The following is a 72,089-nucleotide window of genomic DNA, read 5'->3' as shown; positions in this document are numbered from 1 at the left end:
GGAGGTGGGCCGACAGCGCGACTGAGCCTGTTATCCAAGTTGATGGATTATGTGAGTTATTAGCTCATTGCATTATTTCTGCGCGAATATAATTCGTTTTGCTGATATCATTTGTCTTGTTTTATGCGGTAAGCAAGGAGTACGTCCACGCCGCCTATGATGAGCATATGGAGGGTGGCTCTGTCGCGCTGGGCGCTGGGGAAGTTGGCTTCCCCGATCGTTTCGCTGATATGTTCATCCCTGTTGATTTGGGATTTTGCTTTGACAGCGATGCGCCTGGTAGGCCTTTGTACTTATGCTTATGCCTTTAGAATACCAAATTTGGTTAACATTTCTGTTGCACGTATTGTAGATGCGCTTGAGAACTATGAGCTGGAGCTCGCGGAAGAAGAGGTGGAGGAGGAAGCTGAGGTGCCACAACTCAAGCGTAAAGCTAAAGGGCAAACTGGCGCAGGGGCCAGTAAAAAACAGAAGAAAAATGATGCCCTGTTGCTCAGGATCCTCCTACTTAGGCGAAGGGACTTAAGAAAACCAAGGGGTTTACCTCCAAGGTTTCCTTGTCTTCTTTGCCTCAAGGTGTGGGCAGTCCTCCTGTCCACACGAGGTATGGTGCCGCCACCTCCTCTCTTCGCGCCGGCGGAAAAGGGAAGCGGCGCTGCGCCTGCTGTTTCCTCTTCAACAGGTATACTTTGTTTATACTTTATGGTTTTATGAGCGTGATTCCGATAGAGTTATCAATGAATCTTTGCTCACTCAAATGTTTGTAGAGCCGGCGACCTTGGTGGATCAACCTCAGGCGCAACAAGGTACCGAGGCTGCGCCGAAGGTTGCTTTGAAGTCCCCTGTTTTGCCCTCAAAAAATGGGAAAATGGACTTCATGGCGATGTTTAACTCGCGGACGGCGATGCGCCAAGGTATATATTGCGCTTTTACTTTCTGACTTTTTTCTTTTTAGATCAAGTCTTGAATCATTTCTCTTTGTTGGTTTTTTCATAGGCATTATAGCTGGCACACAAGCTGCTGGCGGCACTGCTGGCGCCGGTGCCAGCGCCGTTGGTTCTGCTCCTGCTCCTGCAAGCACTGAATCTCCCCTCATTGGGATTACTAAGGAGCAGGAGGCTGTTTTACGCGCGGATCTCGCGGCGTCGAGACCTCCCTCACCTCCTCCTGCGTGCAGCCCTCCTCGCGAGACTGGTTTTGATTTTTCCAGGTCGCAGGAGAAAAGGCCTGTTACAGAGGAAGATGAGGAGGCGCATTTTGAAGACTCCGATGGCGGCCGCGCAAGCCCTGTAGCGCCACGAGATTTCGTGGCGCAGTCTTCTCATGGGGCTGGCGCTGACTTTTCTGCTTGCTCCCCGCAGGTATAAGTTCGTTTTGCTCCGCTGCGCGGACTTCCATATTAGTGTTTAGATGACTAGAACGTTGCTTTATGTTTGCAGGAAGCCGATCACATCTACCGCCCGAGATGGAATATTACTGAGGATAGCTCATTTCAGTCCATGGGGGTGTGTGAAGACTTCTGGGCTCACTCCGTGCCTCCAGCTGAAAGGAGGTTTCAGGAGGAGCGCGCCCGCGTGGACTTGCTCAACGACCATCTTTTCGCTGGGTCGGCGTTCTTTGCTGCCTCCCAAGAGCTTCGCTATGATTATGTAAAGGTGCGTGATGCTCTTGCGGAGGCCAAGCAAGAGGCTAAGGTATCTGCTTGGAATCTTTCTGACGCTCGAGAGAGAGCTGAGAAACTCCAAGCAGAACTCAGCGAGAACCGAGCAAGTGCCAACGCTGCCTTCGTGAAGCGCGGGCATGAGCTGCAGGCTGCGCGGGAGAAGCTGCAGGCAGCAGAGGCAGACGCGGCCAAGTATGCGCGGCGAGTGCGCGACTTGGAGCTGGATGCAGAGGCGCGTGACCAAGCACTTTTGCAGTCTATCACTGACAAATCTTCATTAGAGAGTGAGGTTGCGCGCCTGAAGAAGGAGCTTGAGGCTGCGCGGGCAGAGAAGGATGAAGCCCTGGCGACGGCAGCGTCTAGCCAAGAAGCGCTCGATGCTGCGCGAGCGGAAAGGGAAGAGGCCTTGGCGGCTGCAGCGTCCGACAGAGAGGAGCTGAAACAGACCAAGGAAACTGTTGAGTTGTTAAACTCTCAGATTCCTGCTCTTGAGACGTCTGTTTCTTCCCTCGCGCAGGATCGCCAATGGCTAGTCTCACAGGGTATGACTCGTTGCGCTTATGCGATGAAATACTCGGACGAGTTTCAGACCCTTGTGATGGATTGCAACGCTGCCTCGCGCTTGGTGGGTCGAGCTGAAGGGTTTAAGGATGGCTGTGAATATAGCATGCTGAAGAAGAACCCATCCGACTACCCTTATCAGCTCGACGTTGTCTGCGCGGACATGGCCGAGGTGGGGGAGAAGTATTTGAATACTCCCATTCCCATCCTTGAGCAGGTATTTTAACCTTAATGAGTTTACCTTGACTTATTTTCTTAGTCTTTTTGTACTCACACTTTTCCTTATGCTTTGCAGATAGCCTTGCTTGCTGATCAGCCCGATCTCGGCGCTCTAAAGAAATTACTTGACGAGTGTGAAGGGGCTGGTGGCGGCAATGATGGCGCGGGCAATGCTGCCTCTACTAGCGGCTCTGGCGTGGCCAAAGGACCCGCTCCTGACACTATTGTGATAGAAGACGACTCCATTCAAGACGAACAACTTGACTATGGCAGGTTTGGAGATGAGGAGCGGGCTGCGCCAGATGCTGAGGGTGGTAATGATGATGGCGATGAAGAGGCTGACGTCGACATAGAGACTTGAGAAGCCCTTCATGTTTTTTTTTTATTTGCAGTTTGTATCTCATCATTTTGTAAATTTGTAACCTTCTATGTTTTGGAATGAAATTTTGTTTTTTCCCTTATTCGCATCTTGCGCATTCCCCATTCATCTCTTTATATTGCATGTTTGCTTGTTGAATATAAGATATGCTTGCACGTTGAAATAAGAACAAGGTTGTAAAGAAATTATTTTACTTAATCCTTGTCATATTTTAAGTGATTTTGCAATATCCTGACTATGTTGACACGTGCCTTGGCGTTTCATTATTCCTCTTTTGCGCGACATTATCGCGCATTTATTATAGGGAATTATGAGTGTTTTAGCCTTTACGTGTCAGTATGTGTTACTCTGATATCCATTACAATTCCATGCGCGACCTCGACCTGAGACCTTAACAACTATGTTTTGGCATGTGCTTTGCCTTAGTTGCGCGTTTGAGCTTGAAGCTCGCGCATGTATGTTTTACTTCGTTTTATTTTTGTTTTGATGTCAATACAATGTTGTCATATTGCTCAAAATTAATAAAGGGAAGTGTGAAACATGTATGCAAAAGGTAATAAAACACACATTAAGAGAAGATAGCGCGTATCATTATTCATAATGGCTTAAAAAGCCTTGATTACAAACTTGACAATTTTTACATGAAACATTTTCTAAGCTGTGCTGCGTTCCATGCGCGCGGGATCTTCTTTCCATTCAAATCTTTTAAAGCGTATGCGCCTTTTCCCAATTCTTCCGAGACTTGATAAGGTCCCTCCCAATTGGGGGACATCTTTCCCGGGGGTATCGCGCGGCTAGCTTCATTGTTTCGAAGGACAAAATCATTCTTCTTGAAGTGGGATTCTTTCACGCGCTGATTGTAATACTTTTCTAGTTTTTTCTTGTATTTGGCTTCACTGATGATAGCCGCTTCTCGGCGCCCTTCAAGTAAGTTGAGATCCAACCTTCTTTCGCGCTCGTTATCAATCTTACTCATCATGAGCACTCTATGGGATGGGCATCCAATTTCTGCTGGAATCATAGCCTCCGTTCCATAGGTTAGGCTGAACGGGGATTCGCCATTGCTGGTTTTGCTTAATGTCCTGTGCGCCCACAGGACATTAGGTAGCTCCTCGACCCATGAATGGGATTCTCCCTCCAACCTTTTCTTCAGCCCATTTAGCAAGCTTTGGTTCGCGCGCTCCACTTGGCCATTCCCCTGAGGGTGGTATACTGAAGTGAAGATTTGGTTGATGCGCAATTCCTTGAGCCAACTGGATATCTTCCTGTCGGTGAATTGTTTGCCATTGTCGCTCACAATTTCCATGGGCAGGCCAAAACGACATATGATGTGGCTCCAAATAAATTGCTTCATCGCCTCGGCTGTGATTTTTGCTAGTGGCTTGGCTTCAACCCATTTTGTGAAATAGTCTACTGCCACTACCAAAAATTTTACTCGCCCTTGCGCTTGCGGTAGGGGACCCACAATATCGATTGCCCATTTGTGGAAAGGCCATGCGGAGGTCACCGGAATCAAGTTGTTCTTTGGCCGCATGGTGTTTGGCGCATAGCTCTGACACGCTTTGCATTTTTGGATCTCTTTTAACGCGTCCAAGTACATGTCTGGCCAATAGTAACCTGCGCTCATTGCCTTGGCAACCACCATGCGCGGGCCAGCATGTATTCCACAGATTCCTTCGTGTATCTCTCTGATCACATAGCTTGCTTCCTCAGCATCTAGGCATTTCATGAGCGGTCCAAGATAAGAGCGTCGATATAATGTACCATCAAGCAGTTCATAGTTCTGCGACTTGTGTCTTATCTTCCTCGCCTGTGCGCGATCGTCCGGTACCTTTCCCTCCTTCAAGAATTCCATTATTGGAGTTATCCATGATGACGGGGTTGTATGAATTACAAGGACAGACTTCGCTCCCACCGACGGGTTGCTCATTACTTCTACCCTGACATCTTTGCCAAAGTGATCGAAGCTGGTTGATGCCATCTTACTCAGCGCGTCAGCAGACTTGTTTTCACTGCGCGGAATATGTATGATTCTGAAGAAGTCAAATTGCTCGATGAGCTTTTTTGCCTGCTCTAGATACAGAGGCATGGTGTTCTCCTTGGCATCATAAAAGGCCATTGACCTGTGCTGCTACCAAGTATGAATCAACATGGGCCTCTAGCTTTTTAACTCCGAACTTGTGCGCGATGCGCAGACCAGCCAGCTGGGCTTCATACTCAGCTTCATTGTTGGTGCTCTTGAAATCCAACCTGATTGCGTAAGTATACTCATGACTTTCTGGATCCACCAGCTTGAGGCCTGCGCCGGACCCTTCATTGTTTGAAGCTCCATCAGTGAATAATCTCCAAACATTTTCTTCATTATTGGCTCGCGGAGTGTCTACCTCGCGCTGAGCCTCTTCAATTTTTCCTTCAGGGATTTCTGCGATGAAATCAGCTAAGACTTGTCCCTTTATTGCTGGACGGGGCTTATAGGCGATCGTGTGCTCTCCTAATTCCAGCGCCCATTTTGTCAGCCTTCCTGAGAGCGCGGGACGCCGCAAGATTTGCTGGATGTTGTAACCAGTCAGAACTTCAATAGGATGACCATTGAAATATCTATGAAGCTTGCGCGACGCGTGTGTTAGTGACAAAACTAACTTTTCCATGATGGAGTAGCGAGTCTCAGGATCTGTCAGCACCCGACTCACATAATAGATTGGTGTTTGGATTCCCTTGCGATCCACCAACAACACTGCGCGGATGGCGCGCTCTCCTGCTGACAGGTACAATGTTAGAGTTTCGCCAGGAAGTGGAGCTGTGAGCGCAGGCAGATTTATCAGACATTCTTTTATCTCACTGAAAGCTTGCTCGGCCTCAGGCGTCCACTTGAATTGGCTTTTCTTTAGGCAATTTCTCAATGTGTTAACGAATGGGGTAGATTTGCTTGCATGGTTCGCTAGGAACCTGTTGATTGATACCAATCTACCATTCAACTTTTGAACTTCTTTCATGGTGGATGGTGAGGGCATGTCAAGGATAGCCTCCACCTTCTCTGGGTTCACCTTGAAACCATCCTTTGTTGATATTACACCGAGAAATTTCCCTTCTTCTACGCCAAATGTGCATTTGCTCGGGTTGAGCTTCATGTTTACTTCCTTTAGGCGCCAAAGGGTTTCTTCGATGTCTTTGAGCATTTGTTTTTCCTCCCTGCTTTTGATCACCAAATCATCCACGTAGAATTCTAGGTTTCTTCCAATTTGCTCGTTGAAAACCGTGTCCATGAGTCTTTGGTAGGTGGCTCCCGCATTCTTCAAACCAAAGGGCATTTTTGTGTAACAAAAAACACCCTTGTCGGTTCTGAAGGCAGTCTTGTCCTCGTCTTGTGGTGCCATTTGAATTTGGTGATAGCCCTTATAGGCATCCAGAAAACATTTGAGCTTAAATGGCGCCACGGAGTCCACCTTCGCGTCAATGTTTGGGAGGGGGTAACAATCTTTTGGACATGCTTTGTTGAGGTCTTTGAAGTCAATGCACATCCTCCATGACCCGTTGCTCTTCTTTACCATCACAGGATTGGCTACCCATGTCTGGTATCGTATTGGGCGGATGATGTTTGCGCGCAGTAGATCCTCTACTTGCTCATTCATGGCCTTTGCCTTCTCATCCCCCATGATTCTCTTCTTTTGAGAAATTGGCTCTACGGACTTGAACATGTTGAGTGAATGCTGCGCCAGGTCTCGCGGAACCCCAGTCATATCGGAATGTTGCCACGCGAAGACCGACATATACGTTGTGAGCAATCTTTTCATTCTCAACCTTGTGTCGTCTGATATCGTAGCTCCAATTGTGATTGTTTGCTCTGGGAATTTTGGGTTGAGAATCCATTCCTCTGGCGCGTTGTTTGCCATTGGAAGTTTCATTCTCCCTTCCCGCGGAATACTTGTCATTGCGCACAAATGATCTCGGTATACAAATGTTACACCTGTTGGTGTTGGGAACCCCAACGCGCCGTGCGCTGGCGATGGTATGGCGTTGAATTGGGCAATCGTTCCTCTACCCAAGATCATATTGTGGCATGAAGTGGTGGGCAAGACCAAGAAGTTGACAATTTCAGCTCGCTTGTGTTTCTCATCCCCCATAGTTAGTTCAAATTGTATCTGACCTAAGGGGTGAATGATTTCATTTGAAACACCCGAGATTGGTGCATTCACAATTTCGAGCCTTGCTTGGTCTGCTGGATCCAACTTCCTGAAACATTGCTCATACATGATGTCTGATTCACTGCCAGTGTCCACCAGGACTTTTGACACTTCATAATGAGCAATGTGTGTAGTGATGACTAGAGGACTGCTGATAGAAGGGCCTCCCCTGATTCTTGGGAAGATTACTTGTTGCTCGCGCCAATCTCCTTGGACTTGCGCGCTTCTCTTTCTCGATCTTTGCCCTTGCCTTCCTCCCTCGGCTACACAGATTCTTTTGAACTTTTTGCTGGCTGAGGCTCCATCTGGTTGTTCATTTTCTGGTCTTGGGTTTTTCACCAGGTGAGCCAACTTGCCTGATTTCACATCTTTTTCAATCGCATCCTTCAAATGGTGGCATGCATCGGTGTTGTGCCCTGTGGACTTGTGAAACTCACAATACTTGCCACTGTTTGGTGGTCCCTTATAGTGTAGTGGCTTGGGGCTTTTAAACTGGACATTCTCTGTGCTTAACACTTGTGAAGGCGTTTTAGTGAGGGGAGTCCATATTCTTGGTAGAGGTCTGTTAGGCTCTCTGCCGCCTTCCCTCTTGTCACCCTCTCCGCGATTACGACTGTCTTTTTGGGGCTGGGGTGAGCTTGGTTGCGCCTGCTTTTCTGCAGGAAAAAAACTGGTTTGTTGCAACCTGGACCATACAGAGTTTTGTTTGCCCCTCCTTTCGTTGTTGCGCGGTGCTTCTGCTTGGTGCCCTCTTTCTCTTGCTCTATCTTGGGCAATTTGTTTTTCATTTCGCGCGAAGACTCGCGATGCTTCCATTAGCTTGGCCCAAGTGGTTGGCATGCCATCTCTGCTCACGAGAGCTCTGCGGAGTTGATCACTGCGCGCACCTTGTATAAAGGCCACGCGCAAGAGTTGCTCACTGATACCTCCAATTGCAAGAGATTCCTGATTGAAACGAGTTATGTAGTCTTCAATCGTTTCATCATTACTGCGCACGCAGTGCATGATGTCATCAGGGTCGCGCGTGTGTCTGCGCTGCTGTACGAAGTGAGCTTGGAACTTCTCCAATAGCTCTTCGAACCCATCGATTTGCCCAGTCGGCAAGCTTTCGAACCAGACACGCGCCGCGCCCGTGAGGAAGCGAGCAAACATGTGACACCATGTTGGCATCGTCCAGCTTTCTAGGTTTCCAGTGTTATAAAAACCTTGTAAGAAATCGTCTGGATCTGTTGTGCCATCGTACTTGCCCAACCCACTTGGCATCTTGGTTTTGTTTTGAATGGGAGCCTTCGAGATGCGCTCAGTGAATTTTGAATGCTTCACCAAGATGGCTGGCCTGTACGGTGTGGTTACGTCCACTTGCCCTCTCGCTGGTGGGCTGTACGGTGTGTACAGATCCAGATCGGCTTTGGCTCCAGGCGCCATGTTCATGTGCGCGCGGAGCTGTGAGCCTCCTGCATGAGTATCTCGCGTCTTCCTCATGCTGTGCACTTCTTCATCACTAAACTCAGCGTGTTCAGTGTGAACAGAGTGACCATCTTCCGGCGCGGGCGCCCTTTTTGTTGTTCCTTGAATGGTTTGCTTATCAAACGCGAGCCTTTGTGTTAGGTCGGCTAACTTTTTGTGTTTGACCAGCTCATTGTATTTATCCATTAAACGCCGTTGTTCGTTTATGAGCCATTCTTTAGGGTCATTTGTTTCATCTTCTGGACCCATTGGTCCTTTTTGTTTCGCGCCGGTCAAATTTTGGAACGTGAGATCGTCTGGAGGAGTTTCAGTCTGGCTATGAGGAGTTGTGATGAAGGGATGGTTACTAGTGGTGCGCGCAGAATCACGCGGCACCCACAGAAACTGTTGTCCCTCATTAACATCCTCACGCTCAATATCCTCCAGAACTTGATCGCTGTTTCGAACACCAGAAACCATGGTGAAGTTTTTCAGAGAGAACTGATGAGATTTTGTTGCCGTTGTAACAAGTGATGGCGCCAATGAAGAAACGTGGATCGGCTCACTGGTAGACGATCAACTTTCCTCGGGTATGAGTATGCTATTTCACTGATGGTTCTCCGGAGTATGAGTTCTTCCACCTACAAAACGAGCAGCACCGTGAACTTACCCCTCAGAAAGGGACAGAGGGGTCCTCTTTGGGGTAACCCTCCGGTGTGAGAATAAGAGATTGTAGGAGAAGATAATAATAATCTGAGAGTAAGGAAATTGGAATGTATTTTCTTGCTTACCTCCCCTTGTGGAGGTGGTGTGGTATTTATAGTGTTAGGGTTTCCAAATGATTGGGCTCAGATCCCACTAGGGCCTTTTTGGCCTCCTCCTGTTGCTTTGCGCCACGTGTCCTTAGGACACCTGGTGCTTTTTCATTGATTATTCTCTGACCCAGGCATTTTACCTGACCCATGTGCAATCACGTGGTAGCACATGGGTTTTGCTGAGTTGTCCACATTTCATTGGCAGCTGTCAACATCAGCATATTCTTATTCCTTAAAGGATACCTTCTGGAAGGTTTGCTGACGAGCACAATCAAGGTTGTCCTTATCCTGATTTGGATAAGGACGAGGTTGATTATGTGCACGTGTGATATGCGCCTATCCTGAGGATGCGCGAAGTCTTCTCTTTATTCTCACGCGTAGATGTTTCATGCGCAGATGTGATATGCGCAAGCATATGTAATATGCGCCACGCGCAGATGTGATATGCGTGAGCATATATGATGCGTGAGCATGCGAGATGCGCCACGCGCAGATGTGATATGCGTGAGCATATATGGTGCGCGAGCATGTGATACGCGTGAGCATATGTGATGCGTGAGCATATATGATATGCGCCGTGCGCATAGGTTTTGGCTTTGTGCCTTCATAATATCTTGATTTCAAGCCTCGTCTTTATCTTGTGGGTTGACCCGCCCCGCTCGATGTTAAGGCGGGTACATACCTCTTCAAGCCCCCCCAGTCTAATGTGTGTCTTGTCTTGCGCGAGCGAGGTAAGATAGATATTAGACTTAATAGTTCTCTTTTAATAGGGTTTTGTCTTTTCCTTTTTTATTTCTCATCGTTGCGCGAAATTCTATCCTTGTGGTTGAAATGAATCGTCCATGTACGTGGTTGGTTGGTGCTGACATGCGTCAGAGATGGAGACGTGTCAGACTTTTCGTGTGCTCGAGGTGCTACAGTTGCCTTTCATGTCCCCTCACACAGTGTCAGGAACACGTGTCGCGCTCGCGTATGTACCCGCCTTAACATCGAGCGGGGCGGGTCAACCCAAAAGATAAAGACGAGGCTTGAAATCAAGATATCATGAATGCACAAAGCCAAAACCTATGTGCACGGCGCATATCATATATGCTCACGCGTATCACATGCTCGCGCACCATATATGCTCACGCATATCACATCTGCGCGTGGCGCATCTGCGCGTGGCGCATATCGCATGCTCACGCATCATATATGCTCACGCATATCACATCTGCGCGTGGCGCATATTACATATGCTTGCGCATATCACATCTGCGCATGAAACATCTGCGCGTGAGAATAAAGAGAAGACTTCGCGCATCCTCAGGATAGGCGCATATCACACGTGCACATAATCAACCTCGTCCTTATCCAAATCAGGATAAGGACAACCTTGATTGTGCTCGTCAGCAAACCTTCCAGATGGTATCCTTTAAGGAATAAGAATATGCTGATGTTGACAGCTGCCAATGAAATGTGGACAACTCAGCAAAACCCATGTGCTACCACGTGATTGCACATGGGTCAGGTAAAATGCCTGGGTCAGAGAATAATCAATGAAAAAGCACCAGGTGTCCTAAGGACACGTGGCGCAAAGCAACAGGAGGAGGCCAAAAAGGCCCTAGTGGGATCTGAGCCCAATCATTTGGAAACCCTAACACTATAAATACCACACCACCTCTACAAGGGGAGGTAAGCAAGAAAATACATTCCAATTTCCTTACTCTCAGATTATTATTATCTTCTCCTACAATCTCTTATTCTCACACCGAAGGGTTACCCCAAAGAGGACCCATCTGTCCCTTTCTGAGGGGTAAGTTCACGGTGCTGCTCGTTTTGTAGGTGGAACTCATACTCATCGGTGAAGTAGCATACTCATACCCGAGGAAAGTTGATCGTCTACCAGTGAGCCGATCCACGTTTCTTCATATAATAAAAAGAAGTAAATTACATGTGCATTATCATGAATAACATATGTGTTTGGTAAATTAGGCTAAAATACAACCTTTGGTGATCATGATTAACGAAGAAAATTAGTACTGATAGGTCAATTTAAGCCTAACATACATAGATATTTGTAGAATTTAGAATATACCGTATCAGAAACGATTATAGGTCGATCCACGATCGCTGCCATAGTAGAAACTCCATCACCAGCAGCTACAATTGACTTCAAGTATCCATTGGAATAACCCTAAATCCTGGAGCATCAATTTGTAGAATATACAATTGCCGTAGGCGTTTTGCTTTCCCCAATCCTCATCCAAATAACCCTAAATCATGGAGCACCAAATTTTGAATAATTCTAAGATGTAGGGTTTTGTGATTTGCATCTTCAGTAGGCGGTTTTAATTGTTGACGAGAAAGAGTGGGACATGGGCGTTTTATAGAAGAATAACGGAGGTATACGCGAGAGTTTAACGCCTCCGGAGTCTTAATTTTTCCGGCAGTGAAACCAAAGAATTAAAGGGAATTAAAGGGTGTCTATCTCTATTATAATTATAATGTAATATAGATATAGATGACGTTTCTAGCTATGAGAATATAGTTTTCCTTGTTTGTCTACTCTTATTCACATATCAGACTTTAATCCGATAAGTACTTACTTCAATACATATAACCATATCGTGCAAAAGCTCTTCAATCATGTACAGAAAGCATCTATTTGGCGATAGTTTGGTAGCAATAAGCCAATAATCAATATGTACGTTCTTGGACTCGTTTAACACCCAAATTCTTAGCATATCAAAATTGGAATGATAATACAATATTTTTTAAACATATTTATGTGACGCTCTATATAAAGCATAAAATGTTGATGACGTGTGTATAAATGCATAATCATCTAAACACTTATATGAAGAGAGGTCATAACGCATGTAATTATCGCACTCCTTTCGACTGATGTGAACTAATTTATTGAAATCCCAAATTATCAATTGAAGTACTCGAAGTTTCTGCTAAAAACGTATATAAGTGTAACAATCCGCATTTTATTAACATGATTTACATTGTTTTCACGTTGAATCTCTATTTCTTTTGCCTTAAACAATATGTTACAAACTTTTTGAGCATTGATGAAAAACTAAAGCACTCGAAAACGAATCCTAAACCTCAACCAAGTTGATGTCCTAGATTACCATTACTTTTTCATAAAGAGTATACTTATTGATAATGTGTTGCTTAATTTCTCATATCATATGCATTAAACTATTTTATGACCCGAATAGATTTCGATACACAAGTAAAAGTTTATACGAAGTCCGGAAGTCATTTAGTTTATGACTATATATTTAAGTTTGCATATACAGATATACCACAAAAATTGTATACTAGATTATTTTCACTATAATCATGATGCTAATAGACAATAGGAAGTACTAGGGATTGTAGGACATGTAGTCATGTAACTCCAAAGGACAAAAAGAGTTCAATGATGAAGTGATGGACCATCAAGCTTAGATGGAATGGAGGAAGGCCGGCGGAGAAAGCAATCTTCCACCAACATATTCTTACCACTTCGACTTCCTTAATTATGCTTTTTTGGACAAAACTTATTATTTTTATTTTATATGTTATTTTCGACCAATTGGATAATATTAAAAAGTTGCTAAATACATGTGACTGATGACCCTCATTCCTCAAGAAAGAAAGTGACGTCTATTCTTATCTCCTCAACACCTTTTGTCTTCGTTAAATTTAATAATACAAGACATTGGGAGCCTATGATTATTAGTGTTGTGGGTGTGGCTAATCATAGTGGCATTTACCTAGTGGGTGCAACCACCTTACCCTAATAATTTAAATCACACATACAACATACATACGGCAGTATATGAAGTCAGATAAGATAAAATGAATTAGTTATTGGTTATCGTAATTATTTTTATTGTAATAATAAGTATATAATTTGATTATGTTTCAAAAACTTACTTTTGTATTCTTGTATGTAATTATTTTTATTTAACTAAGAATACAAATTGATTATGGGTTCTTGCCATTATACATGGTGTTAACAGTAATTGTCTTGTTCATTTTTCTTAATTCCTACTTTATCCGTTGCTTTTAAAGGCAAATCATTATTGGTCGTTGCCACTCTTCCCCATCTTATGTGACGACTTTCTCTTCTTCTCTTTCTTGTCTTGCTCCGGTAACACATTCTACATTTTAATCTAGTGGATACTTTCATTTCCTCAGTCATATAGTTCATGTCACAACACTCTTGTTCTTACCATCACGCAATGGCCTTTACCCATCTTAGCCGTTTGATGCTACAAAGTTTTCATAATGTCAACATTATTCTTCAAATTTTCAAGTTCTTTTAATACTAACAAATTGCTTGTTTTTCGACTGATTCAACATATAATTTTCTCATTAAATCACGAAAGAGTATTAGATAAAGTATATTATATATAGTTAACTAACATCTTTTGTTATAGAGAGATGATCTATAAGGTACATTTATAATTAAATTTATTCAATTGATTAATAATATACAATACATGTTAAAATTCTCGATATCGTTGGCCTATCACCTGCTTACTCAAGCATAACATCTGCTCACCAAAACATTTTTAAGAATGAAATTAATATAAGAATTAGGATCAACCACTACATACATACATATTTAAAAGATTTTAAAGTTATTATGATTAGCGTTAAGTTTTTAATCGTGGATCTTGAGTTTATCTTTTGTCATTAGGTAACCCTGAGTAGCTAAGTCGTTAGTCATTAAAAAACAAAAACAAAACAAAAGAAAAACACTTAGGTAGCGTTTGGTATGCAAGAATAAGAGGTGGAATGGAATGGACCATTACGAAGGAATGAAGAAAAGTGTGTTTGGTTGGCTAAAGGAATGGAATCACCAATTACCTTGTCCATTACATTCCCTCTAAAACACTCCAAATTAATTTCATCCACCCTCTCGTTTTTTTTCTTCGTTCCATCCCCTCTTTCACCCTACTCATCTCCACCACCCTCCCACTATTACCATCGATCACCATCACCATCACCACCGCCACTCACCACCAACGTTACCCCCACCACCAGCCCCACCCTCGCTGCTGTCAACCACCGTCGTTGACGCCGACTACAGCCGCCACATTAAGTCATTAACCATCCACAACCACCACTGCCACCCACCTTCGCCGCAGCCTACCCACCACCTCCCACTACCACCACCGCTAATACCCACCACCGTCCCTTCTGTTACAGCCAACCACCGCCATCGCCAACCACTGTCACTGATCACCGCCAACCACCATCACCAATCGCCTCCCACTCTGGCCACCGCCGCCCACCTCCGCTCACCACCACTACGCCACCACCATCACCACCGCTTACCTCCAATTTTATTTTATTCAATTTTTTTTTGCCTGACTAACAATAATTATTCATTTCATTTTAGTTTTCTAGATAGTAACCAAACAAAACAATAGAATGGTAATGATTCATTCCATTCCTTTGTTCATTCCATTTCCTCACCCATTCCATTTATTAGTCTATTTCATTATACCTTACCAAACAGAAACTTGGAAAAATCTTCACAGCCTTTAATGAGCCTTTCAAATTCAACTATTTATTTATTATGTAGTCGGAACAATTTCTAGGGATTTAATAATTTTGAAAAGCATGTTTCTTTTGCTTTTAGAAACAAACAACAATAATTTGACAAGGAATATTTATAAACTATATACAGTGACAATATCTTGGGAGGTCATGAAAAATTTAACTTCTATTATAAGATCAGTAGCGCGAATAAGTTTTTGATTATATTCATTGCTGGCAAACCAAAAAGAATCACAAAAGAATAAAAATACTCATAAGGTTAGGAATTTTAGCGGTATATAGCGACGCATTAAATCGAATAGTGGCGAGGGGGATGGAAGAATGAATACTGATTTGGTGAATTAGTGTTAGGGTTTGAGCGGTATATGACGGCGCACCTTCGAGCCAAATCACCTTTAATGACGGCTAGGGTTTTGGTGGTATACGAACCAGCTCTTATACTATAAAGATTTGATATTGGTTTTATTTTTTATTTCTAAATAATCAATCACATAGAAATTACAAGATTAAATAGAAATTAGAGAAGGTAAATATGGAATACAATCATGATAACTAAGGAAATTGAAATAGAAAATTCTTTTTAGTTCTTTAAAAGCATTTGACTATCAATTTGAGTTTTTAAAACCGTGAGGCACGTGAACTACTTAATGAGTTGGCGTTGAGAACAACTTATCGCCAAATCGCTTGGTGATTGATGCAACCTTGTACTGCCAACTATGGCACGCGTTTAACACACTTATATCGAACCAAAGTTGTCGCCAGTTGGTTTGACAATCACCCGTGTCAAATTCACAAGGATTTGCCCCCTCTTCTGATGATGTGGGTGGTGCCTTCATGGAGCACCCGCTTCTAAAAAAATGTAAAGTAAGATCTAATTGTTGATCGCTGAATATAATTCAATACCTGCCACAACATTAGTAAACATTCATCTATGATATGCGATTTTTTTTTTAAATTGGCACCCAATGAGAACAAGTGACTCATAGTTCACATGGTATGCTAACAATAAATTATGACTGAATGACTGATTGTGTACGCTTCTAGTTTAGAAAAACATGAGTACTATCTTAGGCCCGACCTAATGATCAATCCTGGGTTGCTTTCTTTTTCCATCTCACATGTCTACCTATATTATTAAAGCAACACATTCTTTTTATATGTCATTAATGAATGATAAAATAAAAAATATTTTGTTGGTGGGAATTTAACTCATTACCTTAATTTTAAAATATTTGTGACTTACCAACTCAACCAGGATAAATTGATGTTAACATTCTGTTTTTCTTAATTATTATAGATTCATAACCTTCCATTTTGATTTATTTTAAAATACAAATACAAATATTCTTATTAATCTATGTATTTTAGAAAAAAATTATTTATATCTTATAAATAAGGTAGGTTATTATGCATATTATTAAATTTAACCTTTTCGTTTACTTTTTAACCACCCGTGTATTACACGGGCTATATCTTAGTATTTGTTTATTTCACTCATATAACTAAATGAATGTTAAATTCCAACTTAGATGAGAATATACGATCATTCTATAGCATTATATTGAATTAGAGGTTAAGCAAATAAAATGAATCAAAATTATGACGCTTGTGTTTTGACACCTTCCCCATATTTGATATGCCATATTTGTTCATTAATTTAGGCAAATTGGATTTTAATAATCCCAACTAATAGTTATTGTTTGATAATAATCCCAACATAGTTTATTACCACTAGTGGTTCCAAATTTAAAAAAATTGAATCTCAGTGGTCCTCGGTTAAGAAAAACCTAACAATGTTAAGTTTTTTTTTTCCCGAATTTCAAACTGATTTTTAGGGCTTATGAACGGAAGAAGTATACGAGTCGATTCATGTACATCTTAGATCGAAACGATGCTCCAAACAACTTAATTTTTGTTAATTTGAAATTCAGACACCCAATTTGAAGCACTAATCAAGCTATTTTGAGCATCGCTTCTATCTAAGTTTTACATGAATCGACTCGTATCCTCCTTTCGATCAAAAGCCTTAAAAAATCAGTTTGAAATTCGGAAAAAAACTTAGCGCCGTTAGGTTTTTTTTTTAACCAGGGACCACTGAGAGTCAATTTTTTAAAATTTGGGACCATCAATGGAAATAAACTAAGTTAGAGTTATCATCGGCCAATAACAGTTAGTTGGGATTATTAAAATCCAATTTACCTTTTAAAAAAACTATATCTAACAATTATAATTCTATTTTGAGTATAATTTAAATGATCAATCAAGATGTTAAGCTTCTAAAATGTGTGTTGTATATCGATAGGCCGGTTTAGATAATAGTGTTTGCTGGTTGATCAGAAACCAATTTAACCTTGTCTATACTGATTTTTTTGGTAAGTTACGTCATATCAGAGAATCACACCACTATAATAACTCTAAAAATCTATAATATATATAAACGAAAACCCAAAAGTCTTATGTGTCGCGATGTGGTCGCTCCCTCCTTTTATGAAAGCCACCAGATTTCTTGATTTTTAAATGGAGGCCTCTCATTGATTTAACCTAAATTCATGGGTATAGGTCTTACCAAAACCAGATAGCTCTTAAACGAGTATTAAATTAAAAATTATTCTTACCAATTATTTGATATGAAAATCCTACAAAATAGGAATATACTAAAATTTAATATCCAATTTAAAAAGAAAAAGATACTATTTATAATTACTAAACAATTTTATAGCAAAAAACATAAGCGGGTCATGGGTCACCAAATCTAGATAGCTTTTAAATGAGTTATAACATATCATTTATTTATGAAACCCTTTCATCATCAAACCCTAAGTATATTATTATTAACTTTCTTACAATAAAAAAAATTAAAATCCAAAAAATAAATATTAAAAAAAGAAAAATGTGAAACAACCATTCTCTCAAACCATCAGATTACTTTATTTGTAAATAAAGGCTTCTCATGCATTTGACCCGAATTCACGGTAAAGGTATCACCAAACCCAGATAGCTTTTAAACGGGTTATAACATCTCATTATATTAAAAAATAATCTCATCAAATATTTGATATGAAAATCCTATAAAATAGGAATATACTAAAAATTAATATCCTATTTTATTTTAAAAAAAGATATTATTTATAATTAAGAAACAATTTTATAATAAAGAAAATAAACGGAAAATGGGTATCACCAAACCCAGATAGCTTTTAAACCGGATTCTAACATATAATTTATTTGTGAAACCATTTCATCATCAAACCTCAAGTATATTAATTATTAACTTTCTTACAATAAATAAAATTAAAATCCAAATATACATATATAAATATTAAAAACGAATAATGTAAAACAACCCCCGTAATATGGGGGATAAAATCTAGTATAAGTATAAACTAAATACGTTTGTTCAAGTAATGTAAAATATCTAGACAGAATTATAGAAATTGTTTTTTATGTTTGCATCCAATTTCACTCATTATCCTTTATCTTTAAAATTGATCTGTTTTGTCCTTTACGTTACAAAATCCAACAGCGTTTGTCCTTTAACCCTAACCCCGTTAAATTTCATCGTTAAGTTAGGTCATGTGCCTTGCACATGAGGGTAAAACGGTAATTTTACCAATCTAATTAATTTTTTTTAAATATAAACAAAAAACAAAAAACAAATTAAAAAACCTCTACCTCTCTCTCTCTCTCTCTCTCTTATGACCACAGCCAACCCACCACCACCGTGAACAACCACCATAATCACCGGAGCTGAACCAGTTTTTGATATAATCCCATCTAGACCCCCAAATCCTTATCCCTAATTGATGTTGTTAGGTCAATCCATCGTGAATTACATGGCGCTGGAGACTTTTCTCGGCGTTAACCAAAGCCCCTAATTTGTTTCAAAACCCACCGACAATTGGTTATGATTTCAATTCTGATTTCGGTGCAGAATTAGTTGATTAGATATGTTCTGGTCATAATCGATCTGTCTTTTCCCATCGCCGAATTGCCGTCGCTGACTACCACACACTTCCGTCAGCTAGATCTAGGTCGTAATCTATGTTGGTGGTTGTGGTTGGTGGACTTGACGGTGATGCTGATGGTGGCCGGATTTATGGTAGTCGTGTTTTACCATAATGGAGTTTTTTTATTGCCAGATTTGGTGGTGATAGGTGTGGCAGTGGTGATAGGCAGTGCTGGTGGTGGTCACACGGTGGGTTGCCGGAGTTAGATGGTGATAACATGGTGAATTGCCGGAATTTAGATGGTGGTGGGTGGTTATGGTGGGTGTTGGTGGTGTTGGATGAGAGAGAGAGAGAGAGAGAGAGAGAGAGAGAGAAAGAGTGGTATGTGTTTGAGAAGAGAGAGAGAGAGAGTGTGTGTTTAAATATATATATTTATATTTATGTTTATTTATTGTTTTTGTGAAATAAATATTTTTTTTAAATAAATGGGTAAAGTTACCGATTTAACGTCATGAGCAAGGTACATGACCCAACTTAAAGATGAAATTTAACGGGGTTAAAGGACAAGCGCTGCTGGATTTTGTAACGTAAATGACAAAACAAATCAATTTTAAAGAAAAAGGATAATGAGTGAAATTGGGTACAAACATAAAGGACAATTTCTGTAATTCTGTCAAATCTTACTAATATATTAAAGCAAAATAATGTGGACACATGGCATCTTTCTAAAGTGTCCACATATGATGACACATAAGCTATTTCTAAAATTAAACCCTATTTAAATCTATTAAATTAATTTGCTGCATTTACTATTATTTTTAAAATTTCTAAATTAAATTTTCATCAACTCTCATTTAATGTGATTTTCAGAAATAAAAAAAATGTTTAATGTTTATTTATTTATTACGTCTTTTAAACTAATTTTTTAAATACTTTATTTTAAAATATTATTATTATAAAGATTCTTTTGATTTGGATAAAACAACTAACATATGCCTAAACTATTAAAAGTCTTTTTTCGAGCGTGTGTACATCTAAATACTTAGAATTTGCCTTATATGAAAATTAGTTAAACTTGATTTGACTCTTGATTTATTTTACCATTTTAAAATTTAAAAGTTATCCTTTCGTACAATTAAATAATTAATATGGGAAAACCGCATATGTTATGTACAATGAGATATTTGAAGGTTTTATGAAAATTTTTTGTATTTAATCTTTTTTCAAATCTATATATAATGTAATATTTATTTTCATATATGAGAAATTGTTATACATTCCTAAATTATACCATGTATATAAAATCTTTTTTATTGATATTATATTCTTTATTCAGCTCGTGTATTACACGGGTTACTAACCTAGTGTTTATTAAAGCAAGAGTAAAGTGTCATTTTCATCCCTGAATTTTGTTCATTTTTGCAAGTTTAGTCCAAAAAGTTATTTTTTATTTATTTATTATTTATTTTTTTTGCATTTGAACACTTGAGGTTTCATTTTTCTTGCCAATTTCGTCCAAATATCTAACTTTGTCTAGTTTTATCATTAAGTCAAGGGTACTATGGTCGTTTTACTTCATGTACAAGATTTAAAGCTACATGTACAAGTTTCTAAACCTACAAGTCTGCAACATTGCCATTCCAAACAAGGGTTGCAGCTTCACCGCCCTATCAAGCATCCTTGAAGCCACATCGGTCATCTTTAACAATGGCAGCATATCCCTTGAACCGATTTTAACTTTAATTGTCATCACCTATAACACCGTGAAAATACCCAATCCAATTTTGGGCTAAAAATGTAAATTTTAGAAGTTAAAGGGCTAATAATGCCAAATATGGAAGTTGAGGGACTTAAAATAAAAATTTTGAGTTTTAAGACTCATCATGCTACGCGATGGTCTCCTGATGAACTTCGTCGCGCTACGCGACAGTCCATTTAGCAAATCAACAAAATGTGGGGCGCCGCGCTACGCGACGGCAAACGCGATGACCAGGTTAAGTAACCCGGGACACGTGGCCAACCACGTGTCAACACGTGGCAACTTTTGGTTAATTGCGGCGTCGCGCTACGCGACGGCCTTGGAGAAAAGGCCATCGCGCTACGCGACGGTCTGCAAAACTCGCCTATAAAAGGGCAACTACGAGTTCAAGCCATTTCATCCCATTTTCACCTTAGTTTTCACATAGTTAACCTTGGTGAGCGTGCAAGAGAGTTCTGAGGTGCCGAGGGCTGTTTTCGCGAAGAAACGAGGTGTTGTTAAGCTGTTTATCGAGCTGTTGATCCCGTAAACGAAGCACAAGCCGAAGTGCTGCTGTTTTCTTAGTTCTTATTTTCCGACTAGCCAATTAAGGTAGGATTAAGGTTAAGTTACTTTACCATAGAGTTATTAGTACTTAGTCAAGGATATAGTCGTTAAACTGTAAACGTTTTTTAAACTAATGTTTTACACAGTGAGACATTACTTCCAAGTGAAGTAATGTTACCAAAGCTACTATTTTGACGGGACGTAGTAACTGGAAGGGGGTATCATTAGTAGACTCTTCTTGCCTAAGGAAAGCAATTCGTATACACCCCAATCAACCGCGGGACCCGTTTTTTTACCTGGAGAAGTTTGCCAACGTGATATTCTTTATTAGGCCAAAGCGTGCTATTTCAAACGTCATATGTAAATCCAAAAGTATTTTCATAAAACGACTATAACCATACTAAGGTTAGGTCAGACCTAAGAGTCTGCTGATCAGACCTCGAGTCTGCCGAACTGAATCAGACCTAATAGTCTGCTGATCAGACCTCGAGTCTGTTGAAACTGTAACAGATCTAAAGTCTGCTGAATAATACCAACTAGGTACTTATGCATACCTATTATGAATATAGGTTGATAGCATACTGAAGCGAAGGATTTTGATATTCCCGACTGATAATACAAGGTGAACACGTTAACCTTTTAAGGTCTGAACTGATTTTACTCTTGTAACAGACATGTTGTTTATTGCAAAGAGTCTGATAAATGTTTGCATGTGATTATACCTCTAAAATCGTTATAATACAAAATAGATAATAAAAAGCAACTCAGACCAAATACACATGTGTCTGGATCCAAACATAACTGACAATTGGCATACAAAACCAAGTCAGTCATAACCAGTTCTCCATAAGGGTTACTTAGCCTAGGGAAAAGTTGTCTCCGAACATGCGCTATGTACTCAGGGAACCTTTGAATTGTGTGTGAAGGGCAGTGGTACAAATCCCGGGAATAGACAGGCATTCCTGCTGAGTTTGTGAAACAGAAAAGTATGTTTGTATTTAACTATAAACTGTTTTATCGAGTCAACGTTTCACCAGCATAAAGTTGACGTGTTTTTCCCACCCGTGCAGGTAACTAAATGTCAATAGATGGTATACAAGGATTGGAGTCATTAGAAGATCGCTATGGATGGCTCGATTTTGATAATTATAAAATCCTTGTAATATTAATATAATTGTTTTGTAAAACTGAACTCGGGTGTTTAATTCCCGAGTAATTTTGATAATGTAAATTAATATTTTAATCTATAAGAGTTTCGCTAAAATGAACCCGCTACTCTGATATATTTACAAAACAGGTACCAACTGTCGGTCACACTCATAGGCCTTGGAACGGGGTGTGACAGGTTGGTATCAGAGCCATCAGTTTTAGCGAATTAGGTATTAACATTATTAGTACCTAAGCTTGAACCATTTATCTGATAAGTAGGGATAAGCTATGATTGGTAGTCTACCTATCCCTAAGTTTATATATGTGCAGATGTCATATACAAATTATTAAGGACGAAGATGTCGGGTTGCAAGAAGGTCAAATCCTGCCCCCGATGCCGAGCCGTCTGATAGATCTAGCACAAATTTTGGTCCTAGATGGCCAACTGTAGCAATGAACCTGACTAAACCAGTGTACACAAACTCGGCTGATCTGAATAACTTTAATAACCCGATGAATCCAAATCCGATGAACCAAATGAACCAATACCATGTCGATCAAGTCGATCCATACCTGGCTTATGGAAGCCAAATAGTATATGCTCTGGGAAGCCCCGAAATGATAATTGAAATATCAAGTGACACTTCAGAAAGTGTTCCGCTGACTGGAACCCCAAACTACTATCCATATGATATGGAAGTTCAGAGTATGGTTAAACAGGAAACAAGTACTGAATCCTCTAGCTGGATGAATTGTCATTCCAACCAGAGCCAGTGGCATTTTAGATCACCGCGGCCAGGTGCCCAAATCCTAGCAAAAGACCAACGCAAGGACCCATCCATTATTCTGATGTTCCTGGTTTTCCACCATACCGAGGTCCTATACCGACTGAGGCTGAACAAGCAAACGAGATACGGGAGGAGGCCCGTCTCATAGATGAGTTTTATACAAACAACCATCCCAATGAGGAAATACAGGTGTACGTAGCAAATCCTCACCTGTATCCAAGGGAAACTGCTTATCTTTTCCCATTTGCATCTGCACCCGTAGGATATCCCAACCCTCCTAACTCAGTAATGGACGAATTAAGAAACAAGAGGGTTAAGAAGAAAAAGATAAGCAACAAAATCATTAAGAAGTGTGACAAAATGAAGAGCCTAGTTACGAAATGGGCCAAGGATTAGGATTATATAAATGTTGTTGTTTAAACATGTTGTATTTTTCTATCCTTCTGTACTGTTATGAATAAAAGCCTGTGTTTTTGTGTTTTAAATCCATGTATTTATATGATTTACAGAATGTCTGAACAACAAGAAACCCAAGTAAGTTAAGGGAGTCAAGCTAACAAAGCAAAGACCCCTGAAAATAATAATAATTCAATTCAAGAAGAATATATTGGAGGCATACGTGATATGATAAAAGAAACGGTTTCCCCGTTAATCAAAGAAGTTGTAACTCCATTGATAAAGATGGTGCAAGACCACACGGCTAATTCTAAAAGTTTACCAAGTCAAAATCAGTAAAACAAACACAGCCAAGCCATAGCATATCGGTACATTCAAAAAGAAAGGAAACTGAAAAGACAAAAGAGGAGAAGGAAAAGAAACAAGAAGGCTATGAAAGTTCCACTGCTGAACATGTCCCGAGCAAGATAAAAAGAGTAAAAGTTGAAACGGGATGTACTTTTAAAGACTTTCAAGTATATTGATGTAACCCAAAGTGTACATCTTATTGCATTGAATTATCCTTATATTTGTGTTAAACTCCATGCAAGTTCATTGGTTTTGGTACTTATTAGAGTTATTTGTGAAATTACAGGTCCGGACACCCGCCCGACAAAGAAAACATGAAAAGAGGGCGTTTCGGGGACAAAATAAGCATTCTGCCAGACCTGCACGACCATGCTTGCCAGTGCACTTGCCAGTGCCAGAACTGTACCACCATGCTTGCCAGTGCCGAGCCGCACGACCGTACCACTTTTTGGCATGACCGTGCCAAATCAGAGAAAACTGCAAAATTGGTCGGGAGAAAGTAAAAAATTGACTTACTATATCTGGGCACGACCGTACACTTTTTGGCACGACCGTGCCAAGTGACCATACAGCTTATAAGCCTTCAATTCTCTTCATTTATGGTGTGGAGCCTTAGGGGAATTCTCTGAATTGCTGGAAAAATTATTGTGTGTGTGTTAGAGAGAATTCAAGGCTTCCATCTTTGTGTGATCATCCTTTCAAGTAGCAATCATCATTCATCTTATTTTGCAATCTTTTATTCTTGACAATGATTTGTAAGATTACTTTGATTTTGGTTGTTGTATTAAGCCTTATGGGCTAAATACTCTTGTTACTTAGATTATGTTGAAACTTCTACTTATGTGATATTTATCTATGAATGATTTTGGTAAATTGGTGTTCTTCAAGTTTATGACATGTTCTTGAATAGAGTTTAATGGTTGAATGCTTGTTTTAATTCCTAGTCTTGTTAGTTTGATAGATGCTTAGCCATAATATGTTGGAAAACTATGTGTTGAGTATTTGTTTATGAACTTAGTTTGTGTATGCATACTTTGTTTATATCACTAAGTTAGGAATGACTAGTGGAAATTAACTTGGTTATGAATTTTAACAAGCATGAAACCTATTACTTGATATAGGAAAATTGTATGGTGATAATATGATTCTTTGAGTTGGTTAATGTTTGCTAGAGATTAAGGCCATAATCCTTAGTTTATATTTTGCTAATTTGAAAGACTTATGTGTTTAACTAGTGTTCTTGAACTTGTCTATTTTACATGATTCTAGGTGGTTAGTTTGTTGTTTTCATGCTAGCTTTCCTTTAATTGTGAGATTAGGTAGTTTTGACAAACTTACTAATCTATGGTTATTAACTTGTTGAATACCCATCATGATGTTTTGTTGTTAGTATTAGGTTGCCTTGATTGGAATTTGATATTGATGCTTAATACATGATGTTTGCCATTATCATTGTCATTTTGTCACTAAGTTTAAGTGGATGCATAGTCTAAGTAGCTTTGTTTGGATTGATTGTTAGTTGTATTTTATTTGCTTTGTTATTGTTGTATGCTAGTTTAGTTACTTGAAAAATTATTTGGATTGTTTGCTTGGTTAAATTAATTACAAAAATTTAGTATCAAAAGTTAGCCGTGTCCATGGATTGACACTCGGTTCTTACCGATACTTTGCTACAAACGATAGGTACACTTGCCTTTCGTGTGTGGTTTGGTTGTTTGTGAAAACCATTTTTAAAACCCGATTTGTGTGAAACTTTTATTCAAATTTTATATATATATTCCCACACATCATATATAAACCGAAAGTGTTTTATGGAGATAAAGGAGCAATAACTACGTTTAGATGGCTTGAAGAGATGGAGTCCATTGTGATTATAAGCAAATGTACTGAAAGGGAAAGTATCCAGTACTCGTCCCAGATGTTCAAGGGAGAGGGACTGGAATGGTGGAACACATTGATTAACGTGAAAGGAAGAAACAATCTGTACAATCTGGAATGGAAAACTTTTAAAGAATTGATCAAACAGAGATTCTGTCATATTCACGAGGTTGTTCAGATTCAAACCAAGCTTTGGAACCACAAAGTGATTGGCACAAATATCAAGGAATACAATACCAAGTTCCTTGAGTATTGTCGACTTGTACCGCATCTGGTTACACCAGAATATAATAAAGTGACGCGGTATATTTATGGGTTGCCAAAGGAAATCCGTGATCATGTGAGATCACATATGCCTACTACCATTGAGTCTGCTGTTGAGCTTGCTGGTTACTTGATGGAGAGCATGATAAGGAACCGTGATGAGGAGAAGAATATTATAATTGAAAAGAAACGTGAGGGTGATGATAAGAAGAAGTTTGAACGGGGAAAGGAAAGGTCAAGTGTGTTTAATCGGCCACTGTGTAAGAATTGTGGTAAGAAGCACGAGGGCAGATGCTTGAAGCCTACACCTAAGACTGATGTACGCAAGTTTGATCCGTTTTCGACTTGCAATTTTTGTAAGAGGCCAGGGCACAAGGAGGAAGAGTGTAGGAAAAAGTTGATTGTTTGTTTTGATTGTGGTGAGAAAGGACACTTTAGTGCTGATTGCACTAAGAAGAAACCGGTAGTTGGAGGCGCTGGTGGCAGTGGTGCCAGGAAGGGAAACGCCCGCGCATTTATGTTGAATACTCAAAAGGTAGGAGAATTGCCAGATATGATTATTGGTACGTTTCCTATTAATAATGTTTACGCTATGGTTTTATTTGACTCAGGAGCCAATCAAAGCTTTATAGATTATAAGTTTTGTAATCTGTTAAATGAATCTCTAGCTAAACTAAGTATTCATTATGAAGTAGAAACAACTAATGGAACATTAATCAAAATATCTGAAGTGTTAAGTAGTTATATTTCCTTAGCTAGGTATGAGTTGCCGGTACAACTTTTACCTATGGAATTAGCTAGATTTGATGTAATATTAGGAATGGATTGGTTAGCTGCCAACCAAGCCCGAATCCTCTATAATGAAAAAGCCATAGATCTACTGACTCCGAATAGGAAGATCATTCGAATAACTGGTGACAAAGAGGCAGGTAGAATTGGAATTATTTCAAAAATCAAGGCAAGCCATTGTTTGGGTAAAGGTTGTTTAGCCTTTATGGCATACGTTACTAAAGAACCCGAACCTAAAACGATGGAGGAAGTTCCAATTGTCTCTGAGTTTAAAGATGTATTTCCCGACGAATTGCCTGGAATTCCGCCGGATCGAGAAGCAGAGTTCAGAATAGATTTAATTCCAGGAACGGCTCCAATTGCAAAATCTCCTTACCGATTGGCACCAACTGAAATGAAAGAACTCAAGAAACAATTGGATGAATTACTGGAAAAAGGGTTTATACGACCAAGTTCTTCACCCTGGGGAGCTCCAATTTTGTTTGTCAAGAAGAAAGACGGATAAATGAGAATGTGTATCGATTATCGTGAATTGAATAAAGTAACAATCAAGAATCGATATCCATTACAAAGAATTGATGGTCTCTTTGATCAGCTTCAAGGGGCAAGCTGTTTTTCTAAGATAGATCTTAGATCTGGGTATCATCAATTGAAGGTTCAAGAAAAAGATATATCCAAGACCGCATTTAGAACCCGATGCGGACATTATGAGTTCACCGTTATGCCTTTAGGACTCACTAATGCTCCGGCAGCGTTTATGGATATGATGATCCGAATCTGTAAGCCTTATTTGGACAAATTTGTTTTCGTTTTCATTGATGACATTTTAATATATTCCAAGACAAAAGAGGAGTATCAAGCTCGTTTGAAAACCATACTGGAAACGTTGAGGAAAGAAAAGCTTTATGCGAAATTTTCAAAATGTGAGTTCTGGCTATCCGAAGTGCAATTCCTCGGACATATTGTAAATGAAAAAGGAATTCAGGTGGATCCGGCGAAAATAGAAGATATTTTGAAATGGGAGAAACCCAAGACCCCGATGCAAGTTCGAAGTTTTCTGGGGTTAGCCGGTTACTATAGAAGATTCATACAAATTTTTTCTAGAATAGCGGTTCCATTGATTTCATTAACTCGAAAATCCGTTAAATTTGAATGGGGACCGAAGCAAGAAGAGGCATTCGAAACTCTTAAACAGAAATTAAGAAATGCACCTGTCTTAGCCTTGCCTGAAGGGCAAGATAATTTCATTGTATATTCTGATGCTTCGCATACAGGAATGGGGTGTGTTTTGATGCAAGGGAAGAAGGTAATTGCTTATGCGTCAAGGCAGTTAAAAGTTCATGAAAAGAATTACACCACACATGATCTTGAACTTGGAGCTATAATTTTCCCATTGAAATTACGGCGACATTATTTATATGGTGTAAAATCTATCGTCTATACTGATCATAAATGTTTGAAGCATATATTTGATCAGAAAGAGTTGAACATGAGATAGAGGCGATGGATGGAAACGCTTAATGACTATGATTGTGAAAGTGTGTATCATGAGGGTAAAGCTAATGTGGTGGCCGACACTTTAAGTAGAAAAGAACATGAAAAGCCAAGGAGAGTACGAGCTTTAAGGTTAGAACTCAAAATTGATCTATTAACCGAAATTAAGGAGGCTCAGATGTTGGCACTAGAACAAAAGAATATAAAGGCCGAAAAAGAGAATGGTACGATAGATCAGTTGGTAAAAGGCGAGGATGAAATACTCAGATTAGGGAAAAGAATCTGGGTGCCCATGGTTGGAAGTTTACGAGAGAAAATCTTAGAAGAAGCTCACAAATCCAAGTATATGATGCATCCGGGTAGTTATAAGATGTATCATAACCTTAAAGATGATTATTGGTGGATTGGAATGAAGAAAGAGATTGCTCAACGAACAACTGATCAAGTTATTCAAATCCGAGAACGGTTGAAAGCAGCACGAGATAGACAAAAGAGTTATGCTGATGTAAGACGAAAACCGTTGGAATTTAAAGAATGAGATAAGGTGTTGCTCAAGGTATCACCATGGAAAGGTGTGGTTCATTTTGGGAAGAAAGGGAAGTTAAGTCCATGTTTTGTTGGACCATTCAAGATTATTGAAAGAATAGGTCCTGTAGCTTATCGCCTTGAGTTACCCAATGAGATGCAAAATGTATCGAATCTACGGAAATGCTTAGCTGATGAAACACTTGCTATGCCTCTAAAAGATGTACAAGTAAATGAGAAACTCAAGTTTGTGGAGGAGCCGATACGGATTGAAGATAGTCAAACCAAGTTCCTTAAGCGTAAAAGATTGAAGTTGGTAAAAGTAAGATGGAATTCCCGACGTGGTCCGGAATTTACTTGGGGAACTTGAATCTGAGATGAAAAGAAAGTATCCACATCTCTTCACATAAATCTCGAGGACGATATTTTTCTAAAGGTGGGGAGGATGTAACACCGTGAAAATACCCCATCCAATTTTGGGCTAAATATGTAAATTTTAGAAGTTAAAGGGCTAAAAATGTTAAATCTGGAAGTTGAGGGACTTAAAATAAAAATTTTGAGTTTTAAGACTCATCGTGCTACGCGATGGTCTCCTGATGAACTTCGTCACGCTACTCGACATTCCATTTAGCAAATCAAGAAAATGTGGGGAGCCGTGCTAAGCGACGGCAAGCCCAACTGGTCCATCACGCTACGCGATGACTAGGTTAAGTTACCCGTGACACGTGGCCAACCACGTGTCAACACGTGGCAACTTCTGGTTAATTGCGGCGTCGCGCTATGCGACAGCCTTGGAGAAAAGGCCATCGCTCTACGCGACAATCTGCAAAACTCGCCTATAAAAGGGCAGCTACGGGTTCAAGCCATTTCATCCCATTTTCACCTTAGTTTTTACATAGTTAACCTTGGAGAGCGTGCAAGAGAGTTCCGAGGTGCCAAGGGCTGTTTTCGCGAAGAAACGAGATGTTGTTACGCTGTTATCGAGCTGTTGATCCCGTAAACGAAGCATAAGCCGAAGTGCTGCTGTTTTCTTAGTTCTTATTTTCCGACTAGCCAATTAAGGTAGGATTAAGGTTAAGTTACTTTACCATAGAGTTATTAGTCTTAGTCAAGGATATAGTCGTTAAACTGTAAACGTTTTTCAAACTAATGTTTTACAAATTGAGACATTACTTCCAAGTGAAGTAATGTTACCAAAGCTACTATTTTGACGGGACGTAGTAACTGGAAGGGGGTATAATTAGTAGACTCTTCTTGCCTAAGGAAAACAATTCGTATTCATCCCAATCAACCGCGGGACCCGTTTTTTTACCTGGAGAAGTTTGCCAACGTGATATCCTTTATTAGGCCAAAGCGTGCTATTCCAAACGTCATATGTAAATCCAAAAGTATTTTCATAAAACGATTATAACCATACTAAGGTTAAGTCAGACCTAAGAGTCTACTGATCAGACCTCGAGTCTGCTGAACTGAATCAGACCTAATAGTCTGCTGATCAGACCTTGAGTCTGCTGAAACTGTAACAGACTTAAAGTCTGCTAAATAATACCAACTAGGTACTTATGCATACCTATTATGAATATAGGTTGATAGCATACTGAAGCGAAGAATTTTGATATTCCCGACTGATAATACAAGGTGAACACGTTAACCTTTTAAGGTCTGAACTGATTTTACTCTTGTAAAAGACAGGTTGTTTATTGCAACGAGTCTGATAAATGTTTGCATGTGATTATATCTCTAAAATCATTATAATACAAAATAGATAATAAAAAGCAACTCAGACCGAATACACATGTGTCTGGATCCAAACATAACTGATAATTGGCATACAAAACCAAGTCAGTCATAACCAGTTCTCCATAAGGGTTACATAGCCTAGGGGAAAAGTTGTCTCCGAACAGGGGCTATGTACTCGAGGAACCTTTGAATTGTGTGTGTAGGGCAGTGGTACAAATCTCGGGAATGGACAGGCATTCCTGCTGAGTTTGTGAAACAGAAAAGTATGTTTGTATTTAACGCGTGTTATAAACTGTTTTATCGAGTCAACATTTCACCAGCATATAGTTGACGTGTTTTTCCCACCCGTGCAGGTAACTAAATGTCAATAGATGGTACACTAGGATTGGGGTCATTAGAAGATCGCTATGGATGGCTCGATTTTGATAATTATAAAATCCTTGTAATATAAATATCACTGTTTTGTAAAACTGAACTCGGATGTTTAATTCCCGAGTAATTTTGATAATGTAAATTAATATTTTAATCTGTAAGGCTTCCGCTAAAATGAACTCGCTACTCTGATATATTTACAAAACAGGTACCAACTGTTAGTCACACTCCTAGGCCCTGGAGCGGGGTGTGACATCACCACTACGCCTAATATTGTTAACTTCTTCCTTTAACCGCAATCTCGTCTAACTCCGGCAACCAAATCCGACGAGCACCTATATCCTCACCACCTGCAACAATTAACCGATAGAAATCTTCATCGTCGCATCTTCATCAGATTCTGGAAGTTTCCTCAGTTAAAAAATATTTCATCCCTCTTAGCTTTCTTTTCCAAAATCTGCTTCATATTCAGGTCAGGAACATAAAAGATGAAGTTATCCTTATAAACTTGTTATCTCACTTTATTGATTATTTCTTTTTGGGGAAAAGAGGACGAAGAAGAAAAATTTTTTGTTCTATGGAAGGAAATGTTCGAAAAGGTTTGAAATTTATCTGGTTTGATAATTGTCACACCCCAACCTAAGACAGAAATGACGGGGCGTGAGCCGATTGTTCACAGCTCAAAGGTACCATCATAAATAAAATGACAGTACCTATTAAGTTAATTATGTCAAATAAAGGTGCACAAATTATCCAAACATGACAAATAATCCAAAGAAGTAAATTATTCCAAAATAATTTTAAACATAAATCGTCTTCTTTAATTCCCTAAGGTCTTATCTAGATGTCCTTCACGTCAATCTTCAATTCAAATGATAACTTGCATACGCATAGAAAATAGAATATTGTTTGTCAACACTAGGCTAAGTGAGATTATCATCAGTTTTGCATGATATAATAATAATATGAATAAATAAGCAAAACAAAATAAATATAGTAATAAACAATCAAACCATAAACAAATAGTGTGTAAACTAACCACGCCTCACAAATAAGGACTATGGCTATAATGACTAACTGTGATTTGTCGGTTTACCATCGCCATGCGAACGGGCTTTGGCTACTACGATGGCGTATGATCATACTGACTTGCTAGACTTCTGATGGACCTCTCCGAAAAATGATAGAATATAAACACATAAGCACATAAACAAGTAATAAATAACATTTGATCGAAATACACACAGTCATTCGTTTGCTAGTTTTGTGTAGATATGTAGTATGAAAATTTGAATTAGATATTAGTACTAGTACGCATATGCCCCCAAAACTTATGAAAATCAGTAAAATAAAGGGGAATGATAAAACTCACCTTATTGCGTAAACAGTAAACAAGAATAAGAATAAATGGTTAATAACTAAATGAATGGTCTTCTAACGCGTTGAACGAAGTAAATCAAATGAAACCTGAAACTTTGAGATAAGTCAATATGGGTAAAAACGAACACGTTTCCGCTGGAATCGTTCCAAACAGATGTCTAGAACTCCGGTTATGTTAAATTAAACGTTTAAACAAGTCCGTACTGACCAGAATCCGAACATTGAGTCGGAAGTTAGTTTTTGGTCAGTAGCCTAAAAATCTCGTTACGAAAATAAAAGTCTTCTGGACCGAAAGCTGGTTCTGACCAGAAGCATGAGAAAACGAGTAGTCAAAGTTATAACTATTTTGCCCTTAAACGGGTTTGACTCAAATTGACCCGTCGATACCCGCAATCACAGAAATTGATTACGGTTTATTGACAAGTGAGTATTATATAACAATTGATCATTTAACAACTTGCCTGGATAATGCTTGAATTAACGAGAAATCGAGGTCAAAGGCTAAACAAACATCAAAGTCAAACTGCCGCTTTTAAATCTTCAAGTAAACGAGCAAAAAGGAGCGTAAAGTGATGGCTGAGAATGCTTGAGTTCAGTAAACTCTAAGGTTTGGTGTTATGATGTGCTTATATAGTCATTATATCAACTTGTTGGACAATAAACAAGTCGGTTTTTGGTAAACAAATCATACATTAATGAGGAAATCGGGTCATATAGTCATCGATATATTGATCAAATTACTGAATATGAACCTAGACACTATTCCATACTAAATACAATAATGCTCTATTTTCTTGATTTAGGGTTGATTAGGGAAATATTTAGCATTAAACGAAGATCGAACTCAAAAATAGCTGATCTGACAAAGCTTCGCGCCGCGCGAAGGTTTCACCCCTCCTCCTTCACTTCGCGAGAAGGGGGGTTTCCACCATAATTCCATTTTTGGCAATTTTAGTCCTTGTAGTTCCAAAAATGCATTTTTAAGCTATTGTAAGCGATTTTAAGAGCTTATAAGGGCTATTTGGCACAACTGAAAGTTACGGAATTATAAACTAAGATAAACAAAGTTAATTTACTAATAATTGCACGATTTCATTAATAAGAAAGATTCAAATAATGTTCTCGAATCGGGTTATATGTAAACGAATACGAGTACGAAAAATCCAAGGCGTTACAATCTTCCATACTTTAGGGAATTTCGTCCCGAAATTAAGAAAAACTAAAACATAATCGTGTTTAAAAATAAATAAACTTTAAGTAAGACATTTCTTTTTAAATTAAATTTAGAATTTACCATAACATAGAACTTCCCATAGCCAAAGCAACGCTCCAAATGAAAAATCCGATAAGGGCACTTATATATAGGATGTACCAGCGTCGTAACCACCATGTCCTTATCGTCTAATCATTTGTATCGTTAATCGAACTACTTTCGGTTCTAGATTATGACACACAATTGTACGTATTATGATTTCCATGCGAGGACTTGGATAATTATGTTTGCGACCATAATTTCTCTTATCGTCGGATGGTCCGCATAATCCGTTCCATCATATGGGTTATAAAACATTGGAAACCATGATTTTGAAAGAAAGCAAAAGTTTTTGATAACTTTAAATATAAATCCAAAAGATAATCAATGTATGAAACACTTCTAAAAATGAATGTTCAAGTCTGATAAATAAAACAGTGTAATTTTTAAAACATCTTTTGCTTATAAAATAAAATCTTGAAGGTTGAAGGAAAATGGATTTCTTGAAGCAGATGTTTTAATGAATCGCGATGAACAAGAATAAGAAAACAAGATAAAGGTACAAGATCATAAGAAATTAACCTTGATAAAAGAAACTTTATTCATGAGATAAAACACACAAAATAGTTCAAATTGAAATTATTCAATACCACAAATAAATAAAAAGTCGATACAATGCATAAACTGAAAAGACAAGATAACTTAAGATAGAAGTAACGAAAGCAACAGAAATCTTCAGAGTCTTCAAGAAGCTTTAGTTACAATTGACTTGGTTCACTTGATTTGGAGCACTCGAGGTAGTTGGATCCATAAGAACTTGAGTAGTCGAGGTATATGGATTTGGAATAGCTTGAATAGGTTGAGCTTGAACAGATTGCATGAGTGGGGTTTCATTGGAGTGAGTTTGGTAAACTTGAGCTTGCTGGTACGGGATTTGCTAGGTTTGAGTTAAGTATGAAGGATCATGGTTGACGGGAGGAGCTTGGAGGATATATGGTTGATGGGTTTGTACTTGATGAGCATTTGTAGTGTAGTAGGGTACAGGTATAGCTTGAGCTTGGTGTGCATGGATGAGCTTAGGGCACACACAGCCAAGATGATTAGGGTATCCATAATTGTAGCAAGCACGGGTAGTAGGGGATCTAGGAGCAGGCGGTGCAGATAGTTGTGGGACGGCTTGCGCTTCAAACGGTGTACGAAAAACATTAGCAAAGTGGCCGTAACGATTGCATTGGATGCAAAGACAGCACATGGATTGGGTCGGATTTTGATAGTTGCAAGCGGAGCATAACGGATAAGCTCCGGTATAAGGTTTCTTGTGCGAGACAGTTTGGTTTTGTTAAGGTTGTTGGCTGGCTTGATTAACGGCATAGTTTTGGTTGTTGGACTTCCGTTTGGGGTGAGAAGAGTTATCCTTGTGCGGATTGGGTTTGGGTTCGGCCTTAACATCGGTTGAGGATTTGGTTTGGAGTTGTCAAGTGTAAGTTTAGAGTCCTTTCGCGGGAGGGTTCCATCTCTAACATGGTCATCGGAAAGTGAGGCAGCAAGAGCAATAGCTTTTTCGATGGAGAAAGGGTCTCGACTAACCATGGCATCACGGAAAATTGTTGGCAATCCACGAATATACTTTCGAATCCCACGGGATAAAGGTGTTACGAGGTGGGGTACTAGTAGGCTAAGTTGCTTGAAACAGTTGGAATAAGTAGAGTTGTCACCACCAATTTGCTTGAGTTCCCAAAACTTAGTCTCCAGTCTTTGCAGTTCATGTTTAGGGCAAAACTCCTTCTTCATAGCATCCTTGAGTTCCTCCAAAGGCATGTCGTAGCAATCTCAACGCCTTGGAGGGCCTTAAAAATATTCCACCATGTGAGAGCTCGTTCCTCGAAGACGCTCGAGACGAACCTAGTACGCTTGTCATCCGGACATTCATGTGGATAAAAATGTTCTCCATTCACTCGAACCATCGGAGAAGTTTAGTGGCGTTCTCTTCTCCAAGGTACGGGGGTGGTTTAGCACTAGTGAAGTTCTTGTAGTGAAAGTTGTTTAGGGTAGCTGAAGTAGCAGATCCATTGGAGGTGATGCTTTGGATCTGGGTCACAATCTCGGGCATAGCAGCAGCACACTCCCTAGATTCTAGCAGCCAAATGGCGATCATGAGCAGCCGATGGACGACGTTGATTACGGCGAAAAATTTGGAGAAGACATTCAACGAGGACCAAAAATTGAAACTTTATATGATGATGGGTAAGTTGTGTGAATGAGTTGATGTGAGATAATGGAGATGTGAATTTAAATAAAATCATGCTAGCGGTTTATCATGACTTAAGGATAAGTCGAGATTTAAAACAATGTTAATAATCTTGAGATATTTAATTAATTAGACAATATTTATTCTAAAAGTGAAATCCAAAAATAAAATGTTACTGGGTTGGGCTTTCCATGGACTTTCCATGGTAGCTCGAGAACCCAATTTAAATAACGAAGCACATCCAAATGAGTTGGCCTCCCATGAGCTTTCTATGGCAATTTGAATGGCCCAACTAAATAACATAATATAAATGTTATGAATTGGGCATCCAATGAGCGTTCCATGGCAGTTTAATGGCCCAATTAAAATAACGAGTAACAAACAATTGAGTTTGTCGGCCCACGAGCGTTACATGGCATTTTAGCTGACCCAACTAATTAACAAATTATCAAATCAATGGAGTTGGTTTGCCCATGAGCGTTACATGGCATTTTAACTGACCCAACTAATTAACAAATTATCAAATCAATGGAGTTGGTTGGCCCTTGAGCGTTACATGGCATTTTAACTGACCCAACTAAATATCGAATCGTCGAATCCAAATATGAGTTGTTGGAGTATATCGTGAACCACCATGGGTGATACATTCCAACCAAAATAAAATCGAAAATGAGTTGAGAAATGGATAGTTGGAGTGTTCATGGGTTTACATGGATTTTTCACCCAACTAAGCATTTTAAAATAAATAATAATAAAACATAATATTGGAAGTTTTCCCAATTTAGCTACGAGCCACCGTGAATTTTTTTTTTTATAGAAGGAATGTAACCATTTAACCGGTCACGTTTACCACTTAAAGTTACGGTTGTATGACATTTGTCCTGCTTTGGCCTAGAGGTTCGAGTACTGTGGTCAGGTTATCCTCCAGGTAAGGAATAGTGTCTTACCTTGGGTTCTCGGAACCATTTTGCCAATGCCCGACTCATAGTTCTCTCACCCCCTACAGTTACTACCGAGCATGTTATACTCCAATGCTTTAAGGTAATGGAGTAAAAACAAAGCTCGGGAATTCTTAAGGAATTTCTCAAAATGAAAAGACAATCTACTAAAAATAAAAGATTTAGAAAATATTTTGAAGGTGAGGTATAACCTCGGAATTTGTGTGTGTGTGCACAATAAATAAAATAAAATAAAATAACTAACTTAACAAGCTGTAAACAATTAATAAGGCACAAACGGCTATTAGATAAGCACGTATGGGGTCCTAAGCATATTTCTAGGACAATTTCTAAAGACCTATCTTAAAACCTTCGGCTCTGATACCAATCTGTCACACCCCAACCTACGACGGAAATGCCGGGGCGTGAGCCGATTGTTCACTGCTCAAAGGTACTAGGCTGAGTGAGATTATCACCAGTTTTGCATGGTATAATAATAATATGAATAAATAAGTAAAACGAAATAAATATAGTAATAAACAATCAAACCATAAACAAATAGTGTGTAAATTAACCATGCCTCACGAATACGGGCTATGGCTATAATGACTAACTGTGATTTTTCGGTTTACCATCGCCATGCGAACGGGCTTTGGCTACTACGACGGCATATGATCATACTGACTTGCTAGACTTCTGATGGACCTCTCCGAAAAATGATAGAATATAAACACATAAGCACATAAACAAGTAACAAATAACATTTGATGGAAATACACACAGTCATTCGTTTGCTAGTTTTGTGTAGATATGTAGTATGAAAATTTGAATTAGATATTAGTACTAGTACGCATATGCCCCCAAAACTTATGAAAATCAGTAAAATAAAGGGGAATGAAAAAACTCATCTTATTGCGTAAACGAGTAAACAAGAATAAGAATAAACGGTTAATAACTAAATGAATCGTCCTCTAACGCATCGAACGAAGTAAATCAAATGAATCTGAAACTTTGAGATAATTCCTAGAACTCCGGTTATGTTAAAGTTGGAATCGTTCCTAGAACGAAGTAAATCAAATGAATCTGAAACTTTAAACTTGGAATCGTTTCAAGCGGATGTCTAGAACTCCGGTTATGTTAAAGTAAACGTTTAAACGAGTCCGTACTGACCAAAATCCGAACAGTGATTTGGAAGTCGGGTTTTGGTCAGTAGCCTTAAAATCTTGTTATAAATATAAAATTCTTCTGGACCAAAAGCTGATTCTGAACAGAAGCATGAGAAAACAAGTAGTCAAAGTTATGGACTATCTTGCCCTTAAACAGGTTTGACTCAAATTGACCCGTCAATACCCCGCAATCACAGAAATTGATTACGGTTTATTAACAAGTGAGTATCATATTCAGTTAAGAACTTACCTGGATGATGCTTGAATTAACGAGAAATCGAGGTCAAAGGCTAAACAAACGTCAAAGTCAAACTGCAGCTTTTAAATCTTCAAGTAAACAAGCAAAAATGAGTGGAAAAACATCGGGAAGGGTAAAGTGACGGCTGAGAATGCTTGAGTTCAGTAAACTCTAATGTTTGAAGTTATGATGTGTTTATATAGTCATTATATCAACTTGATGGACAAGAAACAAGTAGGTTTTGGTAAACGAATCACGCATTAATGATGAAATCGGGTCATATAATCATTGATATATTGATCAAATTACTGAATATGAACCTAGACACTATTCCATACTAAATACAATAATGCTCAATTTTCGTGATTTATGGTTGATTAGGGAAAGATTTAGCATTAAACGAAGATCGAACTCAAAAATAGTGATCTAACAGAACTTTGCGTCGCGCGAAGGTTTCACCCCTCCTCCTTCGCGCCGCGCGACCCGGGGGGTGGGGGGTCTACCAGACTTCCATTTTTGGCAGTTTTAGTCCCTGTAGTTCCAAAAATGCATTTTTAAGCCATTTTAAATGATTTTAAGAGTTTATAAGGGCTATTTGGCACAAATGAAAGTTAAGGAATTATAAACTAAGATAAAAAAAGTTAATTTATTAATAATTGTACGATTTCATTAATAAGAAAGATCCGAATAATGTTCCCGAATCGGGTTATATGTAAACGGATACGAGTACGAAAAATCCGAGATGTTACAGTAATATCCTTTTGTAGAGCAAAATAACATAATTATATCATAAATGCACAACTACTTTTAAATAATTAGCTTGAAAATAAAACATTTTCAAAGAAGAATATGAACCGCCAAATTCATAATTACAACGGGTAACATAAAAACTGGTGTAATTATGTTAAACTTTTAAAAATGGGTTACAAGTAACCGTTTTATTTACCGAGTATTTTTAACACAAAGCACAACGGTTTTAAAAAAACCGGTTTATTTTTATACTTAAATAGAAAATACAACAGTTAAATATAAAAAATGGCATAAAATGTTGAACTTTTAAATACGGTTTACATATAACCGGTATAATAAAAATGTTATAAACAACTATTAACACGGTTTAAATAATCCCGATATAAAATACATTTTTAAACATTTAGTTCGCGCAAATAGTTAACCGTCAAAACTCTATTCAGGCAATTATAGTCTCTGGTAAATTTTCAAATCAAAGATTTTTGTAATTAATTTTGACAACTCAAAATATTTACTAATAGTAGTCTAATCGATTGCCTAACATGAATTGAATAATGCGTCTATATATAAATATATCTCACGTATCCACCCACCAAGCTATAGTATTACCAAAAATGGCTCATTAAGGTTTTGATTCAAAAATTAAGAACATGATGAGGGATTACCTCATCAGGGCTGTTGACGATGATCCGAAGACTGCATTAGCAATGCAAACTCTTACTAAATCTCCGATGAGAGCGCCCATTCCATCCTTGAAGCATACAAGGGACAACTTGATAGGTTAATAGTGCAACTTAACAACACTGTTAATCCCCCACATATGATTTACTACATATCCCAAATCCAACAAGATTAGAAGATTAACAAGGTTATGGACGAAGTTAGCAAGGTTGTGCTAAAAGCTATAGCTATTAAGTTCGATTTCCGGGATAAACTTGTTCGGTTTTAGGGTTTTTTTTATTGATTTTGTTGTTTTTTCTTGTATTATTTATGTTTCGTTGTAATTTTATTAACTGTGAAATGAAAGATGCTTAGTATATTTAACCGTTTAGTTTTATAATTTTTGCTACAATGTATGAATATTTGTCACGATTTATTTGTAAATATGATCGCTTCATTATGTTGAAACTGTTAACCGCTTTAAAATACTTGTTAAAAACCGGTGTATAAACCTTTTGTTCATTAACAACGCTTATTGCTTTTAAATTTACAACAGGTTTGAAGAATTCTTCATTTAAAACGGTTCTTCACATTTTATTCTAACGGTTGAACTCCTCACCAGTTTAAATACTCGTTAAAAACCGGTGTATAAACTTTTGTTCAATAAACAACGGTTCTTCATTTAAAACGGTTCTTCAAGAAATTAACAAGTAGTTCTTTTTTTCTTTTCTGAAATTTGTAAATATTAAACTTCTTAGTACTTGTATAGTAGTATATATATTCGAATATATTTGTAATACATTTTTATATAATTATGTTCTTATTTAACAGTTAGTGTTTTTTTATCTGTTTTAAACAATTAATTGTATTAGTTTACACATTGACAAATCTTGTGTAATACACGGGTTTTAAAATCAGTACACTAATATTACTTGATTCTAAACTTGAAAAATGCGGAAACTTTAAAGGAAAAAGAAGAAAATAAAGCTGCATACAATCATTTACAAAAGAAATTTAAAGCAAGAGTTCTAAATTCTTTGTGTAGCTAACATGGAAATTAAATCATGTACATTCCATGATAGTCAATTAGTTACGATATAAATTATCATTCAAATGTAAGTGTAACACCAGGCCTAGCTCAATGATATATTTTTGCAGTTACCTTTCGATCGTAACTTGCTCGTCCCACAATGTGTAGAAAATAATAAAACTAATAATATTATAATAATATTCAATTCAATACGTACGCCAATAGGTTGTTTTAATCAAGTCGTTACTGTTTTCTGACAGCCACCAATTAATAAATTTTAACAGGGACACCACTAAAATTTCTTTACATTTAAATTACCACAACTCATTGTTGTATACCTTTAAGCTAGTGATGGAGTGCTTAATTCCACGGCCGATTTATCGATTAGAAAACCCTTGATGAAACTGAAGATTAGTTTCTTATGTGCTTATATCTACCTACCTACCTATACTAATAAAAGAAAATAATTCTGGTCACATGTTATTTTAAGGTTAATTCTCATTATTAAATTCCTATCTAAATTACAATTTTTCTATTGATGAAAATTATTATATATATTAATATTTTTTTTATATTAAATATATTTACACTATAATTTATAGCATTAATAATTCAATTAATGGAAATAGACCAATTATACGTAATGTTGAATTTACAATCAATATCAATACTATATTTAGAACCAAAATATTTTTTTTTTCTTTTTCATCAATAGAAGATAAGTGATTTGGGCGGGAATTTAATAATAAGAATTAACCTCAAAATGACATTTACCCAAAATTATTTTCTTGTATTAGTATAGGTAGATTACGTGAAATAAAGATATTTTCTTTAAAATTAAAATGTATATAAAAAAGTCTATGTTTAAAGAGTACATTAACATTTAATTTTTAAGACATACTCATATCAAAGAACTTTTTACAAATATTCAATGTTTAACCAGTCTTAAAAAGCATAGACAAATTTTTCATTTTTTTATATTTAGTATAAGACTATTGTGACAGTTGAACAACAGTGTGTTTATAAGGGCATTATGAAAGATGTTTAAAAAGGAAAATCTTGTGTCTTTTTTGGTTTACGGTTTATGGTTAGTGTTTAGTGTTTAACGTTTAGGGTATGGAGTGAAAAACATTTTTGTGAAAGACTTTAACAACAACTTTCAGATCTAAAGGTCTCATTGTTTTAAATGGTGCTTCCCGTGACATTGCTTCATTATTGTACACCGATGATAGAACAACCCATTCTCGATTCAAAATTCAAATACATTTGATAATATAAAACGACTATATTTGTAATATATTTTTTCAAAATTTAAAGAGACTTAATTATCTTTTATTTTATTTGTATTAAATTATTCATTACAATTTATACATTAACTTATACCGTGTAATACACGGATTTCTAAAGCCAGTAATAATATATATAAAAACGAGTATAAGATATATTTTTGTCAATGATAGGTATATGGGAATATATTATTTTAGAGTCACATATTAATATTTTGGTGGCCTATAAATCATGTGAGATGTAAACCATACAAGATGCATTTTTATATGATGGCCGGTGAAATATGCGCAATGTTTGGTTGGGGAGAGAAACACCGAGACTAGGGGGTACTTTAGTAATTTAAAATGTAAAAGAAAAGGTCAAATTAAAATATGTGACGCGACGGAATAAAATGTCAAAATCCCTTTGCGTAGAACGCTGATATACCTTAGAAAGGTGTGAATGGAAAGCTACGAAACCCATGATCGAATGAACACTGATGTTTATTTTTAGCTTAAATTCATAAAATACGTTTACACGTAAATACTAATATACTTTTAACCATAGCTCGCCCAATGTAATTTTATTTTATTTATTTCATTAGTCAGTCGACTATTAGGCCAAGGGGTGCATAGGTGCGTGCACCGGAGAGGAACGTGGTGTGAGATGGGTGATGTGGCAATGAAAGAGTATGTAAGGTGAGTAACATGAGAATTTTGATGGTGACAGGGAGTTGGTGGTCCTGATTTGAAGAAGCAATAAAGAAGATGTGAAAAAGGATCTACGAGGAAGCCAGAGCGTTATGCAAACATAATGGCACGACGTACAAATAGGAACACGCCTCACCATGGGTTCCGATCAAAGCCTTCAGGCCTATCGGATATCCTTCCCTTAGCATTAGTAAGGTCCAACAAATGTATTGATAACGGGTCTTAAAGTTACAAAAACTATTGGTGCAACATCATAATTAAATATGAACTTTTTTTTAAAAAAAAGTGCAAGTTCAAATTAATTGACAAAATGCATAAATTTGTTCGCCAACAAATCTTCTTATCAATACATACTACTAGAAAACAAGTTATAATCGACGACATTTTGCAAGTTCAAATTAATTGACAAAATGCATAAATTTGTTCGCCAACAAATCTTCTTATCAATACATACTACTAGAAAACAAGTTATAATCGACGACATTTTACAAACATGTGTGATCCATTTTGTTGTTATTAACGGATCAACAATGAATACCACTTAAAAAAATCGGTGGTAATCCTTTGTTAAATTACAAACGGATCAACAACTTAAAGTATAACTCATAAACCATCACCGAGATACCACGACACATGTTAATTCAACCAAATGAACTTTCATGACTTTAAATACTTCCGAAAAATTACACCACTAAAAAAAATCTATAAATCCGCTAAGCGTAACTAGAAACGAAGGAAATTGTTAACCAAACACACTTAAAAATTCTTAATTAATTATTTTGGAGAGGCTATTTAAGTAAGTTTATTAACTATGCTAATACTTAGGTGTGTCCTAACTCCTAATCTAATAATTAATATTAAGTAAGTTTTATAAATTTTATACCTAATCTAATTTGCTATATTATTTCTAGCTAATCTTTATTATATATATAACCTTGATATATTATACAATATTCAAACCAATAAATTATAATGTTCCAAAAGCATCTTTGTCACTTCCATATAAATAGACACAGAACAAAGAAACACATAACACTACTTGAAAATGAACTACCAGTTCATCAATTCTCTCTCTAAAACCACCGTATGTATATCCCTTCTCCTACAACTTCAGCTCCTTTGCGGTGGCGCCACGCCGCGTATACCATCCTTCCAGAAAGGTTTCACTCAGCTCTTTGGTGGCAACACCAATCTCCTCCGCTCTGATGATGACAACACCGTCCATCTCCACCTTAATCAATACACAGGCATCCATACTCTCCTCTCTCTAACCTCTATATTTTATTTATATTTATATATACTAATTTAAATATATATATATATATATATATATATATATATTTGTAAACTAGAATAGATGCTTTGGTGGTTTTTTTTTTTTTTTTTTTTAGTTTTTTTTTTATTTAGATGTGTCAAAAATTAGGTTCCAATATGTAGAAACATAGATATTACATCAATATAGCAGGTAGGCGGGCAACAAGTTGCGCCGCCACCCCTTTCTGAATTGCAAACCCTAACCTGCTAAAGACATACCCCTGCCCCTTTGGAGTCGACACATTGCTATGCACAACCTGTTGGACCCTGGTTAGAAACGGATAGCTTCCGGTGCCAAGGAGCCAAATGTATCAAAAGCCAGAGAGACAAAAACATGTTGGTTCTCTTCGCAGGCTTTAGCATGTTTCTCCACCTTCTTCGTTTCAGCCCTTTTCATTGCTTGCCCAGCTACAAACCCATTATCCCTCAAACCAGCCAAGGGAGATACCCCTGTGAGGTCAACACAAGCGTGTTTTCCCCCGGCCCAACCAAAGACGAGCAAATCTGCCGGTCGTAGAGTGGATCTCCCTTCCGTGGGGTCTGTAAGGAAGTTTACGGGGGCTTCCTTTTTAGTTGATATCCCAGCTCGCCTTAAGATGTCCCAAAGAACGTCCCGCACCCAATCATGTCGGTATTTGAACCCAGGCATCTCCTTGCAATGAACCGCATGCTCTCCGAATTTATCCAGGCAGGCCTTACGGCAAATCGGACATGTTTCGTCTTCTGGATACATTGGGACCATCAAACGGTACTTAAGAATGACCCTATACTCGACCGCAGACATGCTTTGGCCCAAGCCATCAATCGGAATAACGGTCAGAAAATCTTAGGCATGAGGACCTTGTAAGCATTCAAAAACCGCCTTCTGTCGGGGGGACAATCCAAAAACTTTTCCCAAGCTCTGAGCGATTTTTCCAAAAAGGGCATTCGCCAAAGTTTTTTGAGGCTTTGGTGGGGCGGTGTCCATATTAGAGAAACTGCCAATGTCAAAGTCTGGGAGAGCGCCATTTAGGCGTTCCAGGGCCTGCACGTAGTCTGGGTCCAGGTCGACAACTCCGCTATTCCTTAAGATGTGATTCTGTAGCTTCCAAGACTGAGCCCTCGACGCTACAAAAGCGTAAACCCCAACATCATGAGCCGAAAGAAGGCCTAAACCCCCTAAGCGCATCGGTAAAGATGCAAGTCGCCACTGAAGATCACCAAAGAACGGGCCTCCACATACAACTATGTCTTCGATGGCTTCTCGCAGCCCCTTATCAAAACAGGATACCGCATCATCCATCATATGGGGGTGGCATGTTCATAACCCAAAAAGCAACTTAGCAACCCCCATGCAAGACCTAAGCAGGAGGAGTTCGCTCTGGGGATCCCTAAGGTAAGGTAAGAGTTTCATAAGATCAACCGCACGAGATGCTCTCCTCCTCGCCAACTCCTTAATAAAGTAGGGATCTCGACTAACAGCCCCTCCAAGGAGCTTTACCCCTCTCTCTGGTCTACCAATCCCACTAGGGAAGAGCCCATCTTTGACTTTCACCCCATTACACGCTGGCCAAAAAACCTCGGTTTTCTTAATACTAAGTTGCAGCCCCAATGATGGCCCTTCCGAGTTGATAATGTCTAGGGCTTTAGCGACTTCGTTGGCACCACCAATAATAGTCCCATCATCCAAGTACCAAGCATGAAATGGGAGGTTACAGTCATTTTGTACCCGGAGAACAAGAGGGTGTAATGCTAAGGCAAAGAGGAGGGGCCCAAGGGGGTCTCCCTGCTGAACCCCAGTAGTAGCCCCTATACAGTCATCATCCACGTACAACCTAGCCGGCTGGGCATAAAGGAACTGGACCCATAGATAGATAGACGGGCAATGATGATGAACCTCTCGGAGAAGGGCTGTGCGGTCGACCATATTGAAGGCGTTGGAGAAGTCCACGGTAAGCATAGCTAAAGAGCCGTCCGCGTGAAAGGAGTTAAGAAACCGGTTCGCGCTGTGAAGCACCGCCTCTGCCCCATTAGGTGTCCCCACCCCAAACTGAAAGTCCCCTAACTACTGAGTCATTTCCTTCCCAACCATCTTCATAGCCACTTTAGAAACCAACCTACGCCAGATAGCCCCCACAGCAATGGGCCGAATTCCATTATCCGGCTTTAATAAAGGGGTAAGGGGGGCCGAAGCAATAAACTCAGCGAGCACCTTGGGGCACAGACCCCCTAGCCATAAGTTGACGACTTCAGTGATGGCTGAGAGCAGACCCATGGAAGTCACTGATCCTCACCACTAAGAGCGTCCAACAAGTGTTGCGCCCGCATCCCGTCTCTCCCGCATGAGGTCCCTTTAGGAAATGATCGGATACATCTAAGCACACAGTCCCCATCCACAGAGAGAGTAGGCAGGACGACAGAGCTAGAAGGCAAGGACGGAGGCGGCACCACTGGGTGTTTATCAATGAGGGCTTTCATGGTTGAATCTCCGAAAGGGGCAACCCCACTTGAGCATAATACCTTGACTGCAGCTGTGAAATGACCATCCCTGACTTTCCTGAGACATTGTTTAATATTAAGGCTGTTTTCAGAACCCTCCTCCCCTCCGACCTCTCTTTTAGAAAAAGTGCTCCCCCCCACGTTATCAAAGAGAGAAAGAACCAAGTCAGCAAAACCAGATCCATCTTTCCACACCGCAAGTGCTTGCTGAATGCTACTACATTGCAAAGACTTTCGATTCCCTGACCTGCGTTCCTGCCTAGTGGAAGGTTTCACCACCCTTAAAGTACAACGCGGCAACAATAGTAATTTGACCCAATTCTCAATCGAGCCTGGTGAATCCACTACCTTGCGTAAAGCGCATGCCAAAGTCTGAGCAAACGCCAAAAGACAACTTGGGGGGATGCTCTTAACCGTTTGAATGGGAAGGGAGAAAACCCGTTCCAAAAGGGATACATCCCCAACCACTCCTACAGATGGACTTGGGTCCCTATCCACAGACACACGATTAGGTTTCTGGATCCCAACAATGAATTCTCCAGCATCTCCAGAATCCACAGAAAAAGAATAGACACCATCAGCATGCTTGCACCCCCTGCTAAGGGCATGCAACGTCATGCACCTCCCACATAACCATTTATCCCCCTCCCGAAGGGCTTCCCCAACATCTATAAAAAGGTCCAAATCCTTAGAGATAGTGTCTTTTAAAAGGTTCTTCCGAGTATCCGTTTTGAAATGGGTACTTTGCATGTGCTCAATTAGGCGGAAAAACCCCGAGGACCCAGGTCTACCATCCTTACACTCGTGGAAATGCTTAAAGGGGCATGGCCTTAAACCGTAAGTGGAGCTAGGACCAAGCCCTCCTGTATTTACTTGTCGAATTCTTTTTATGGTAGCCATGTACACACGAGAACAGAAACAAACAAATCACAAAAGACACCGGACCCCTAAAGACCCCGACTCGAGATGAGTTAGAGCAAAAAACAGAGACCAAACCCCTCACACTCGAAGGAGGGGAGCAACTACGGGTTGCTCACCCCCATCTAGCACCCCACAACAACCGCTAAGGCATAAGAGGAGGAAGGTTGATAATGATTTTTAAAAAAACAATTTCAGGAGCTGGATTTAGATCTTTAAACATGTACAAATATGGATTATTCAGTGCCAGAATCAAACTACCGTCCAAATACACCGCCGGAGTCGTTGTAGCATTTTATGTACGTAACTTTATGCGATATATAATACCCTTTATATATTTATCGATAATAATCTATACTGACAATTTGAATATTTGAATAGTGACACTTTTTTCTTTCATTTTTGTTGTTAAAGTTTCATTTTAGCGTAGAAGTAACTCCGTGCCGACTTTCATTTATGTGGTATGAAACAATTTACACTAGAATGGGATAAAATTAGAGGTAAATTGTGTTTGTAATGAAATGAAAGTTATGAGTCTAACTGATCAAATTATCGGTAATAACTGTTATTTATCAGTGACTAATAATTTGAGAAGATAATTGAAGAATATATGTTAAAACAATCATGTTCATTGGATTACATCGAAACAGAAGGCAAGCGGGCAACAAGCTCCGCCGCTACCCCTTTTTGAATCGCAAAACCCAATCTAATATATGTTAAAACTAATAATTTGGATTATTATTAAAATGATTGATTTGGTACATATACATGCAGACTTCAAATGGTGATGTGTTTGAGAAGACACATGATGAGTTGGACTTTGAGTTCTTAGGGAATATTAAAGGGAAACCATGGAGGTTTCAAACAAATTTATACGGTAATGGAAGTACAAATAGAGGAAGAGAAGAAAGATACACCTTGTGGTTTGATCCTTCCAAAGCTTACCATCGTTATACAATTCTATGGACATCTTCCAAAATCATGTATATATCTTCTTTCCCTTCTTAATCATCTTATACTTTTTAAGTATGATAGTCTCTCATTAACCACATGTTATGTTTATACGTAGAGAATTGTGTTAAAAATCACAAATATATAGATAATCAAGTTTAAATAGAGAATTATGACATCACGTAAAATTTGTCTCTGTCAATATAATCGTGATGCAAAAGACATATTTATCTCTCTCTCTCTCTCTCTCTCTCTAAATTAAATGGTATTGCTTTAAGAAAAAACAGTTAATTATACATTATAAATTTGAAACGTAGACTTGAAGAAAGTGAGTTCATGAATATTATATTTCTCTTAAATATTTTGTTATTTTTGTGAACACCTAGTATTACATATTTCTTATAAAATTTTCAGTTAGAATGGTACTTTGTAACTAAATTATATATAAATATTACATTATTTGAAATTAAATAAATTAATGAAAACATTGAAGAAGCAATTTTATATTTTTTTTAACATTAAAACAATTGTATACTAATAAAAAAAAAGAATTTTATAAATAATTTATATCTTTAATAAGTTAAAATTCCAAAGATTTTGGCGTACAGCACCGAAATGTTGGATAAACTATGTTTGTTTGTTTTGTTTTTTTTTTTTTTTTTTTTTTTTTTTGGGGGGGGGGGGGGGGGGGTTATATATATCTTTTTTTCGAACTTTGAGGGTTTAAGCAACATGGTTGTTAAAAAAACCTTTTATGTTTTGTTTTTTTGTTTTTCTTTTTTAATCTTTAAATTTTGTTCGGCTGTCCACTCGTCACAAGACGCACTTCTTTGTCCTTCAAGCTCCACAACGAGTGTTTATAGTTGGTTAACAATGTCAATTGTGTAGGTAGACATCCGTTGTAGTTGCTTTTGAACGTGTTTAGTTATTTTCTTTATAAATTTGTGATAATATCTAATGTTACATTATATTTGTTAACTACAGATTCTACATAGATGAGGTTCCAATAAGAGAGATATTACGAAGCCCTGAAATGGGTAGCGATTTTCCTTCAAAACCTATGGCATTATATGCCACCATATGGGATGCTTCAACTTGGGCCACAAATGGTGGCAAATATAAGGTAAATTACAAATTTGCCCCTTTCGTCACCGAGATGACTGACCTCAGCCTCCACGGTTGCATTTCAAACCCGATTCAAGATCTTTCATCCGAAAGTTGCACGCAAATGGACAAACAACTCGAAACCATTCGATACAATAACATTACACGAAAACAAAAGACCGCAATGAAAAGGTTTAGGGAAAAGTACATGTATTATTCTTATTGTTATGATACTTTGAGGTACCCTATTCCACCACCGGAATGCGTGATTGATCCGGTGCTTAGACAACGGTTCAAAGAGACGGGGCGGCCGGATTTTGGGAGGCGTCATCATCGCCAATCGAGGAAAGGAAGTCATGTTTTGAGCAGCCAGATGTATGATATTGAAGATGAGGATTGAGGATATAGACAGATGTGTGTGTATAATACGATGGTTTTGTGACATAAGTTGGATTATTTAAAGTTTTCATTTTATTTAGTATTTGTAATGTATTCTTTCTGTGATTAAATGCAAATAAAACGACAAATATGTTATAGAAAACTAGCAAGATAGTTCATCATTCTATATTTATTTACTATGATTAGAAAATCAGCCTTATATTACACGGGCTAAATAAAAAATGTACTAAACATTTAGTAATGAACATTTAGGAATTATAAAATAATATTTTGAGATAGGATATGGTTAATTACTAATTTACTATTGCACTTTTTAATCAACACTTTTAAATTAAGAAAATAATATCATACTAAGAGGGTAATATAAAAAGCGGAAAATTAATATCAGGCTTATAAAATTGTAAAACGTGCTGCTACTAGTTACTTATCTTTAGATATACATTTTTATATATACGATGATTTAAAGCTTGTTTCGTTGGTACGACTTACGAAGTGGTGAGTGTGAGGCATAACACTACAAGGAACTTCAATATTAGCGGCGACAACTACCGACGCTATTTGCGTTTCCGCTAAGACCCCGATTTCTTGTAGTGCAAAAACTGTCAACAAAAGAAAACTGGCTACCGAAAACATATCGTTTGCCAACCAGTAACTAATTTTGCATTGAAAATCCAGTCGCAAGAATTTGGTCGCTAACCCTGTCGCCAGCAGAATGGTAAATAATATGTTCGTTAAACGCTCAAGGGCACAAACTTGGTTGCTAGTACAGCGATGAGAAATATGTAGCCAATTATCATTTATAATTCAGAATTTAAATAGGCTTCAATTATATATGATTGTTTATTGGATTACATCGAAACAGAAGGCAAGCGGGCAACAAGCTGCGCCGCTACCCCTTTTTGAATCACAAAACCCAATCTTTTAATTGAAGAATCAACTTATAATTTGGTCATCACAATCGAAAGACTCTGTTGAAGAATCAACTTTATTTTTATGTTAAAAACAGATGGTTTTAAATTTTTATTCAAAAGTTACATGGTCTTTAAAAATGTGACAAATAATAGATTATTATTAAAATCAAGTAACGAAACATTCAAACTAGAAATAAAGTATCTTTGATAATATAATAATTAGCCATTGGTAACTTTACGGGTGGATCCAAATTGGAAATAAAGTGGGTCGTAATTGAGTATTTTAGAAATAATAATTACACTATTCGAGTATTGGTATTAAAGGTGATCAATACGAGTGATTTCCACCAAGAAAACGCGCCATTTCGAAAACCTTTTTCCATGATTTCCATTTTATATGATAATTAATTTGAGACTAATGAAGCAGTAATAATCATATTTCAATTAGTGTACTTTTATTGGTTTATCTAAGCTCGATCGAATAAAACTTTTATATATGTTAGGACTTAGGATCGATTTATTGAGAGAAAGAAACCATAGAATAAAGTTTTACTCAAATCAATCAATACTCGCTCTCATTCATCCTAGCGATTAGGTACGAACATGATAACTAACTATTACAAATTACACCATTGACAACACAACATTTGCAAAATGGACCCTCTACATTATCTATAGTAACAATTTTAAGCTCGAGAAAGAACAAAAAATTAAAGTTGAAATATATTCCGAGTCCTAGTTAACGGCTTGTGCTTTTGTATTGTAAGTTTAGTTACATTTACATTTTTTAAAAATGGTTTATGATCATGTTTTAATGAGAAAGCTAAGTGGATATAAGGAGACCCTCGATAACTAATAGCTTTGCTATTTGTGGGATACTACTAGGTATGGTTATCTTTTTAATTTAATTTATGTATTTATGTGAAAGGAGTTATCTTATGATTCTTGTTCAACCTAATTTTTATATAACTTGCTACTAAAGTTATTATGTATTAATATTTAAAATTTTCATACGACATAAAGTAAATCCTGAATATTTCTTATATCAGGCTCAAAGGTTAATAAAGGGTTTGCCGTGCCACCAAGTTAAGCTCAAACATATTTTTAAGATTTAAAACTAAGCTCACGTTTTGTCGTGCTCAGTTAGACAAATATAGCTAACCCTTAGTTTAAATTTCCTATCGAAGTCTTTCATAAGTAAAGTTTTCTGGACTGTATCAAAACAAATGTTGCATTATGCAAAAATCGATACAATATCAATGTTATGGTTTGTTGATGATATTACATGATTGCATATCTTGCAATGGTCCCTTTGTTATAAAAACTAGACTATAATCTCCTTTAACTACCAAACTTTACTTCGTGGATCATTTTAATTGCATTCCTTTAAAGAAGTTCACTATGTTTAGATATGACCTTATGAACCTTGCTTAAACTTTGCATCATAGTCATGATCCTCATCAAGTCACTTCTTTTCTATACATTTATCATGGTGTCCGAAAAATTTGCATATTGGAATGGATATAACAGGCTACATTGTTTTGTGTTATCTTAAGATCTCAATAAAAATATATCGAGTTGTATGCTAATGCAGTTGTAAACAAGTTTGATCTATGTTTTACTGATTTTTTGGACTTTTAACATGATTTATATATGTGTTGTGGCCTATATACAAGTCATAGTCAATTTCGAGTATGACTCCTTTAAATTGTTAAGTAGCATGCTTTATTTATCCGTTTTTAAATCTCATGAAAGAATAATCATCTTGTTGAATTCTATATAACGTTATTTTCACTATCTAAATCCTATTTCGTAAAATAATTACTAAAAAGATAAAATATGAAATGGGATTAATCGAAATAACATCACCAACCACGTGAAACTCAAAATTTAATTTTTTTAATTCCTAACTTTAGAAAAGTTAATTTGCTTTAAGAGTCTTCAATAACTAGAATACGGGCTTTAAGTAATTAAACTGCAAAAACCTAACTTAACTAATTAGCCTAGCAGAAGTGGATCTGGCCCAAGGCATAATGGTATGGGCTGTATAGCCGGCTTGCCAGTTGCCACTGCCTCGTGTCTGACCCGTTTCTTATCCGAAAAACCAACTCGAATATTTTTTTTAAATGTAAAGATAATATTCATAGAATGTATCATCCTAGACCAAAATATTTTATCAATTTGGCATGCTTTTGATACATTTTTCTTTTTCATAATAACTCCATTTTATATAAACAAAGGTTTTGTTCCATTAAACTCTTGAAATAAAATTCCAATTTCATTACATTACATTACATTACAATCTCAAAAAGCAAACTAAAATCACTCATTTCCTCTCCAAACTCAAATCATAACACCAACACTCGGCATTTAACACAATAAGTTTCAAAAAATCGGATTATAAGTGTTACACATGCCGGGGTTCCTAACGCACCAAAGCGGTTGAATCGGTTCGGCCTGCACGCCTAGGCTAACCATTCTGTTAACCCACTCATTCAGCCTATCAGTAGCATCCGCATACCTCTTCATCCCAGTCTCATCCCGGTTCCCAGACCACAACGCCTCGGCCATAGCAGACGCCCGAGGCCAGATCCGGGAATCAAGAACCCCCGGGTCCGACTGCTCGGACCACAACGCCACCTCCCCACCCAAAACCAATTTCGCCTCATCCTTGGTCAACCCATCTGTTATATCATAGTTGTATATCAACTGCCATGTCTTAAACGGGTTACACCACGACCCACCCTTTTTCTGTTCAAAATCGAACGGTTGATCATACGCGCTATTGTTTCCCGTAAAATCACCGTGTCCGCAATCCAAATAATAAAAATCGGATGAGGACACAATTGTCCTGTATCCCGCAGACACCAATCTTTTAATGTTCGTGGGACCACCATTCCATGTCTGCATGATGGTGGTCTCCGCTGGGAGGACTGACGCATTGACTTTTATCTCCGCATCGAGAATCACGTCCTCCCAGTACACGGCCGTGCGGTTAAGTGACGTAATGAAAGGGTTGGTGGTGGTAATGAAAATTTCTAGTATTTGACTGAGGGTTTTGTTACCGGCTAGATAGTTTTGGATGGTGGGATCGGCTTTCCAGCAACCGGGAACAACCTCGTCGGCACCGCCATGGTAAAATGAATCTGGAAATAGAGTTGTAGTTTCTTGGATGATGTTTTTGACAACTTCGTAGGTTTTGGGGATTACTGGGTTAAGGTGGCCGGTTCCTGGTTCGGCTGCGAGCCGATCTTCCCATGGAGCGCCGGCCGGCCACCAGAACATGTTGGCACATGCGACGATTTCTGGGTAAGCTTCGGCCCATGATCCGGTGTGTCCTGAATGTTTGGAACATATGACAACGTACTAGGTCGTTAGAAACAAAGCACATTGTTTAGTAATAGAACTTATATTAAAATCTTATAAAAGAAGACGTTAAAACGTATTTAAATTTTTACATATATAAATGGGATTTTTACATGTATCCCGTCTCTAACTTTTTTTATTATATATTTCCTCAATATTAAACTTTAAATTACATATTCCTCTTCTAGTCTTTATTTACCATCTTACCCTTTTACAACTATGTGTAAATACCCCTATATTTATTTGAGCTCAAGTGAATTTTACATAATTTGACATTTTGACTTTGGTGTTTTTTTATAACGTTTTTTTATTGTAATTAATAAAATCAATTTTAATAAATTTATTTTGTAACCTACATATAGAAAAGCAGTTGAAATTATATATATTATATAACCATATCAGTGCATTTTATAAATAATTACTACGCAGTTATTTGATATAATTTAGGGAGGGGATATATATAAAAATCCCTTTATACAATATTATGTGATATAATTTGTTGGTTTCTCATGTTCGAAATGTTGAACCTATAAACCATGTAAATTTTTTGTTTTTTTTGTTTTTATATTTGCTAACGATAAAAAAAATCGACCCCAATTGAATTTATTAGCTTCGACATGTTCGTCTTAAAACCAACTCGGTTTTGGTTTAAATTGGGGATATATATAATTGTTACTATTAAGAAGATGATATATGTAAATTAGTTCATTAAGGGTAAATAGACACTTAGTTGGTTAATTTAAATGAAATGAGAAAATATATAATATATGTTTAGGGAAGGAAAATATGTAATTTAGGGTTTAATATTGGGAAAATATGTAATAAGAGAAGTTAGAAAGGGATATATGTAAATGTCCTTTAAAAAAACATTATAGAAAAATGTTCAAAAATCAAATTAATCAACCTATTAAAAAAGATATTGTGTTTAGAGTATACTAATTTGCCGGTCATTAGTGAAGAATATATGACTGAACATTACAATAATAATAATATTCAGTAATCGACTAATTTGTCTCACTCGAGCTCGGATTTTTGGAGCTGCATTCGTGTCCGCGTCATTAGTGAAGAATATATGACTGAACATTACAATAATAATAATATTCAGTAATCGACTAATTTGTCTAACTCGAGCTCGGATTTTTGGAGCTGCATTCGTGTCCGCGGGACGTGCGGGCACGCACAAGTTTGATAGATTTTTAGCCCAAAAATGCAATTTTGCATCCCCTTACGCACGGGTAAGGAGTTGTAGTAAAACACATCAAAAATTTTCAAATAAGTAGTCACAATAGCACCTTATAAACCATTCTTAAATTTGTTCCCCAACTGATGTGGGACAAAGTGTTACCACTCCAATTTTTTAGACATCCATTCACACACACCTATACCCAATCTTCCGACACTTGCTACCTAGGATATAATTTGATTTTCCATTTTTTTAATAGGTTGATTAATTTGATTTTTGAACGACATTTTTCTAGATGTTTTTTTAACTTCTACGTTTAGTTAGTTCAAGACTTACCCGGCATATCAATCTCTGGAATGATCCGAACACCGTGTTCCAACCCAAACTCCACAACCCGCTTCACATCCTCTGCCGAATACTGCATATCCGGCCCATACGACCCTTTCCTCGCAAGCTCGGGCTCTGACTTCAAAACCAAAGGAAACGATTGCGCATCCGTTATATGCCAATGAAACACATTCAACTTATTCGCACTCATAGCTCCAATCAACCTCAACAAAGTCTCAACTCCAAAATAATTCCTAGATGTATCCAAAAGAACCCCACGGTGCTCGAACATTGGCCAGTCGGATATTATTAATCCGGCTGCCACTCGAGCAGGGTTTCCCCATACTAGCTGGGAGAAACTCGCAAGCCCTCTCATGGCAGCCCACGTGGTGGCCGCCATGAGAGTGGCTGAAGTCGTGTTGGATGGGATGGTGAGAGTGTAGGATTCATTGACGCCGTGTGAAAGCGGAGCATTGATGTCGTAGATGGTGATGGTTAAAGTTTGTAAGGGTGGAGAGTTGGTTAGGTTTATGGCGGGAATGAGTAAGGGTTTGTATTGGGCGGTTTGGATTTGGCGGAGGTAGCGGTTGACGGCCAGACTAAGGTAGTTGTGCGGCGGAGATGTTATGGTGAATGATGGTGATATAAGGATTGCATGGGGGGTGGTCCATGTGAAGGATCTTGGTTTAGGCCATATGTTGATTGGAGATTGATCAATGGCTGATATTGAAGGAAAGATGAATGTTAATAATATTTGGAAAATTAAAATAAGTGAATGAATATGAGTACTCATATTGGTATATGTTTTGGGGAAATTGAAGTGTGATGAATAGAAGAACAGTGAAGGTGAGTTTATATAGTTTTTGAATGTGTTACAAGTCAATGGAGAAGGCAAGTTTGTATGAGTTTATGCATTTATTTTATTCTTCGCTATCTTCCATTTGTTGCGATGTGCTTGCTTTAGAGAAATAATTGCATTTTTTAACTTTAGAACAAGTTTAATTATCATACATGGGTACATTAAAAGGTATGGTATGAAGTTGGTTAGACCCAACCTTATAGCATATTTTAGAAGTTTAAGAAAGTTACGTGTGAATTTTTTTGAAACTACGTAAAAACGACAAATGAGAAGTTACGAACTAAGGTTTTTAACCTTCAAGAAGATGGTACAATGGCAAACGATTGAGTTCATATATAGCATATGTCTCATGTTTAAATCCAATTTTCACTAGCTTTCTATCTTTAATCCCTTGAAACACATCTAAATAGCCCAAGTAACATTTGATCTAGCCACAATAGTTAGCACGATATTGGCGAGATCCTATGATTCATCGTTAATTTTCTTTTCTAATTTATTTGATGCATAAAATAATTTTTCTAGTTAATGATATAAAATGACAAATAACTCAAATTTGCATTGTTGAATGGTGGGTGCCGGCGAACCGTTAATTACGGAGGCATTCTAAAGTACTTCGACGGTTGATTTATAATATATGGCTTTTTGCAGGCACTTTTCTTATTTTACTATTTTTGGCATATTATAAAGGATAGAGGGTCCAAATGCCAGTTCATTGACATTGCTGATCTATGTTAGAAACTTAGAATGGACATATGCGGACTCATGAGTCATGATAGACAGATGGCATTCCCACTAGGGGTGTTCAACTATTCGGTTAACGATTTATTTGATTTGTTTGATTTGATTTGTTTGGTTATGAGATTTTTGTACCCCTAATCGAAATCGAACCTAACCAAGTTCGAAAAGGGGAAAATCGAACCGTAATCGAACGGAAGTCAATTCGGTTTGGGGTCGGTTAAAACCGAACAAATCAATTCAAACCGTATTAATCGAATTCATCCAAAACAACAATTTGGCTTGAATTTAATTTTTGTTTTTGTTCCGGATCCGAATATTCATCAATGGCCATAATAAACAAACACATCATATATATCCTAAAACCAAAAGTTAAAGGTCATAATAAAACATGAATTGTCAATGAGTTGACGACTTATTAGTGATTATGAGTATATACAATATTTAGAATTGTTGACATGGACATTGGGCTAAATAGTGAAAATGGGCTTTAAAAATGGGCCATATATAAAATATAACTAACATAATTTATATTTTAATTGATTAATTCGATTAGCCAAATAAATCGAACTAATCGCTTAAAAAGAAAACACATATCCGTAAATTGAATTCAGAATTCGGTTTTCGGTTATAACCAAATCGAAAATCGAATTTTAAATTCGGATTCGGTTTTTCGATTACAGATATGATTCGGTTTTCGGTTATAACCAAATCGAAAATCGAATTTTGAATTCAGATTCAGTTTTTTCGATTAAGGATACGATTCGGTTTTTGATTTTTTTCGATATTCAATTATTCTGAACACCCCTATCTCCCACCCCATGACTTTATCATTATTATTATTATTATTATTTTTTTGAGTATTTATGTGATTTAATCCTTAGCGATCCCAAAAATTTTTATATCGATTCCATTAAAACTATGAAACCGATCCTCAAGAAAGATTTATTTAAGATTTTGAAAAATATATATATATATATATAGGAGTCGGTTAACGTACGCTAATACACTATCATACATTACGTACGCGAGTATCCAGAACGTACAATTATACGCGATTAAATATTTAAATACAATTATACGTCACGATACGCCAGTTATCAAAAGGGTATTTCCGTCCAGAACGTCCAACTATACTCCTCAAATCTATTCTTCAATTCCCCCAAATCCCTGTTCTTCAAAATTCATCAATTGATTCATCGAGCGTCCATCCATATCAATATAATTCAATCGTCGATCGGTATTAAACTAATTTGCAGGTCGCTATCAAACTAATTGAGTTATATAACCCTAAGAATGTTCGTTACCTGCAAATAAAACCTCAAACCCTAATACGTTCTGCTTATACGTTCTGCTAATACATTCTGCTAGTACGTTCTACTGCTAATACATTCTGCTAATACTTTCTGCTAAGACATTCTACTAATACGTTCTACTGCTAATACTTTTTGCTAATACATTCTGCTAATACTTTCTACTAATACGTTCTACTAATGTAACATTTCGGATTTTTCAAACCCATATTTTTTTACGTTTAACCAGACCCGGGAACATTTTTAAATCTTTATTATTCATCAAGAAATTGATATTTATAATAATTAAAGATTACAAGTTCAATTTATACCCTTATACTTTCAAGAATGTTCAAAATCTTAGTTATATAATAAAAAGTTCAATAATTAACCAATAAACAAACTTGAAGGACTAATTATGTCAAAAACCAAAACTTTCCCTTGGACCCTCGGGGCGCCGCGCGACGGGGAAGGATCCCCTTTTCCGCGCAGCGCGGTGGCACCCCTGCACAGATCGATTAACTCTAATTCGTTTTCTAGCTCGTTTAAGGTATAAAATCGATTATTTTAAGCATGTTTGAGTAAATTAAGGACCAAGTAAACATCATATAACAAAAATATAAATTCCAATTCATTATTTACTGCTCAAGATCAGATCTTTGTGAATAAATCGTTGATTCTTTCCTTAAAACGTATTTACTTGCTTAAACGGGCCAAAAAGCCCATAATTAGTTCGTTTTATGTTTTTCTATATAAACAACCATTAAACATCTGCTGTAAACATTAATCAAAACCCTAAAGAACCTCCTCCAGCCATCACCTACCTCTGTTCATTCTCCAACCCTTCGGTTTTTTGCATATTCGTTAAAGATTCAAGACTTGTTCGTTGACTTTGCAAACTCAAGGACCTTTGACTTCCGTTTCTCATAATTCCTTTCACTTTCCGGGTAAGTTGTAAACTGTAAAATCGTTCATACATATTCCCTAGTCAATAAACTTCAATCAATTTCGGTGATTGAAGGGTGTTGACTGGACAATTGCTTTAAAACCCGGTAAAGGGTAAAACAGTCAACAAGTTTGACTTTACGTTTTCACATGTATCTGGTCAGATTCAACGTTCGGTCCAGAAGACTTTTATTCTCGTAACATAATTTTAAGGCCACTGCTCAAAAACCCGATTTCCGACTCGTTGTTTGGATTCTGGTCAGTACCAGCTCGCTTAAACATTTAATTCAACATAACTAGAGTTCTACTCATCCGTTTGGATTGATTCCAGCGGCATTAAGTTCGTTTTTATTTATAGTTTTATATCACAAAGTTTCAGGTTTTGATCATTTATCTCGTTTGACGCGTATTGGACGACTCTCTTATCCGTTGACTCGTTTATTCTTAATTATACTCACTTGCCTTTAATCTAAGGTGAGTTTGATCATTCCCCTTTTTATACATTGTTTTCTAATGTTTTGGGGACATATGCGTACTTACTCATATTTTCTATTCTATATATATACTCAAAATCGCAAACATAATTATTGTATGAATATCAGTTGAATGCTATTTGCTAATTGCTACATGTTTAATTGTTTACTTGATAACGTTTCGGAGAGGTCCAACATATCCCCTTGTAGAGGGTTCTCATTAGTATGATCATACGACCGTCTTAGTAACCGGAGCCCGATTCGCTTGGCGAAGGTAAACCGACAATTTAGTCATTGTAATCATTGTCCGATTCGCTTGGCAACGATTCATTGGCACACGAGTACAACTTGGTTTTGGTTTGTTAAGGTTTGATTGATTATTACCACATAGATTGGTTTGCGCATTTAACACTTATCGTTTATTATTTATTTATTTATTATATAAGTATTTGTTGTGTCAAAATTGGTGATCATCTCACTCAACATATTTGTTGACAAAACTCCATTTTCTACGCATATGCAGGTTGTTTGAAGTTGAAGTATGGACACTTAGAAAGACCTTAGGATTATAATGAAGACATACATGGATTAGACTTGTTGTATTTACTTATTTGAATCGTTTGGTTGTATATGATTATTGTGTGTATTATTTGAATAAAATAATTAATTAGATATTGTCATTTATAATTATGATAGTATATTCGAGCTGTGAGCAATCGGATCACGCCCCGGCATTTCCGCCTTAGGCTGGGGTGTGACAACTAATACGTTCAAATCTTAAACGTTCAATGTCAAAAACCCATCATCCAGAACTCCAAATTGATCGATTGAAGCTTCAAATTGATGATTAATTGAATCGATTTCAAAGATTAACCGATCAATTGACTCCAATTTCAATTTGTTGATGGCGCCGGCGCCGGCGATTAAAGGGCGACTTTTGGTTTATGGAATCTCAATTACTCAACAAAAACGGTTTATGAAAACAGAGTATAATAGAAACCGTTTCTAAATTTAGTAGTGGCGTTGGCATTGAATTTTTAAAGGATGTTAAAAGACAACTCTACCCTTATGTTAAGTTACGATATCAGATTGTAAATAGTTACGATCTACGTTCAATATACTCGCGTACGTAATGTACGATAAACCATTAGTGTGTTATATCCTTTATCTATATATATATATATATATATATATATATATATATATAAATATATATACTCTTTAATAAAAACCTATAAGTTTTGTCACTTATCATTCTCATAATTTAAACAAACTAAATCTTTAAAATCATTAATTATCATTTATTTGTTAATTAATATATTATTTTTTCATCAATTATTACCCGTATGGTACACGAGTCTCAAGCAAGTATAATTATATAAACCTATTGTAAATTAATAAAATGGCATTGTCTTTGTTTTCTAAGAAATTGTTAACCTACTCAACAAGCTTCAAAAGTCCTTTGTTCTTTGTTTACCAAAACTCAAGTAGAAAACTCTTCCCATGGCTACAAAATTATGTTTGATAATTTTTTTTTGTTTATGTTCATTTACATTCGTAAACTATTCGCTAGGTTTTAAACGAATGAACATGAACGAAGCAAACATGCTCGTTTTCTTGATGAACTAATATGAAAAAAAAATGTTCGATTATGCGTTTATGTTCATCTTTGTGTTTGGTTAAAGTTAAATAAACTAACGTGAACATGCCCATTTTTGTAATAAAAGAATATGAACATAAAAATCGTGTTCGATTATATGTTCGTGTTCATGTTCGTCTTTAAGTTAAATAGACGAACACGAGCAAGCCCCTGTTTATAGACCTAGTAGAGGATAAGGGATCTTTATGCAACTTGATGAACCTTTTTGTTAGATTTTTAGGGTTGTTATCATGTTGACAAAAAAAAAAGAAATGAGATATTGTGTAATAATAATAATAATAATAATAATAATAATAATTATTATTATTATTATTATTTTGAGAATTTTCCTCATTAATCTCTCTAAAATTCAAGAAATTTGTAGCAATAAAACGACAGTTAAATCGATAATAATAATAATAATAATAATAATAATAATAAAAATAATAATTATTATTATCATCATCATCATCATCATCATCGATTTAACTATCGTTTTACTGCTACAAATTTCTTAAATTTAAGAGAGATTAATGAGGAAAATTCTCAAAATAAGTATTTATGAAAACAAATTTCAAGTTTTAGGTATCATTTGCAAAAAAATTCTAGAAACATGTATTATAAACTAATCGTGACGAGTAGTTTGTAAAACCAATTAAAACTTGTCGCGTGTCCTTAAACTAACCGTAACGATCAAGTTCACTAATCATTTACTCGTCACGGCTAAATAAGTTCCAAGCCTCGTAATCAACGCTCAGGAGTAATTCATAAGTCCTTTAGTCATTATGACTAGTTTACCCTGTTTACATTCCCTACACGAGTAGTTTATTAGTAGTTAACTCGTCGCGACTAGTTTAACCTTATAATCTACTCCTCGCGATTAAAGGACTTATGAATTACTCATAGGCGTTGATTACGAGGCATGAAACTTATTTAGTCGTGATGAGTAAATGATTAGTTAACGTGCTTGCTACGGTTAGTTTAAGGACACGTGGCAAATTCTAATTGGTTTCTACAAACTACTCGTCACGACTACTTCATAATACCTATTTCTCTAATTTTTTGCAAAAGGTACCTAAAACTAGAAATTTATTTTCATAAATGCCTATTTTGAGAATTTTCCCGAGATTAATTTTATAATATACGGGAACTAACCATCAATGCATAACTTCTTAAAAGCATGCATTAAAATCTTGAAAGAAGTGAAGAACTAGTAATTTGTAAACGTGCTCATAGGCATGTTTGATAGTCATTCTTTGTTTCTTATTTTATTTTTTTAAATTCGGATATTGGAATCGTCCAACAAGAAGTCTAAAGATGGATAGTCGGTATACATTAATAAGAAAATAAATCATCAGAATATTGGAAGAAGAATATAATCAAACATACTTTGACGATTACAATATGACATATATATATACAAGAATTAGTTTATCCCCCGTATTGTGGGGGCGTTTTAAAATTTTCGTTTATAATACTGTGAATGTATTTTTTTTATTTATCGTAAGAATTTAATAATATACTTGAACATATTTTGATTAATTTATGTAGCATTCGTTACTTTTCAAACCCGAAAACCCAACTCATTTTGAATTTTTGGTTTTTGTTTATAAATATATATATATAAGTTTCGTTACATCTGATTATGTGACATTCGTTATTGCTTTACATTCGTTAAATCAACTCGTTTTGTCGTTTCGATATTGTTTTATCATACGTTCATCTTTAATATAATGATCACGATGAGTTACGATTATCATTCATTCATTTTTTTATTTTGTTCAAATAACGAAACGCCGAGGTTTAAAGTTTATTAAGGTTAATCGATTCGCAAACTACCAGGCATAATACGAAAATAATCCAAATATATTAACTTTTAACAAGTTTATATAACATTTGAAAGTTTAACGTGCAATATGTAAATATAATATAAATTCTATTTTAATATATCTAGAAAGTTCAGGGGCCAGAAGTGAAATTATGTAATTAAAATCTAAATAATAATATGGATTTTCTAACATGTGCCCTAAGGGCATATGTAAGAAACATTAACTAGATGGATATTGTTGTTTAAACTACAATTTTATATTAATTACATTCACATTTAATAACTACTATATTTAGCATTATATTGTTTCCAACTAAACCTTCTCTATATTGATAACTACTAAATAAAATATTTCTAATTCCTTATAAAATTACTTTTTCACCTCTCATTATTTTTCTATTAATTTATATGTAAAGAGTATTTATATATGAAAGTGACTTTTTTTTTACATCCAAAATAACATTGACTTTTTTAATATTAAAATATAAAAGCTTAAACCAAAAGAATAAGTAATTTTATTATTATATGATAACAAAAGAAGATGCATTTTCAATATTTATAATGACTTGTCATTCTTTTGGAAAAATTTCGTTAATTCTTCTCAATGTTATACGCATGCGGGCCTTGCATTCACATCTTGCATAACCTCTGTTTCTTTATTTTTTTTGTTCAGTCTTTTTAGGCTTTGGTTTTCCTTCACGATGACAAAAAAATCACGTCTTTTCCTATCTCCTTTCTTGTTCACAAACCCCCCCCCTTTCGAACGGAAAACCCGTTCGTTCTTGCATAATTTTGATAAAAAAAACAAGAGCCTCTTCTTCACTTGGAAAATATTGTCTAACGAATGGTTCTTCACAAATTTTTTTTCTTGTTTTCACTTTGTTCTTCGATAACATCTTCTTCAACAGGAAGCTCATTCAAATCCGAAAGAACAGATCCATCAATTTACAAAATTATAGTATTGCTTTTGAAGAAACACTAATCGACCCCGGGCAGATTACGGATAATCTGGGGGTTAAATAGATGTTTCCCACGAGGGGTTAGACCCAGCAAAGATGGTTCTTCTGATAACCTGCAAAACAGACACCGTGAGCTCGTCACTGAGAAGGGGGGGGGGTACCTCCTTGTGACCACCCTCCGGCGTGAGAATCAGACTAGATTGCTCTTGAATATAAGTGTATATTAAGAGATTGCTAGAGCAGATATCAGGTATAAGATATAAGATACAAGATAAGATGAGATGATCATACCATTTGGGGTATTTATAGCCGAAGGTAGGTTTCCAAGAGGGTATAGCCGGTTGAATAGTATTCTTGTTCTACCAACTGTGGCCTACGCACGTGCTATGCTGGTAGTTGGTGGGTAGGCAGCGGCTGACAGTGACCAGGCCTGCTGTGTACTATTCCTTTTCCACCAACTGCAGGCTATGCACGTGGTATGACAGGAGTTGGTGAGTAGGTAGCGGCTAATAGTGACATACAGTACAAGAGCATGCTGCTCGCCATACTGTTGTCAATGGGCTATCGTATCTCTGGTCAGATCTTTTGCCTATACCTCGTCAGGTACAGTACAAAAGATCTTCCAGTATCGTACGGACTGGCTCATTTGGGCGGGAGTATTCCCCCTCCCGCCTTTGTGCGGGATTGTTCCCGGCTTTGCTCATTCCTTCTTCAGGTGACTACTGAATTATTGAGAGCTAAGTGCCTTGTGCGTGTAGCCTTGCTGCGCGGGTGGCCTTCCCTGATGGCTTGTATCCGCAGCTGCGGGAACAGGCGGAGTACTTCACCATTGGGAGGCATTTCCTGCGGGAACAGCTTACGTACTGCGCGTAAGGACGTCACGTCTCTGAGCATGGTGGGTCCTGCGGATCCAGTTGGTTTCTGCGCAGACGTCTCTCTTCAAGGTGAGTCCTGTGGGTCCAACTGGGCTCTGCTGGGACCTACCTCTTCAAGTCCCCCCAGTCCAATGTTCTTCTCATGAGTGTTTAATAAGTGAGGTGAACTTTTGGACTTAAGCAAAGGGTTTTTGAAAAGGGTTTAGTTTTAAGGTTTTCCATGGGGATTCTTCCCGGAAGTCCTTATGTCACTTGCAGAAATTCCCGACTTTCCTGCTTGATCTTTGGGTATGATGCGGGTAGGTCTGTAACCTCCTCGCAAGTCAGGAGCGTTGAGTCACACTTGTGTGGATTCTCCATGAGGTTTTGGTAGTTTTGAACATAGTGATCAATTATGTTAAAACCACCAATTCCATCTTGAAGCTTCAAACAATGTAGTTCTCGACGTTCCCGCTATGCGGGGATGTTATTCCCGTTTCCGCAAGCATTGCCCAGAAGATCCTTCTTGGTTTCAATTCCCTGCGGAGCGCTAGGTATGTGAAGGGTTTTGCCTTGACACTGTACCCGCACTCGTCTTACGGTTACTTTACTTCCAAGGTATTCCTGGCGTCAATTCCCTGCGGGTGCTAAGTATGTGAATGGTTTTGCCTTAACACTGTACCCGCACCCGTCTTATAGTTACTTGGTCGCCGAGGTATTCTTGGCTTCAATTCCCTGCAGGTGCTAAGTATGTGAAGGGTTTTGCCTTAACACTGTACTCGCACCTGTCTTACAGTTACTTGGTTGCCAAGGTAAGGGGTATTTTCCCACTTACTTTTGAATCTTTTTGAAATTTTGAAATTCGAAGAGTTGGTGAAAAGATAAGAACAGTCCAAACTGTTGAAACGTCGTCCGACGGTTTCTTCTGACTGTATCAGGACGTGCAAAAAGTTATGGCGACGTGACAGTACATGGTCATTCCAGACGCTTTTTCAGGCTCGTGGGCGCGATTTTTCGGGCGCGTGGCCGCGAAATTAATGGCACGCGTCCTTTCAACAGCTGTTGCCAGCTTGCACTTTGCCACGTGTCATAGTTTCATTGCACCTGTGATTTCTCTCTCTTCCGCATTAAATTCATCGCGTTAATTGCGATTAGTATATAAAGGGGGAGAGGGTCCTTTGCAATCCACACTTTCACTTCTCTTCATCTTCTAAACGATTTCCAGTGAATACTCACTATTCCGTCGAGCATTCTTCTGAAATCGTTTTTCTGTACATCCAAACATGTCTTCTTTTGCCGAGGAGTCTGACGTGTTCGTCGAGAATCCGTCGTCCACTTCCGATAAGGACGACAAGAGCACTGCTGGCGAGTGCCAGTGCGCTCTTCCTGCCGAGCTTTTTCAGTACATCGTCCGGAAGTTCATGCTCGAGCCGTTCGAGCCTGAGTTTCCGGAGCCACACCAGACGGTGTACGATGCCCCCAAGGGCAAGATAGGGGTGTACGCTGCATTCTTCGTTTATGGAATCTCAGGTTCCCATTAACGAAGTTTGTATACCGTGTCTTGGAGAGGCACGGGGTGCATTTGACGGAGGTACACCCGATGGCGATCGTCAAGATCCGCCACTTTGAGTGGGTGTGCCTCATTCTGGGCGTGGAGCCCCATCCTGACCGGTTGATGACCTTCTATTATTGGAGGTGCATCCAGGGGTGGTACACCTTGGTGAATCGGATCAAAGGGTTGAAGATCTGCGCTACCGAGCGCAGTCTTCGGTCGTGGAAGCGTGAGTTTTTTTATATCTCCGCTCGCGTCATCCCCCTTGCGATGACCTTTAAGAATGGGAGAGCACTCCCCGCCCTTCACGCCCTCAATTACCAGGAGGCGGAGTGGTTCGCCAAGATCTCCCGGGTCCAGACTCCGGTCTACCGCTTTGCGGAGTCTGGGATGGTGATGCTTGGGATGAGCCGGGTGTGGAAGGAGGCGTCACAGGTTCCCATCGTCCTCGAATACGGTTTGAACTCTGTCCCTTACGGTATGCTCTGTCTTCTTTGTTTATATAGGTTTGTCTTCTAACTGTTTTTCTTTTATTTCAGAGGGGAACGACTTGCAGTCGCTCTTGCATCCGCGGGAGGCTGATAGTCCCGCTCGGATGGGTACTCGTGCTCTAGATGAGAACGAGTTGCCCATCCTTGAACAGACGGCGGATCGGTTCGTGGAGGTCCACCCGCCAGGCCACGAGATCCTGAGCGCCAGGCGGCCAGGTAAGGAGTTATTCAACCCTCGACCCCTCAATGCTGAAACCTCTGCTGGAATTCCTCTAATCTTGTGTTCTGATGAGGAATCCGCAGATGGTCCTCCGTTGGTGCGGAAGAAGAAGGCTGCCGGCGGGAAGGGGAAGGCGAAGGTTGCCTCCACTGCCGATCCGGTGCCTCGGTCTGATTCAGAGACTGAGAGCGAGGAGGTGGCGGGGAACCCTGGTGGTGATAAGACCACTGCTCCGGAGGCTGAGACGACCGTCACCTCCGAGCAGCCCAGGACAACGACGGTGAGCGGCGTGAAGAGGCCGGCTCCATCGGGTTCGTCCCCGCCTGTTCGCACTTTTAGGCTCAAGAAAACCCGTAAGTACAAACTTCCTTTACTTTTTAACTTCATATCTTTCCGCCATTATACTTATATCTTCTTTGTGCATGCGTGAATGCTACCGCATTCCAGGGTGGAGCGGGGAGGAGCACCTCCGGACCCATGACGGTAGGTTTGGTCAACCTACCTGAGGCGATGACCCAGGCGGCTGCGCCTGCTTCAGTTGGTTCAGTTGCTCACCCAGTTGAGCCAACTGTTCCAACTGCGATGACATCTCCGCCGGCTGTCAGTGCCATATTTACTGAATCTGTTACTGAGCCGGCGGTGACTATTCCTGCGGGTACTTCCGCAGCGGCGACCACGGTTGTGAGTTCACCTCCGTTGGTTTCTACCGCGGCGGCCTCCATGCCTCCTCCGACGTCGGCAGCTACGGCCGATCCTCCAGGTATGCTTGGGGCTTCTCGCCAACCTCTGCCTCCTTCCCATCTGCCTGACCTCTTGGATGGATTTCCCTTGGGTTCAGGTGATGGGTTTGGCGGCTATCGGCCTGTTGTCGACCCTACAGGTGCGTAGGGTTCTTTTGGCCTTTTTTTTATCATCTTTTCCTAACTGCTTTTTGTTTTTTGCAGTGTCGGATTCCAATGAAGTGTATGTTCCACGATGGAACATCCGCCGAGGAACAACCCTTCGCACGCCTGTGGAGTGCGTGGAGTGGGCTCGTCACGCAGCTCCCAGTGGTGCGTTGGGGGAAGCCATGGCTAGCTACCAGGAGGGTAGGCTAACCAATGAGCTTCGGGTTCTCCTGGCCCGGATGCAGCCGCGCGTCGAGCTGCTTTGTCGTGAAAACGACAAGTTAAAAGCAGCTCGCATCCAAGAAGTAGCTCAGGCGCGGGCTGTCCGGGAGGAGAATAGGAGGCTTACCGCAGTGGCTGCGGAAAAGGAGAAGGCCTTCAAGGCCCTCGAGGTTGAAGTTCAGGCCCGGCTCGAGGCCCGTTCCAAGGCTGCCCAAGCTGTTAACGAACAGCTTCGGCTGGCTAAGGAAACTGCACGGAACGCAACCGAGAGGGCCACCAAGGCTGAAGCTGTTGCTGAGCCTTTACGCCTCGAGAATGAGGAACATAAAGCCAAACTAGAGGCGCTCCAACAGGCTCATTTTGCCTTGGCGATGGAAGACGCCAAGAAGCTCCAAGAGATCTTGGACCAGAGGGGGGTGCTTGACCATACTGAGCGGAAGCTAAAGGGCGTTGAAGAGGCTGCGGCTAAAGAAGTGTTGCTTGCCAACCTTAACAAAAGTGAAGTCGAACGCGCCCGTAACCAAGCTCAAGCTGCCCTCCAGGAAGCTCTGGTTACCAAGGAATGGCTTCTTCGAGAAGCGTTGTCTCAGGTAAGCTTAGCTTCATAATGTCTTCACGCTTTTCTTTGTAAATAGAAAAGGTTTTGATACTTGTATATTTTTTTTTTATAGGTTGTGCATCGAGTCTTCACGGACACATCATACGACGATGCCATGAGCGCAGCCCTCAACGCTTCTCATGAGGATGGGGAAAAGGCCGGCTTCCTGCTTGGTCTAGGGTTCGTTGAGAAAGGCATCCCGCCTTCCAACTTCCCTTTGTATGATGTGGATACTGAAGCTGTTTATGACCAAGCAGTGAATCAGTATGCCGCCTTCCCGCATCCGGTGGTGGAGAAGGTGAACGAAGTTGCTGCTGCTGATGATGGGCTAGCTATCCTTAAAGCTTTCCTTGAACCGCCACGCTCTACTGATGGTGCTGGTCCAAGTGGAAGTGGTCCTGAAGCTTGATCCTGAAGATCCCTTCCCACTGTTAGGATAGGTTTAGCTTGTATAGATTTATATTCTTGTAGGCGGGTAGTTACCCGGCCATTCTTGTAATGAATATTATGAAATATAAATCTTTGTGCGGGTAAGACCGCTACTTTCACTGGATGACTTGCTTTATAAACGTTATATGACTTGCTCATGCATACTTTAGTTTAAATTAGCAACTTTCCAAGTGTTTAGAATAAGTTAACCTTTGAACGTGGTAGATAATAGGTTGAAGTTTTGCTTCCTCCTTCGTGATTGTGCGGGTAGGACCGTCACTTGCACTTAGTAGGATGGCTAAACTTTACCTATATCTGACCTGCGTGGAGGTTTTCCTCATCTTTTTAGAAATTTTCTAAGTGTTTAGAATAAGTTAACATTTGAACGTGGTAGATAATAGGTTGAAGTTTTGCTTCCTCTTTCGTGATTGTGCGGGTAGGACCGTCACTTGCACTTAGTAGGATGGCTAAACTTTACCTACATCTAACCTGCGTGGAGGTTTTCCTCATCCTTCTGTTAGAAATTTTCTAAAGTATTTTGAATAAGTTAACCATTCAACGCGCGGTTGTCAATAGGTTCGGTTTCCTCTCATGATTTGTGCGGTTAGGACCGGCACTTTTATTTAGTTGGATAACCAAAGTTTACCTATGACTGACCTGCGTGAAGGTTTGCCGTTTTTTTGGGTTTATGCGGGTTTTACCGCCTTCCCCACGCAACGACTTTCCACGTAATTATGCGGTGAAAACCGGCATATCAGTGTTGAATAAATTAACCGTTCGACGCGCGGTTGTTAATAGGTTAGTGTTCAGTTTCCTCTATCATGATTCGTGCGGATAGACCGGCACTTTCATTTAGTGGGATGACTGAACTTTACCTTTAACTGACCTGCGTGAAGGTTTGCCGTTTTTTGGGTTTATGCGGGTTTTGCCGCCTTCCCCACGCAACGACTTCTTTCACACTTATGTATGCGGTGAAGACCGGCATATCCGTGTCGAAAGTTCATAAGTATAAATGTAAAATCATCAGCGTCGATGTTCTAAGGAGAATCATTTCCATTAGAAGTGGCTCTGGGCCTTTTCTTTACAAATTTGGAATTGATCTACATACAAACTGTGTAATTGAGCTCCCTTCCATGTTGTTGTGATGGGAGTGCCTTCGAGCCGATATGCACCTGGTTCGGGATCTCGTTGTTTACGCAGTATGTAGTCTCCGGCATTGAAGCTGCAGTTTTATTCGTGTTTTCCCCAGCTGGGGTTCTACACGCATCAGCCTGCTCAGCGTTCGTTACGCCACGAGGTGTGCGAGCGTCCCATCTCTGACAAATGCTTCGACGATGTCCTTTACGTCTGTGCATTCTTCAGTGTTGTGGCCTTTTGTCCTGTGAAAGTCACAGTATTTGCTCCGATCAGCATTGTGACGATGTCGGATTATTGGAGCCTTTGGCCATGGGAGCTCCTCAGTGGCGAATATCTCGGTGACGCTTTTGGTGAGTGGCGTCCATCTGGAGTTCTGGTTCGACTGTACGTTATCCCTTCCGCCTAACCGATGTTGCAAGCCGGATGAGGTGTCAAAGTTTACCCTTGACTGCCAAATGCCTAGCTTCCGCTTTTTGTTTAGTCGGGCGGTAAGGACGTTGTCTTATCTTGTTTTCTGTGTGTAGAGGTTTGTGCTCTGGGAGAGATCTCTGCCCAGTTGTTTCTCCGTTTCCGCAAAGCGTTTAGCTGCTGTCATGATGGCATCCCATGTGGATGGCATGCCATCTTTACCCGTTAAGGTGCGGATGAGCTCTGGGTCGTTCGCGCCCTGGATGAAAGCAGCGCGAACAAGATCTTCGCTAATATTACCCAGACTTAGCTTCTTTGAGTTGAAGCGAGTGATGAAGTCTGGCAAAGATTCATCTTCCTCTCGAATGCATTTGAGGATTGTCCATTGCTCTTCGGTATACTTTCTTTGTTGGCTGAAGTGTTGGCTAAATTTCTGCTGGAAGTCTTCCCAATCGTAGATGTGGTGGACCGGTAGACGATCAAACCACGCTCTAGCTGCCCCAACAAGCGTCATTTGGAACATGTAACACCACGTAGGTTCCGTCCAACTACTGACGGTTGCCCCCGCTATGAACCTGTTCAAATGATCGTCTGGATCAGATATACCATCGTAAGTGCCGATGTTGGACATCTGTTTGGCACTTTTCGAGACGATTGCTTCCGCAATGTCCCTTGCAAATTTGGACGTTCCCGCCTTTGCAGCAGTTGGTGTAAATGTTTTGGAGAAGTCACGTGGGTTTCCACCTGCGTTTTTTGGTTTGAAGGTTTCTCCAAAACGCCTTCTCGGTTGGGAGTCCGTTTTCTTACGCTTCCCTTTCGCCCTATGACGAGGGTTTGCGTCACTATCGGATTCCTCCGAATCATTGTCCTAGTACTCTCCGAATTCCTCAGGCTGTTGGAGTGAACGTAAGCGTTCATCCAACTTAGCTTGGAATTCTTTTTGACGTGCTTCCGCCCACGCTTTAACTTCATCGAGTGTTTGGCGGGGAAGCCTCGTTCGTTGTCTCTCTAACTGGGTATCGGTGAATCCCAGTGAGCGATTATTTACTGCACTTGCCCCAGCTTGGGTAACTGGGGTAGTGTTCGTAAAATTTACTACACTTGCCCCGGCTTGGGTAACCGGGGTAGTGTTCGTAAAAACTGTGTAGTCGCCGGTATTCCCC

The 72,089-nt window shown here is 38.5% G+C and overlaps 2 protein-coding genes across 2 annotated transcripts; one reads left to right on the top strand and one right to left on the bottom strand.

Moving 5' to 3' along the window:
* The first annotated feature begins 43,492 nt into the window (after positions 1-43,492).
* LOC143609971 (putative xyloglucan endotransglucosylase/hydrolase protein 30) lies at positions 43,493-49,612 on the top strand. The gene is made up of 4 exons (XM_077084577.1): positions 43,493-43,694; positions 47,356-47,456; positions 47,932-48,140; positions 49,093-49,612. The coding sequence occupies exons 1-4, from the start codon at positions 43,493-43,495 to the stop codon at positions 49,610-49,612; spliced, it is 1,032 nt and encodes a 343-aa protein (XP_076940692.1).
* Positions 49,613-52,895: 3,283 nt separating this feature from the next.
* LOC143609959 (beta-hexosaminidase 2-like) lies at positions 52,896-56,340 on the bottom strand. The gene is made up of 2 exons (XM_077084570.1): positions 55,408-56,340; positions 52,896-53,860 (listed from the first exon to the last, which is right to left on the bottom strand). The coding sequence occupies exons 1-2, from the start codon at positions 56,189-56,191 to the stop codon at positions 52,908-52,910; spliced, it is 1,737 nt and encodes a 578-aa protein (XP_076940685.1). The 5' UTR covers positions 56,192-56,340; the 3' UTR covers positions 52,896-52,907.
* Positions 56,341-72,089: the final 15,749 nt, after the last annotated feature.

The sequence above is a fragment of the Bidens hawaiensis genome, unplaced genomic scaffold, assembly GCF_021521415.1.
Source record: "Bidens hawaiensis isolate Kalapana, Puna unplaced genomic scaffold, B.hawaiensis_p1.1 tig00002186_1, whole genome shotgun sequence".
In the NCBI taxonomy this organism is placed as follows: domain Eukaryota; kingdom Viridiplantae; phylum Streptophyta; class Magnoliopsida; order Asterales; family Asteraceae; genus Bidens; species Bidens hawaiensis.
Note: the sequence above shows the minus strand (reverse complement) of the source record. Positions and strands in the feature narration are given on the sequence as shown.

Bases quoted from the DNA above. Each gene is read 5' to 3' on its own strand.
- LOC143609959 (XM_077084570.1), bottom strand. From the start codon at position 56,191: ATGAGTACTCATATTCATTCACTTATTTTAATTTTCCAAATATTATTA. The intron at 53,861-55,407 runs GTAAGTCTTGAA...CCAAACATTCAG, and splicing joins TCCAGAGATTGATATGCCGG to GACACACCGGATCATGGGCC.
- LOC143609971 (XM_077084577.1), top strand. From the start codon at position 43,493: ATGAACTACCAGTTCATCAATTCTCTCTCTAAAACCACCGTATGTATA. The intron at 43,695-47,355 runs GCATCCATACTC...AAACAATTTCAG, and splicing joins CCACCTTAATCAATACACAG to GAGCTGGATTTAGATCTTTA. The intron at 48,141-49,092 runs GTATATATCTTC...TGTTAACTACAG, and splicing joins TGGACATCTTCCAAAATCAT to ATTCTACATAGATGAGGTTC.